This window comes from Microtus oregoni, unplaced genomic scaffold (assembly GCF_018167655.1).
Source record: "Microtus oregoni isolate MIOR12 unplaced genomic scaffold, Mior012 000036F_ref0000092, whole genome shotgun sequence".
NCBI lineage: Eukaryota > Metazoa > Chordata > Mammalia > Rodentia > Cricetidae > Microtus > Microtus oregoni.
Window position 1 is genome coordinate 5,038,647 of NW_024543095.1, and position 72,089 is coordinate 5,110,735.

Consider the following 72,089-nt stretch of genomic DNA (forward strand, 5'->3'; position numbering starts at 1 on the left):
AAAGGCAGAGTTAATAGCCCTTACAAAGGCCTTAAAGATGGGAAAAGGCAAAAGACTAAACATCTACACAGATAGCAGGTATGCCTTTGCCACAGCCTACATCCACGGGTTATCTACCAGGAGAGGGGGTTGCTAATGGCAGAAGGAAAAACTCTTAAAAACAAACAGGAGATTCTGGATCTCCTACAAGTATTGTGGGGGTCCACAAAGTTGGCAATAATACACTGCCCCGACACCAAAATGGCTCTGGAACAATACAACAAGAAGGATTGTGTACAGCCTTGGGAGAATGCTGTTTCTATATAGACCATTCAGGACTTGTAAGAGATACCATGGCCAAGGTGCGGGAGGGACTTACAAAGAGAAAGAGAGAAAGGGGAGCCAACCAAGGATGGTTTGAATCCTGGTTTAATAGTTCCCCCTGGTTGACTACTCTCATCTCCATTCTGATGGGACCCCTGGTGATTTTGATGATACTGTTGGCTTTTGAACTATCTCTACTCAATAGGCTAGTCCAATTTATGAAGGGAAGATTGGGGACCATTCAACTTATGGTGCAGTGCTCTCAGAACTATAGACTCCTCAGGACAGAAGATACCTATGAACTAACTACAAGAACCCATGGTTGGGTCAATCAACAAGAAAAGGGGGGAATGAAGGGACAAAACCAACTCCATTTTATGCTAGGCCTCATGGTGGATAACAGCAAAGTGGGAAGTTCCCTAGACCGGAGCCAATCAAAGAGTCACCTGCACACCTTAGTTCCACAACTATAGATTTGTGGGTTTTTGCCTTTATAAACCCTGCCTAAAAACAGTGGGGCACCTCCTCTGGCCCTCGCTATGTGGGTGTGCGAGACAAGGTCCCTATCACAGTTTGTACTACATGATTAAACCTTGCTTTTACATTTTGGTGAGTCTATGTCTCTGGTGGTCTTCTTGGAGTCTTCACGACCTGGACATAACATGGTTACCATAGAGACAACAGGACTCACCTGTAACGGCGTAAACGAATGCAGACAGATTGTAAATATATAAATATATATATATATATGTATGTATATATATATATATATATATATATATATATATATAGCTTTAATGTAGAAATAGACTTACAGAACCACCGTTCCCGCAGAGACCAGGAAAGCAGAAGAAGAAGGCTGGGAGCACGCTCGCCAAATTTATAGGCAAACATTAGCCCGAGGCGAACACGCCCCCTAAGGGGCGGGACTTATCCCTACATCTCCCCTTTTTGTCTAAATAAGACAGAACTAAACCAAATACAACTATATACAATAACAACAATAATAAATATAACAAACAATATTGAGAACAAAAGTTTTACTAAACATTCTATCTCAAGGAGTCTAAATAATGTAGAGAGTAACTACAATTATATAATCTTCAACTCCGTCAAAGATCTGAGAAGGGAATAAATATTACTTAACAAACGAGATATATCCAAAATGTGCAACAATTGACAGAGACAATTGACTACCTGGGCAATCACCCAAAGTCTCGTTTGCAATGTTGAGTCACCCAACTTTGGCTAAGGCCTAACATAACTGACATACCATTATTAAAGGCAAGGAACTTTTCAAAACTATCTTACCCTGTCTTGGCAGGATATGACAGTCCTATTGTATCCATTGATGCACGCTCTATATCTCTGTCAGTGGTTGAGGTATGGGCATTTCTTTGCCCAAAGGCCAGTTCTGCCAAATAGAAAGGCTCCAGGTGGAGTGTCTTTGGTGCTCAACATTCTCTCAGGAATAGAGCGGTGTTGCCAGGAGCAATTGTGTCTCACTACCACAAAACTCTGAGTTAGATTAAAGGCCATTTTCTACAGCTCTTTGAAGAGGTTGAAGATTATCTATCTATACTGAGTATAATCTCTATATATCTAGAGAACCTGATTAGTCTAATTATAAATGACAAACTTAGATGACTATTTATCTATATAATTCTCAATATCTATCTAACTTAAAGACTAAGACAATAAACAACTGTGTAACAAATGAGAATAATGACCTCCAAATATAAACACTGTACAAATATACATTGCAATATGGTAAATATATATCAATACACAAACATTATATAACTATCTTAATCAGAGGTAGAAATGTACACTGCAATATGGTAAATATATACAATATATATTTATCAATACAATATATGTCAATACATAAAAAATGTTTTAAACAGAGATAGAAACATGCATGCATACAATAGTCAATATAATTTAACTTTGTATCAATATACAAGAATCGATACCAATATATTTGTCGAAAAGCAGTAACTCACAATTATAAATCTATTATCCCATCATTTTCCCTCTTTTTTTTTCAAAATGATCCCTGAGCTTATAAAATTTCTCCCCCAACCTCCCAACCCCTAAATGATGTCCCTAAACCCAGGGGTAAACTTTACTGGGAGAGGGGACGTCGTCCTCTAGAATTACTTCCAGCTGTCATGGGGGCGATGTTCTTTCTGGGGGATCCTGTGAAAGTAAAATGATGGTTAAATTTCAAGATTAATGTCTTATAAAATTCAAATAGTCTCTGAGTATTTTGTGGAGGTCTGGCCAGAATGTTGTACAAGATGTGCACCATTTCAGCTAACCAAGTTGGGATCATCTTGTGCAGCTGGTATCCAAAACAGGTCTTGTAGTAGCACTATCAGTATCAGGACATCATATCAACCAGGTAGAGTTGTTGTTGTGGGGCCCCATCTTCTTCCTGGAAACTTCAAATGTCACTTCAGGAAAAACTCATTGTTCATTGTGAAAAACTTAAACATTAATCATATAGACATACATATATATATTCAATGAAAGGCATGATAGATATATTCAATGAAAAGTATGATAGATATGGAGAAAAGCAAAGATGTTTTCTAAACTCATATTTCTTTCTGTCCCATATCATGGCTCTTGACATGAGACAGAAACTCCAGAAACTCTGGGTTTTTCTCTTATTAACAGGCTTGGAATGGGAGAGGGACTGAGCCAGAGTCCAACTTCAAAACCAGCTCTACGTATTTATAAAGAAATGTTTAATAAGACATATATATATAAAATTAATACTTACAAAAATGTGTCCATCCATCAGTAATTAAATATTCAGGGTCCCTTAATTTCTTTGAAGATGAGTATTTTCCTGTGGAGATAAGAAAAGAACCCTGCCTCCAACCTATCTGTATTTCTTACCATCAGTGTGCTCGCCATCCTTATGAAAGAATTGTTGTTTATCTTTTCCAAGTGGCTTCTCTTCTTCAAACCGAACCTTTATTAATTTTGACGGTATCCACGATTTTTCCTCACCTGTGGAGATAAGAGCAAAACCCCTTCCCCAACGTAGCACATCTCCTGGCTTCCATTGTGAGGTCAGCACATTCTTGAAATAAACTGATTGATTTAGTTTAGTAGACTTTTCCATTATCCAATGTCTTTCTGCAGCCGTTGTTCCCTTCTCATTAGCATTGAGAAAATTCAAGGTTAACAAAGCATTATGTAACCTATTTCTGGGGGTGTTTTCCACCCCTTTCTGTTTGTTCAACATATCCTTTATAGTTCGATTTGATCTTTCTTTGACTGCTTGACCTGTAGGATTGTATGGTATACCTGTAACATGCTTGATATTGTAATAATCAAAAAACCGTTTCATTTTCCTAGAAACATAAGCAGGACCATTATCCATCTTTATTTGTGTAGGTATACCCATGATAGCCATGACTTCTAATAAATGAGTGATTACTGAATCAGCTTTTTCTGAACTTAAAGCAGTTGCCCACTGAAAGCCTGAATAAGTGTCAATGGTATGATGAATATATTTTAATTTGCCAAATTCTGCAAAGTGGAACACATCCATCTGCCAGATTTCATTCCTTTGGGTGCCCTTTGGATTAGCCCCTGCTGGCAGTGGCATTTGGTTATAGAAAGAGCAAGTAGGGCATTTCTTTACAATCTCCTTACCTTGTTGCCATGTAATTGAAAACTCTTTCCTCAAACCTTTGCTATTAACATGATGTTTTTTATGAAATTCAGAGGCTTGTAGCACACTACCAATCAATAATTGATCAATTTCTGCATTGCCTTGTGCTAGTGGACCTGGCAGACCCGTATGGGATCAGATGTGTGTTATGTACATAGGGCAAAGCCTGTTCCTGATCAAATCTTGAACCTGGAGAAACAATGAGGTTAGTTCTGTATCATCAGGTATAAATTCAGCAGTTTCAATATGTAAAATAACTCTTTCTGCGTATTGTGAATCAGTGACTATATTAATAGGTTCTTTAAAATCCCTTAGCACCATAAGAATGGCATATAATACCACCTTCTGGACAGAATTATAAGGACTTTGTTTCACCTTACCCAAGTCTTCCCTGATGTATTGGCATCAGTATAGAATGTACGGGCTCCAGTTATTGGAGCATCACGGACGATTCGAGGAAGAATCCAAGAAGTTCTCTTTATGAAGTTAAGCCTCTTGCTTTTTGGATAGTTGTTATTAATGTCTCCCAAAAAATTAGCACAAGCTCTTTGCCATGGTTCATTATCTTCCCATAATTTCTTTAGTTCATCTGCAGTGAAAGGCACTATAATTTCTGCTGGGTCTATGCCTGCTAGTTCATGAAGTCTCAGCTTGCCTTTTATAATGAACTCAGAGACTTTCTCCACATAAGTTTTCAGTTTCTTACTTGGTTTATGTGGTAAAAAGATCCATTTCAAAATAATATCATCTCTCTGCATTAAAATTCCTGTAGGAGAAATTTTTGATGGTAGGATGACGAGAATACAGTCGAGCACTGGATTCACTCTGTCCACATGTGCCTGTTGTAATTTTTCCTCAATCATTGTCAGTTCCTTTTCTGCTTCAGCTATTAATTCTCTGGGACTGTTTAAATCTTTATCACCATCCAAGGTTTTGTTCAAATGAATTATTAGATCAGGTGTTATTCCAATAGCTGGTCGTAGACTGGAAATGTCTCCTAACAGTCTTTGAAAGTCATTAAGAGTCCGTAGGCGATCTCTCCTAATTTGTGCTTTTTGTGTCTTAATTTTTTGCAAACCTATTTTATAAGCTAAATAATTAACAGAATCTCCCTTCTGAATCTTTTCAGGAGCGATTTGCAATCCCCATTTAGGTAAAAGTATCTTTATTTCTTCAAACATTCTGTTCAAGGTATCCATGTTTGAATCGGATACCAAAAGTCGTCCATGTAATGGTATACTATAGATTTGGGAAATTTCTTGTGTATTATTTGCAATGGTTTGATGGAGGAAGGTAATTGGCTAATAAAGGCACTGCCCTGGCCCATTTTATTGGTTAGAGGATAGGTGGGAGGAGTAAACAGAACAAAATGCTGGGAGGAAGAGGAAGTGAGCTCAGAGACTACACAGCTCTCCTCTCGGAAGCAGACGCCTGAGAGAGACGCCATGCCCCCTCCCAGGATGAAGCTCTGACCCAGTATGGACATAGGCTAGAAGACGCCTGAGAGAGACGCCATGCCCCGCTCCCGGCATGAAGCTCCAACGCAGGATGGACTAGGCTAGAATCTTCCCGGTAAGACCGGTTCTCACAGATTGTTGATGGGTTGATCGGGATGTGAGAATTAGCCTGTAAGTGCTGGAGCTAAAGGGCCAAGCAGTGCTTAAAAGAATACAGTGTCTGTGTAATTATTTCGGGGCATAAGCTAGCCATGTGGGCGGCCGGGTGTGGGGGATGCAGCCCTGCCGCCCCTTATTACTACATTTGGCGCCCAACGTGGACAACTGCTTCCACATAAAGCCTGAGACAGCTTGGGAAGTAATTCTAGAACAAAATGAAAGCATTGTGCCTGGTTTCTTGGTAGCAGCAATTTCTTGGTTCTACTCTGCTTGCTAGAGGCAAGCAAGCACCTCATCTAAGAGAGGCTTCCTGACTCAGCTTTAGCTGCAAAGCCTGCAGCTCATTAAGAGGTCCTGCCACGAAACACTTAAACGGTGTTGACGAAAAGCTGAATGCATGCTTTTCGGTTTTCAGCCATAGCAGGAAAAAAGCTGCGCCGTTTAAAAATGCCGGCTTTCTGGGCCATCCTGCCAGGGCAAACTCTGACTGTTTGAGGCAGGAGGGCCGGCTACCGAGAGAGGACTTGAGTGTTGTCTGTTGTAGCTCACTTGCTGGCAGGGACCTTGAAATGCCATACAGTTGTTGCAGTAAACATAGCTACGGCCTGTATGGCCTGTATATCTGCCATGAGGCTGGAAAGGTAAGAAATGGACTGGATCCAGCTGGCAAAGCCACGCCTTTAATCCTACTGATATTGCTTGGTAAATTAAAGACTCGTGTGGTCAGAAAAAGAGAGATATACAGTAAAGAGAGATTCAAAGACAGAGAAAATTTCTGAATGGTTTGAAGTGTGTTAAAAATATATGCAGACTAAAATTTAAAGTTCTTAAAGTAACAAAAAAAAAGGAAGAGAGTTGTTGTGTGTGGTAGCACACGCCTTTAATCCTAGTGCCTAGAAGGCAGAGACAAACAGATCTCTGTGAGTTCAAGGTGTAGTAGTGTACACCTTTAATCCCGAATGCCTGGGAGGCAGAGACAGGCGGATCTCTGAGAGTTCAAAGACAGCCTGGTCTACAGAGTTACTTCAGGTCAAAGATACAGAGAACCTGTCTCAAAAAGCAAAAAGTTAAAAGTAAAAATAAACAAAATAGAGGTTAAAACAAAGCTGCACAAAGATGGAAAATACACAGAGAATTTTGACACTGTATGCTATTATGCTCTCTTTGAATTATTTGAATGCTGAGGAAGGAGCAACAGCTGCTAAAAGATATTTGTTTATAAATGATGCTGAACTAATCCAACATAGATATTTTGAATTTGTATCTAAGGATATGATACTTTGGAAAAGAGTTTCTTATTTTTTTTTCACAGAGGATGAGACGCTGTTCATTTCTTCTATTCCGATTTGGTATGATAGACCACGTCCTCCTGAATGGTTCCTGTGCACGCCTTCAAAAAATTGCTTCGCTCAACTGCCAACTGAGATGAAACTAGCACACAGGTTATACCATGAAAGACCTAATTAACGACGCCCCCATTCAGCAGGAAGCAGTTTGGAGAGAAATAACTGCGCCCATATTCCCAAATAATGTTTATAAACATTCTTTTACATTTAAAGGGGGAAATGATATAGATATGAATAATTTGCATTAGTATAGATTTTGCTTTATTGATAGAGATTTAAGGTCAATTTTGTTATATGTATAAGTGTTTCTGATTTTGATTAAGGTATTGTGATTGTGTAGTTCATTTAAATATGTACTGTATAATTAAGAAATATAGGTTGTTAATGGATAATCATCGATGATAGTAAAGCTTGTAGTCATGTTAGTTAGATTTTCTAGATATATAGAGATGTATTTCAGTTAGATAGACATTATTCATGTCTTTCAAAGATTACAGAATAGGACATTTAATGTTTTAATAACTGAGGACTTTTCATGACAATGAGACACTCTGCTCCTGGAAGCACCAATCTACTTCAAGAGGAAGATGGGCATCGAAGAGGCTCGTTATAGAGTTTTGATAGCCATTTGGGCAAGAAACTGCTCTTGCCTGGACTATTGCATAAACTGGACACAGAGAACCCGCAGAGAGAGGACTACTGAACTTGCCTAAGGTGAGATGATCTTTCGGGGTTCCTGATTCATTTTGAAAGAGTCTGCGAGACATTCTGCAGGACACAACAGATAGTGACTGAACTGACTTTGAATTTTCCTGCTTTATGGAAATGTCTGCTGGATACCATGGGCCTGAAGGCTGAAAATGGATGCCCCAACGGTACAAAAGAACTTTGGGTGACTGCCCAGGCAGCGAGATGTCTTTGTCATTTCTAGAGTTTGAAGTTTCTTAGTTCTTGTTTACTTAGGTAATATTATATCTTTCTGGAGTCTTTGATGGAGTTAAGAATAGTTAGTTATAGTTATAGTTTTCCTTAGTTATGATAAAGATTATTGTAACTTTTACTTGATAACTGCTTTGTTATATGTAATTTTGCTATGTTAAAGTTAAAGCCTTTTTTTTTTTTGGTTTAAACCGAAAAAGGGGAAATGATGGAGGAAGGTAATTGGCTAATAAAGGCACTGCCCTGGCCCATTTTATTGGTTAGAGGATAGGTGGGAGGAGTAAACAGAACAAAATGCTGGGAGGAAGAGGAAGTGAGCTCAGAGACTACACAGCTCTCCTCTCGGAAGCAGACGCCTGAGAGAGACGCCATGCCCCCTCCCGGGATGAAGCTCTGACCCAGTATGGACATAGGCTAGAAGACGCCTGAGAGAGACGCCATGCCCCGCTCCCGGCATGAAGCTCCAACGCAGGATGGACTAGGCTAGAATCTTCCCGGTAAGACCGGTTCTCACAGATTGTTGATGGGTTGATCGGGATGTGAGAATTAGCCTGTAAGTGCTGGAGCTAAAGGGCCAAGCAGTGCTTAAAAGAATACAGTGTCTGTGTAATTATTTCGGGGCATAAGCTAGCCATGTGGGCGGCCGGGTGTGGGGGATGCAGCCCTGCCGCCCCTTATTACTACAATGGTTGGTTCACAAAATATTGGCACAGGGAGGGGCTATTTAACATACCCTGGGGGAGGACGGTCCAGTGGTACCTCCTTGAAGGTTGAGAATTGTTATAAGTAGGCACTGTGAAGGCAAATTTTTCTCTATCTTCTTTTTGCAAAGGTATAGTGAAAAAACAATCCTTTAAATCAATAACTATGAGAAGCCATCATTTTGGTAATAAAGAGGGCAAAGGAATTCCAGATTGCAGAGGGCCCATAGGTTGAATAACCTTGTTGATGGCCCTGAGATCTGTCACCATTCTCCATTTACCTGATTTTTTCTTAACCACAAATACAGGAGAATTCCAAGGGCTGGTAGATTCTTCTATATGTCCAGCATCTAATTGTTCTTGTACCAGCTGTTCTAAAGCCTGTACCTTTTCCTCAGCTAAAGGCCATTGCTTTGTCCATATTGGTTTCTCAGTCAACCATTTTAGAGGCAAGGCTGTTGGTATTTCTGAAGGGATATCAATTGCTTGTTCTTGTACAGCCCGAATGGCTGGTTTTCTCTGTTTGTAATATCTTTTAATATTATCCTCAGAAATATAGGCTCTAGAAGTAGCAGGAATGTTAATTTCGGTATTCCATTGTTGTAATAGGTCACGACCCCATAAATTCATTGCGATATTGACTACATATGGCCTTAATTTTCCTATTTGTCCCTCTGGCCCTATACATTCAACCCATCTTGTGCTCTGCCTTACTCGAGATAGGGTTCCAATTCCCAGGAGCTGAACATTTACATTCTGAAAAGGCCAATACAGATGCCAAGATTCTGGGGTAATGATACTTACATCAGCACCTGTGTCCAGCAGGCCAGTAATAAAAATGCCATTTACACACACTCTCAGTTTAGGTCTTTGATCATTTATAGAAGTTTACCAAAACACATGTAACTTATCTTTCTGATCATTATTGCTTGTAACAGTAGGCATGGGGCTTCCTAATTGTCCTGACGACGCACGTTCTCTGCAGAAATTGGAAATGACTGAACCATGTTTGCCATGGGGACCTGTGAGGCCCCCCTTCTCACGTTTCCCCATCTGTATCAGGTTGCCTTGTCTATCTCTTGTAGACCTGCATTCATTCGTCCAATGTCTGCCTTTTCCACATCTTCTACATAAACCTGAAGGCTGAGTCCTCCTATTTCTGTTATTTCTAGAAGATGCATTATTATTATTATTTCTGAAAGATGCATTATTATTATTATTATTATTATTATTATTATTATTTCTGAAAATCCGTTGTCTACAATTCCTTTTCATATGACCCATTTTGCCACAATTAAAACATTTGGTATTCTGGTGTCTCCTTTTACCATTGAAAATTGCTGCTTCCTCCCATGCTTCAGTGCCATAGTCAAATGTATCAACATTGAGTGTATGCAAGACCCATTCTTCCAAGGGCACTGATCTGAGCTTTAAAGGGCCCAAAATCCTTTTGCATTCCACATTTGCATTTTCATAAGCCAAAGACTCAATCACTATACGTCTTGCTTCTGGGTCAGATATCCCTATTTGTACAGCCTTAGTTAATCTTTGTAAAAAGTCACTAAAGGGTTCTCTCTGACCCTGTTTAACTCTGACAAATGATTCCATTCTCTGTCCTGGGTCTTGTACCCTGTCCCAAGCCCTTAAGGCTGCTGTAGTACACATGGAGAGTGTGTTTTCATCCAAATTAGCTTGTTCCTGAGGGTCGGAAAAGAGCCCTTCACCTAGAATTTTATCTAGGGAAATGTCAATTCCCTTCGCTTTTTCCTGTTGTTCTAAGAGTCTATCCTCTTGCCTGAATAAGCATTTCCATTTCAATTGCGGTCCACTCTCAAGTACCACAGAGCTCAGCTGGAGCCAGTCCAAGGGGGTTGCTCTGCTTGTCGTGGCCCAAGATCTTAGCATCTCTTTAACAAAAGAGGCTTGCATCCCAAAAGTCATGACAGCCTGTTTTATTTCCTTGAGATCATTCATACGGACAGGCTCCCATGTATCCTCCTTGATGACCCTAGGGTTTTTGGAACCAATCACCTTCTCTGTTGTTATTACTGGAAAGGCAGGTAGAGCTGTAGGTAGAGCTTTGTGGAAATTGTCCCGGAGAGATTTACCCACAGATGTAGTTAAAATTTGCCTTTATACCCTTTGCTCTTTTTCCTCAGAATTTAGAAATTCCTCAATCTTTTCAATTCTATTCACCATTGCCTTCTGCAATGTCTGAATCTCCTGTCCAGAATTATGTTCCAAAGCCTTCATTGAGGATTCTAAAGTATGAAGTTTGTCCGTTAGAGATAACATCTCATCTTTGGACATAATTTTTATGGCATAAACCATGCCTTCTTGTATTGACAATCTTTCCATCAATCTGTCATAAGCTTTAGACAAAATCCGATTGTCACATTCAGCAGTTTTGATTCTCTCAGTTAATGTTTCATTTCCTACAGAAAGGGACTGAAGCTTATGATCCAAATCAGCTGTTCCTTCTTCCATAGTAATGAATTTCTCCTTAATATCAGCCACTAATGTTTCAGTTCCTACTGAAAGGGACTGAAGCTTATGATCCAAATCAGCTGTTCCCTCTTCCATAGTAATAAATTTCTCCTTAACATCAGCCTGGAGAACTTCAAACTGATTCTTGAGAAGATTGTTGTCATTCTCAATTGTTTTTAAGCGTTCAATCTCTGCCTTAAGAATCCTGGATTCGTCTCGTAAAGACTTTATCATATTTCTATTATCAAACCATTTAGTGCCAATGAAAACTACGAATCCCAGAAGGATCCATAGATGTGGGGTGATAGACACCTCTTGTAAAATCTCCCACATGGTACAATTAAAAAAACTGTCGAATTCTTGGATACTAATGTGTTCAGATATTTTATTTATAAAAGAAAAATTTTTTACCTGCCAGTGGTGGTCTCTGTGTTTTTGGAGCCTGTCCTGGAACTAGCTCTTGTAGACCAGGCTGGTCTCGAACTCACAGAGATCTGTCTGCTTCTGCCTCCCAAGTGCTGGGATTAAAGGCGTGCCCACCACTGCCTGGCCGGCCTCGAACTCACAGAGATCCGCCTGCCTCTGCCTCCCAAGTAAGTGCTGGGATTGAAGGTGTGCGCCACCACCGCCCCGCCAAGTCACTTTGTATCAGACCAAATCTGCCGCTGTGGCGGCTTTTGTTGCAAAACCGCAGGTACTTGAGTTTCTGCTAATTCAGGCAGTGGGGTTCCACTCCAAACTTAGCCAAGGCAGGCAGGGAGGGGTTAATTGCTCTGGCGAGCAGGCAGGGCAGAATGGGCCTGTGTGGCCGAGTGGCACTGGGGCCCGAGTCACAAACTAAAAAAGAGCACCCAGGAGGGTGCTGTGTTAGCTAGCAGGCTACCCACTTGAGTCGGGGGCAAAATGGCCCAACGTTGGACGCCAAAATGTAACGGGGTAAACAAATGCAGACAGATTGTAATATATATATATATATATATATATATATATATATATATATACATATATATATATATTTAATGTAGAAATAGACTTACAGAACCACCGTTCCTGCGGAGACCAGAAAAGCAGAAGCAGCAGCTGGGAGCACGCTCGCCAAATTTATAGGCAAACGTTAGCCCGAGGCGAACACGCCCCCTAAGGGACGGGACTTATCCCTACACTCACCCAAGGCAACACATAGTCCTCCTTGTTTTAGGAGTAGTAAGTCCAGTCCCTTCTATTTTGTAGAACCATTTCTGCCAAAGAGTCTGCCTGTTGTTCAAGATTTGAGGTTTTTACCTGGAGGTGGAATAGGTCTTCCTCCACAGCCTCAGAGAGACTCTTGTAGCTGGCTTGGCTAGTGATCAGTGTTGCTGCACCCAGGGCAACAGAACCTACAATGCCTATTTATTCCTACCATTATGAGAATGAGGATTGGGGTCCCTTTCTTATGTCATATCCCCCAGAGAGGAGTCCAAATGTCCCCGGTCAGCCAGGACGTCATAATCATATATTTGAGGGACAATTTGTACTAAGACATAGAGTTCAGGTAGGTTTCCCATGGCTGGTTGATATACAGGGGTACAAGTCATACCAAGACCTCTGGGGGAACAGACCAATAAATAAATGGAGGTTGATTAAGTTTAGAGTATCAGGAGATCCTGTGAAAGTACATATATTTTTGTATGTTGATGAATAGACAGTTTTGTGTAAGGGAGAATTGTATGAGCAGAAGCAAGTCACATCCCCTCAGATATCACCTCAGGTAAAAGGGTCTTCCAGGGATAAGCTGTGCTGTTGGTTAGGGACACAGTGCTGAGTGTTATAGATGGGTATGTAATTAGAAGACCTAATCCTATATGAAAAGGTGGTCTAGGGTATAGACATAACCAACAGTTATCAGTGAGATTGGTATTGGTAGAATTAAGGAGGGGTTGCATGGCTAGGACCATTTCAAAGAAGGGGTCCATAGGTGCTGGTGGTTCAATAAGGCTTGTTCTTATTTCCTTGGTTATTATCAACACATTGGTTCCTGGTGAGGTGACATTTTGGACTATCTGGGTATCTCAGGGCTGAGTTGTGATAACCTAAGCGGGGACTGGGAGCAGCCAAGGGAGGTCATGTAAAGGTCCTATGGGAAGAACAGGAGTCCTAACCTGTGATTGCTGTATGGTAAATGCCATTCCATGGTCATTACTGGACTCCCATAAGATAAATCCCCAAGATCTTCCCAAGAACCAAGAGCTATAAGCTTGTGTATGCACAGCATCCCATCTCTTAACTTGGATTATAATAGGGTTACAGAATATGAGTTTTGTGCAGGAAGTATTAACAGAATCTGATATTGTTATAAATGAGTCCTTGTCAACATTCCAAGAAGGGGCCCAATTTCACATCCACAGGATAGACACCAGAATTCATTTTGACCAGAGCAGGCTGGGGTTAAGAGACAGCTGGGCAAACATGGTAATGTTTCCCTTGAAATTCTCCTGCAAGACTTTAGTGAGGGCTAGGGATTCACATGCTTTCCCAGGCTGAGAACCGAGTTGGAAGGTTCCCCTGTAAATGGGTCTCCTGGGTAGCTGATTGAATATTCAGTCTGGCATTAGATGACACAAGTCAGTCTTGTGTCAAGGCTGGGGCTTCCTTGAAATACATTTGGAATGCTTCAAATATTAGCCACCCTGACCAGAAGTCTGTGAGTCTTCAAATAAAAGTAGCAAGAGAGGGGACTAGGAGGTTCCCAGAGATTTGAGGAACTAGGCATAAGTAAAACAGAAAAGTCATGATGGCTTGAGAGCTTCAGTCTTATCTTAGCAAGTCCTTGGGGTATGAGAAGGCCTTCTATCTGATGTTTGAGTCATCCAATCTTCTGTAAGGGCAGATTTGAGATGTAAGTGGTGAACCCATGTCTTAATTCCATCAATCTTAACAACAGGATAGTTAGGGTCACCATGAGTAGCCCCTTCCAGGATGGTCCAAGGGCCTCTTTATGATGACTCCAGACCCAAATGAGGTCACCTGATTTGTGGCTGTGTGGCTTGCCAAGTGGTAACTCATAAATGTGTCTCAGGTGTGGAAAATATTGTCCTGAACTTTCTGGAGAGCCTGAATGAACTTAAGAAACTTATATTCAGACATATTAGTCATGACTTCTGAAGAAAGCCTGTGAAGCAATAGAGGGGTCTACCAAACATGATTTCATAGGGCATTAACCCACAGTAGTAGGGAGTGTTCCTTACCTGGAACTGGACACAGGGTAGGAGGGATGTCCATTCATCACCAGTTTCTAGGGTTGAGTTAGTCAAGAATATCATTAGGGTCCAATTTATCCTTCTATCTTTCCTAAACTCTGGGGTGCTATACACAATGTAATTTTCAGTTAGTCCCCAATATTTTAACTAAGTCTTGTGTTACCTTAGAGATGAAATCTGAGCCATTGTCTGACCCTATTACAAAAAGAAGTCTATACCTCAGGACGAGTTCATCAATGGTAATCTTGAGTACTGTGGATGCCATCTCTTTTAGTGAAGAAGGCTGCTACCCAACCTGGAAAAGGGTCTACAAAGACTAGGAGCTATTTATACCCATACTTGCCAGGTCTTACCTCAGTAAAGTCCACCTCCCAGTGGACTCCAGGGGAAAATCCTTTTTCCCTCTTGATTTGAATGGACTCTTTCTTTCATGGGTTAGCAGTCCGGAAAGCAAGACACTGAATTACACAGTCCTTCATCAACTGATTTATGTTGAAAATTTTGAATTTTGAATGTCCCAGGCATTCTTTTAATTTTCTTTGGCCCAAATACATTACCCTGTGGATTTTGTAGATTAAGGACCTGATCAGTTAAGTTGGTAGGATAAAGTTCTTCATCCAGAGTGTACCTCCATCCATTTTTAACCTTGGTGTTTGATAAAGAGGCAAAATCTTTATCATCTGGGGCAGAGTGATCTGGTATCTTGGGCAACACATTTATCAGTAAATTGGTGGCAGCCAAGGTAGCCTCTTTGGCTATGTGATCTACTCTTCTTGTTCCCTGGGATTCATAAGAGTTCCCTTTCTGATGTCCTGGACAATGGATGATGGCCAGTCTTTGATGGAGGAAGGTCATTGGCTAATAAAGGAACTGCCTTGGCCCATTTTATTGGTTAGAAGATAGGTGGGAGGAGTAAACAGAACAGAACGCTGGGAGGAAGAGGAAGTGAGCTCAGACTCTGTAGCTCTTCTCTCAGGAGCAGACGCCTCAGAGAGACACCATGCCCCGCTCCCGGGCAGACACACGCCATGAAGCTCCGACCCAGGATGGACTAGGCTAGAATCTTCCCGGTAAGACCAGTTCTCACAGATTATTAGAGATGGGTTGATCGGGATCTCAGAATTAGCCAATAAGGGCTAGAGCTAAAGGGCCAAGCAGTGTTTAAATGAATACAGTTTGTGTGCTGTTATTTCGGGGCATAAGCTAGCCAGGCGGCTGGGGTGCCAGGGACGCAGCCCCGCCGCCTCCAATTACTACAAGTCTTTTGGGGAGCCAGAGGGAAGACAACAAGTCTAGAAAGTTTCATTTGCTTTTAAAAGTCTTTCCTTCAGTAGTTAGCAAGCCTCTTTCCCTTTGGTTGGCCCCATGAGCATATGCCATTGCAAAAGCATAACAGCTATCCATATAAATATTGATAATTCTGGCCTTTCCTAATTGTAGGACCTTAGTTAGGGCAATCAGTTCAGAATTTTGTGCTGAGGTACCAGAGGGCAAGGCTGTGACCCAGACAGTCTCTGAGACTGTTTCTATTGACAGCCCTTCATACCTGGTTTCTTCCCGAATGAAGCTGCTGCCATCCATAAAGTATGTGAGATCTGGGTCTGTCCAGGAGATGTCAGTCATGTCCGGTCAGAGTCCTTGTATTTGCTGCAGTATCTCTGTGCAGTCATGGATGATGTCTGAATCTGGGTTAAGCAGCAAAGTCTCTGGGTTGAGAGAAGTGATTGGGAGGAACCTAACATGAGGGGGGTTAAGGAATAAGACCTGGTAGTATGTCAACTGGGCATTAGTCACCCACCAATCAGGATGATTTTTGAGATGCCTCTATTGAGTGGGGGGGTAGTTATGGTTAGAGGTTGTCCCAGAGTCAATTTGTCAGTATTCTTGACCAAGAGGTCTGTAACTGCAATGGTAAGGAGGCAACTGGGCCATCCAGAAGCCACAGGATCCATCAGTAGACCAAGATCAATATCAATGTATTCATTTCTATTTCAGATTTCCCCTTTTTTAAACAAAAGAGATTTAATTAATGATTTATAGCCAACCCCTTTTAAATAAAAACAAACATTCATAAACAATCATTTTGGGAATTTAGGTATAGTTTTCTCCAAACTGCTTCTGATATTTGTAGGGCAAAGTATTTTTAGAGTTCATGGAAATCTTTCAGGGGGTTTTGTTCCATCAAACCACATTAGCCTGGAAAAAAATCCACATGCTCCCATCTTCTGTGGAAACAAAAACAGAACCTCTTTTCTAAAGTAACATATCCTTAGACTCAAATTTTGAAGTCAAGATAACTTTAAAATATATATGTTGGTTTAGCATAGCAATCCCCAGAATGAAATGTCTCTCTACAGTCAAAAAAATTCAAAGAAAACACAATAATATGTATAATCCAGACTCTCTGTGTATATTTCATCTTTATGTGCCTAACTTTTTTACTCTATTACTTTTTCTTTAACCTATGAATTTCTGTACTCTTTATATCGCATTTACTGTCTCTTTAAAGACTTTGTTTTATTTTTAAAAGCCATTTCTTTCTATAACTGCCTGTACTCATTTTCTTTTTTCATAAGATTGTGTATATTTTTTCAACACACTGTGTCTTGTTTAGAGGTATGTTATGTTGGATTCTGTCCTATTGTGTATCTGACATCCTTTTCTGACCAGTAACACGTTTTAAAATGGTAAGCAGTATGGTAGCAGAAGTCCCCATCTCTCTTGGGCTTTTGATATGGCAGGAATATGTTTACCACCAGTTCTGCAAGCCATGCTCTCTGTCCCAGCTCCAGGAACACGGTGGGTCTATGTCACCATTAAGCAACTTGTAGCACTCTGCTCACAAGCCCCTTGTAAGTGCTCTATAACAGGACCTCCTAAAAGAAGCAGAGCCATTCATGCTGCCAGCACAAACTAGGAAACTGTCTTATAAAGAAGCTGCAGCAAACAGAGCCTCTCTGAAAAAAAATGAGGCTACCAAGAAGCTCTAATTTACTCCCATGTTTGTGGGTCTATGAGCCTTTTTTTTTTTTTGCTTTCTAAGGCTTTATGTGGATGTACGTTGACCCCATATTGGGTGCCATTTATAAGTGGAGACTGATCTTTTGTTTTCTGGCCATCCAGACCTGAATGATCATACAGAAACTATGTTAATTACAACACTGTTTGGCCTATTAGCTCAGGATTCTTATTAACTAACTCTTACATCTTAAATTAACCCATTCCTATCAATCTGTGTATGCCATGAGGTTGTGGCTTACCAGTAAGGTTCTGGCATCTTTCTCCTTCAGCAGCTATGTGGCATCTCCCTGACTCTGGCTTCTTTCCTCTTCTATCTCTGCTTGGATTTTTATATCTTGCTATACTCTGTCATATGCCAAAGTAGCTTCTTTATTAATCAATGGCAATAAAACATTCACAGCCTACAGAGGGGACTCCAATACACATACATCTCTTCCCAAGAAAGGGCAGGGACATCCAGGAATGACCATGAAAAAATGTGTAAATTCTTTCCTTCCTTCTCAAGTCCACAGTTTGTTTTGTGATCCACTGATGTACGATGTCCCTGTAGTCCATTGAACCCATGTTTTCTAGTCTGATAGAGCCCTAATAATGTTTATAACATGAAATGGTGAGCTCTGGTGTCCACTAGGAAGTCAGTAGGTTGCCCCTTCACTTGTAGGGTTACCCAAGGCTTGAGGAAGAACTTCAAGTGCCATAGGCCTGCCAGTTCAAGGATGTTTTGGTCATCTTTAGGTCCTTTTTGTCCCTTCTTTCTCTGGGACATTCCCTCTTCCAATGGCTCATTTCCTTGCAGTATGTACATTGATATTTTTTAGATGGGGTGCCCGGGGCTCTCATTATTTCCCTGCCTGTTGATTATTTGGGACAGTTGGCAGTCCCTAAGGTCAATAGACCACCCAGTTCCTGTCTGCTGCCAATAAGACCTTCCCCAACCCTTAAGTTTGCCTATCCTTGGTTTTAAATCTTGGTGGCTATAGCTACTAATTCATACAAATTTTTACCTTTGAATCCATCAAGCAGCTGGTTTCTTTTTCTTACTTTCTTTCTTTTTTGTCTCTCAAGACAGGGTTTCTCTATGTATCCTTGACTGTACTGGAACTTCTTCTGTAGACCAGGCTGACCAAAAACTCATAGAGATCTGCCTACCTCTGTCTCCCAAGTGCTGGGATTAAAGACATGTGCCACCATTGCCTGACCACCATCTGATTTTCTGGTACCTCAGAATCCAATGGAGTGTAGGTATGATAGTCATTCACCAAGTATTCAAGAAATGTACCCATTGGTTCATTCTTTTCATATACTACCTGATTCATTTTAGACAAATTTATGGACTCTCTAATAGCTGCTTGAAGAGGTCCCATAAGAATCTGGTGATAGACCTATAGCCACACCCTATCTTTAGTTCTACTGTAGTTCCATATCTTGTCAGGCCAGGAGATGGGAAAGGCAGCATTAACAATTGTCTCATCATCTGTGGAGTGACCACCTTGTCCTAGGTCTAGCTTCTAGCACTCTCTCCAAATTCCATCCCTCTCCTTAGTAGGGAAAGAACCTGGAAGAACTGTTGGTCACCGGTGGCAAAGGAAAAATAGGCTAGGCAAGAGTTGCCATCTGCATTGGATGGTCTCATGGTGCAGAGGGGGAGAGAAATAGGGGCCACAATTCCCAATTTTCCATATCGAATGTGGAGCAGGCTTGGCCTGGGGGAAGGCTGTGGGAGGAAGAAGGGTTTAGGGGAAGGTAAGGCAGTAGAGGAGTTAGAAACTGTACTATGCCCCATCAGAGAAGAGGTTCCCACTTGTCTATGGGGTTGGAAGTTATAAGGAAGAGGAGAAGAGTCATCCAGCTTAGGACCAGGAGGAAAAGGCAAGACTACAGTAGCAATCAAACCAACTAGGCTTTTCTTTTAATTTGTTCAGGTGAACAGGAAGAATGGCAGTCTCATTCTTTGAGGAAAGAATAAGGGGTTTTAACCAGGATTTGGGGGGGGGTTAATTAGGATAGTGCCAGGACACAATGTAGGGGAGTTAGTCTGGATGAACTAGATGACTAAAAGAAATGTCCTGAACCCTAAGAATAATCTTAAGATCAAAGGAACCTTCAGGAGGCCATTCAACTCAGAAAGCTGACCATTCTAAAGAATAAAGGATCCTAAGTTATCCTGATATCACACAGGCAGTAGAGACCATTGTTGCATCCCTAACGTCCTAAAAGTGAGAAAGGATAAGGTCCAAGGGGGTCTTAGGTTTAGAGGAAGTTTGATTCATAGGAATTAATTCACAAGCAAGTAAAAGGTGACTAACAATAAACAGGATAATGAGTAAAAGAAAATGAGGAGACAGAAATTCAGCAGACACAGGCTGAAGAATTCTTCATGATGGGTCGTAGTTCTGAACAAATGCCAAAGGGCCATAAATGAACAACTCAACAGCCAGAGGAGGGGTCAAGGTGCCCCTCATAACTCTCATTCTCAGAGGTCAAGAGTGCACCTGCCTGTTCTCTATTGAGCCCCAGCTTGTCCAGACACCAGATTAAAAAAAAACTGAGAAAAATTTACCCCAATTGACCAGAACCAGTAGAATATGGTTGCCAGAGACTGGAGTATCCTCCCAGAATTACACAACCCCAGATGAGCCCCCAAAATGTTGGATTCTTGGATTGCACAAATAATGGGGACCACATCACCAAAGCCTATTAACCAGAAGCAAACTTTATTCTAAAAACCACAGGGTAACAAATTTCTAGCTAGCTAGGGCCACAGACAGAATTCAGGCCTTTGACACTATGATACCTAAAGGAGGTTCCAAGCCTCTTTTTATAGTAAAAACTATACACCAGGTGGTGGGTCAAAATCTTGAGGTTAGGTCTTGGGGAGATTTAGAGGAATTGTTAAAATCTTGAGTTTAGGCCTTGAGTCACACTACACTTCAAGATGTACAAATTTTAATTACAGGGTGTTAGTTAGTTCAAGACATTTGCGAAAGCCTGTGGCTATCTTGGCACATCTGCCTTCCCCCATAGCTGAAAGGAATGTAGTGGGAAAAGTCACAGAGAGGCAGCTGTTAGAGGTTAACCTTTGTCCATGTCAACTGTCAGCTTCAACTTTCCTAGAATGTATGTATCGGCTATGGGCATAAGGCTCTTCAATGAGCATTGATCTGAAAAAGATATGGATTTGTAAGGCATAAGGGGTAAAAGGTCCAAAGCAGTGACAAGACTTGCCTCTGAGCCATGGTCTTTAGCTATTACATACCCAGCATGCTTCTGTCCACATCTACCTCACTTGATTGAATTATTCTGCCGTTTTGTGGGTTCAACCCTCCCTGCATCTCTTGTACCTCATTCTTTGAGAAATTCACACTTATTCATATTTGGTACATAGAAATCCATGACTGGAATATCTTTGCATGAGGCAGACTCACAGGCAGTGCAAGGGTCTTACTCACAGAAGCCTTTTAACCAGAATGCTTTAGGTAGAAATAGACAGAGACTAGCTTACTAACATTGCCAACTTATTTACTAAATTTTAGACTTGCTGAGTCTTAAAATGCAGAGTGAAATAAGGCACAAAACAACAGGACACATGCGAGAAGTGGTAAGGAGAATTCAGAATTCCAGCCTTCTCGCTTGACCAAGGGAGCAGCAAGAGTAACCATTTACAGGTCAAGGTTTCATTCTCAAATGGCTAATTTTATGTGCCAACCTGGCTGGTCCACAGTGCCCAGATCAAACATTAATCTGGATGCTTCTGTCTAGGTGTATGGGTAAGTAATTGGTGAACTTGGATAAAACAAATTATGTGAGCTTCATCCAATCAGTCGAATGTTTTCACAGAACAAAGACAAACCTCCCCCGGGGAAGAAGGAACTCTGCCAGACTGACTTTAGATTGGAGTTTGTTTTCTAGCATGCCAGAACAGCCTACAGCTCTTAGTGTTCACCTCTATAATCGCAGAGACTTCTTAAAATACTCACCTCTCTAGACCCGTTCTTCCTCTTCCTATCCTCCTTTTCCTCCTACCCCTCTTCTTCTCTCCTCTTCTCTTTGGAGAACCCTAATATATATGCATAAACTCTATAGTAACTTCAATATACCGATATCTCACATTCCCCTTCATGGGTACATAGTTGGAAAAGATTGTGATGCACTCAGTAACTTCACTTTAATCTATCATCTACAGAAACTATTGTCACAGTAACAGAGGTTACAGATTAGGATTTAAACTTGAAGATGGGGGGGCTTATACTAAAAATTAAAAAGTAGGTTTGTGCAGGCTAAGCAATTGTGCCACCACCAGACTCCACCCATAGCCTGACTTCAGCAATGTTTGAAGGCTAAGTTCAAGCCTCAACAGTCAGGATCAACAAATTTAAAATGAAAATACACTCCACACACTAATGTTGTGAAATTAAACTAGAAATCAAGACTGACTAGAGTAATAACTAGAAAAATCTCCAAATTCTGAAAAACTAAGCAATAATACTTCCAAATAACCCTTGGGTCAGAACAGAGATCAACAAAGAAATGAGGAGGTAGTTTGAATTCCATGGTAATGGAGGAATGTCAACAAAACTTGCTAACATTGACTTAAAGGACACTCTGCAAGATTCAATGAGTATTTTTGTTAGGAAGGAAAAGTAGAAACCATTTATTAAACTATCATACTCACAGGATAATAAAAGAGAGCAAATTAAATGCAAAGCAATAAGAATTTTTTAAAGATAAAAAGATATTAATAAAAGGGAATATAATCCTTCAGAAAAAAAAAAACAGCAAAATTTAAGCATTTTTTTAAATTAGTGATTAAGCTAAAGGGGTTGGAGAGATGGCTCAGTAGGTAAAGTGCTTGCTGTGCTAGAACAAAGACCCGAGTTAGAAACTCACATAGAAAACCTGGCATGATAGCACATGTCTGACTGGAGGTAATGAAGCAAATGGACCTAACAGACATCTATAGAACACTCCACCCAAATAGGAAAGAATATACCTTCTTCTCTGCAGCTCATGGAACCTTCTCGAAAATTGACCACATACTCAGAAACAAAAGAAACTCCACAGATACAAAAAAAATATCAGTGTCCACCTGTGTCTTATCAGATCATCACGGATTAAAGTTAGAAGGGAACAACAATGCTACCCCCAGAAAGCCAACAAACTCATGGAAACTGAACAGTCAACTACTGAACCACACCTGGGTCAAGGAAGAAATTAAGAAAGAAATTAAAGTCTTCCTTGAATTTAATGAAAATAAAGAGACAACATACTCAAACCTATGGGACACGATGAAAGCAGTGCTAAGAGGAAAGTTCATAGCACTAAGTGCCCACTTAAAGAAAACGGAGAAAGCATACATCGGGGACTTAACAGCACACTTGAAAGCTTTAGAAAAAAAGAAGCAGACGCGCCCAGGAGGAGTAGAAGACTGGAAATAACCAAACTGAGGGCGGAAATCAACAAAATAGAAACACAGAAAACAGTCCAAAGAATCAATGAAACAAAAAGTTGGTTCTTGGAGAAAATCAACAAGATCGACAAACCCCTATCCAAACTAAACAACAGAGAGAGAACACGCAAATAAATAAGATCAGAAATGAAAAGGGGGACAAAATCACAGACACAGAGGAAATTCAGAGAATCATTAGATCTTACTACAAAAGCCTGTATGCCACAAAACTGGAAAATGCAAAAGAAATGGACATTTTTTTAGATAAGTACCATATACCAAAGCTAAACCAAGACCAGGTGAATGATCTAAATAGACCTGTTAGTCGCGAAGAACTAGAAACTGTTATCAAAAATCTCCCTTCCAAAAAAAAGCCCAGGACCAGATGGTTTCAATGCAGAATTCTACCAGAACTTCCAAGAAGAGCTAATACCTATACTCCTTAATGTATTTCACAATATAAAAACAGAAGAGTCATTGCCAAATTCCTTTCATGAAGCTACAGTTACCCTGATATCAAAACCACACAAAGACCCAACCAAGAAAGAGAATTACAGGCCTATCTCACTCATGAATATCGACGCAAAAATTCTCAATAGAATACTGGCAAACCGAATCCAAGAACACATTAGAAAAATTATCCATTATGATCAAGTAGGCTTCATCCCAGAGATGCAGGGCTGGTTCAACATACGAAAATCTATCAATGTAATCCACCATATAAATAAACTGAAAGAAAAAAACCATATGATCATTTCATTAGATGCTGAAAAAGCATTCGACAAAATTCAACACCCCTTTATGATAAAGGTCTTGGAGAGATTAGGAATACAAGGGTCATACCTAAATATAATAAAAGCTATTTACAGCAAGCCAACAGCTTACATTAAATTAAACGGAGAAAAACTCAAAGCCATCCCACTAAAATCAGGAATACGACAAGGATGTCCACTCTCTCCATACCTCTTCAATATAGTGCTTGAAGTTCTAGCAATAGCAAAAAGACAACATAAGGGGATCAAGGGGATTCAAATTGGAAAGGAAGAAGTTAAGCTTTTGTTATTTGCAGATGATATGATAGTATACATAAGCGACCCCAAAAACTCTACCAAAGAACCCCTACAGCTGATAAACACCTTTAGTAATGTGGCAGGACACAAGATCAACTCCAAAAAATCAATGGCCTTCCTATACACTAAGGATAAGGAAACAGAGAGGGAAATCAGAGAAGCATCACCTTTCACGATAGCCACAAATAGCATAAAATATCTTGGGGGTAACTCTGACCAAGGAAGTGAAAGATCTATATGACAAGAACTTTAAGTCTTTGAAGAAAGAAATTGACGAGGACACCAGAAAATGGAAGGATCTCCCCTGCTCTTGGATTGGGAGGATCAACATAGTAAAAATGGCAATTCTACCAAAAGCAATCTATAGATTTAATGCAATCCCATCAAAATCCCATCAAAATTCTTCACAGATCTGGAGAAGACAATAATCAACTTTATATGCAAAAATAAAAAACCCAGGATAGCCAAAACAATCTTATACAATAAAGGATTGTCTGGAGGCATTACCATCCCTGACTTCAAACTCTATTACAGAGCTACAGTATTGAAAACAGCTTGGTATTGGCATAAAAACAGAGAAGTCGACCAATGGAATCGAATAGAAGACCCTGACATTAACCCACAAACCTATGAACACCTGATTTTCGATAAAGGAGCTAAAAGTATACAATGGAAAAAAGAGAGCGTCTTCAACAAATTGTGCTGGCAAAGCTGGAAGTCAACCTGTAGAAGAATGAAAATAGATCCATATCTATCACCATGCACAAAACTCAAGTCCAAATGGATTAAAGACCTCAATATCAGTCCGAACACACTGAACCTGATAGAAGAGAAAGTGGGAAGTACTCTACAACACATGGGCACAGGAGACCACTTCCTACGTATAACCCCAACAGCACAGACATTAAGGGCCTCATTGAATAAATGGGACCTCCTGAGGCCGAGAAGCTTCTGTAAAGTAAAGGACACTGTCACTAAGACAGAAAGGCAACCCACTGACTGGGAGAACATCTTCACCAACCCCGCAACTGACAAAGATCTGATCTCCAAAATATATAAAGAACTCAAGAAACTAGACCGCAAAAGGCTAATCAACCCAACTATAAAATGGGGCACTGAGCTGAACAGAGAATTCTCAACAGAAGAAGTTCAAATGGCCAAAAGACACTTAAGGTCATGCTCAACTTCCTTAGCGATCAGGGAAATGCAAATCAAGACAACTTTAAGATACCATCTTACACCTGTCAGAATGGCTAAAATAAAAAACACCAATGTAACAGTTTAGGCTGAATGCATATTTGAAAAGAGCAGAATTAAAGTCTAAAGAGAGATATGAAATCTCAGATGACCATATTTTCCTGTAGTGTCGTTCTCAAAGAATCCCAACATATGTCAGTCAGGGCCTTTCTGCTCCTGTGGTCCACAGAGCTGCTGGAGAGTTGACAAGTCAGTCCTGCATGCCTTCCATGCCCCACAAAATACAGACTTCAGGCTGGTAATTGTCATGAAGTACACATGGAGCCAAATGGAGTGTTCCTAGTGTCCTTCCCATATGACCTTCTTGCAAATTACACTTGTTCCCACCAGAGACTCCTGGACAACTCATGACTATAGAACCATCCCCCCAACTTCTGTAGTAACCCCCACTGCTCCCAGTCTTTTGCTGTCTCCACCTAAACAGTGTTCCTTTCATTCAGAGCTCTGATTCTAAGCCCTTCCTCATCAGGACTGCAAAGATCCCAGTCAACAGGAGCATAATGCAGCATGCTTGCCAGTCTCTGCCCTGTTTTCCCAGGCAAGGTCCAGTTCCTTGGGAAGCAATAATTAATCCTGTTTCTAGAAGTCTTTTGGGATTAAAGTATTGGGTCTTACCTCCTCTCCAGGAGCTCCCCACACACACTTGGGGTTTTCACAATATTAATACTGCCAATCCATGAATGTGGGAGGTCCATAGGCAACGGGAAGCCATAAGGACCAGTTTATATGTAGACAACATAATACTGATACGGATATCTGGCATGGGCCAAGATGGCTAACACTAGAAGACCATGAGTTAGTACTAATTGGTTGGAAGCAGATGTCCAGGGAACCCCAAAGGTGAACAGTGTCATTATATAACTATTGTATTGTATAAGTGGTGTGTTATATAACTACTTCTGGCAGAATGCCACTTTTACTTGACTATGTAAATACAGCCTTGAGGTCAGCGCCCTCGGCCTGCACCTTTGTCTGCTTGTTGCTTATTTTTCTCTTTTGTTCTTTGTCTCTTTTGGGGGGGGCCTGCCACCCAGCTCCCAAACACACATGGAGACTTATTACCTACAAATGCCCAGTCTTAATTTAGCTTATTTCTAGCCAGCTTTCCTTAACCTTAAGTTATCCCATCTATCTTTTGCCTCTGGGCTTTTCTATTTCTCCATTCTATATACCTTTCTTTTCTTCTCACTCCATGTCTGACTGTGTAGCTGGGTGGCTGACCCCTGGAGTCCTCCTTCTCACACTCCTAGCTCTCTTCCTCCCAGATTTCTCCTCCTATTTATTCTCTCTGCCTGCCAGCCCTGCCGATCCTTTCTCCTGCTTTGCTATTGGCTGTCCAGCTCTTTATTAGACCAATCAGGTGTTTTAGACAGGCAAAATGACACAGCGTCACAGAGCTAAACAAATGCAGCATAAAGAACGCAGCACCCCTTTGCATCCTTAAAACAAATGACCCACAGCATAAACAAATGTAACATCTTAAAATAATATTCCACAACATCAGCCTCCTGTGTACTCCATATGCCTGGGAAGCCTGTGTGCTCATCTGCAAGTGAGTCTACACCTGCCTATATGCAGCCTGTGTGTATCAGTATGTGATAGCATGCACCAACATGTACCTGGGTACTTGCTGGTCATGGCCTCCCTGGCAGCTTCTGCCCAGAGGGAATAAAGTATGCCTTATTTCCCATAATTCCTCCCAATCTCTTAAGTCTCTGAGTGTCCCATGACCCTTTTCCTTTCCTGGCATTAGAACTTGGACCTCCCTAGGGTTTTTCCATCTTTAGCATCCTCTATAGTTTTTTTTTTTTTGTCTGTGTTTTGAAGTTTTATTGTAGTGTTCTTTCACATCCTTGGTTTATTCCCAGTTATGTTTTTTTAACTTTCCAAGTTTGTTATTGCCATATAGAAAAGTTACTGGGTAGTTTTTTCAAGTGTGTTTATTAGGAAAATCACTCTAAAAGCTCACAAGTTGTTCTCTTGCACACTTAGCCTTAGGCCAGAGATGCTTGGCATCTTCACAAGAAGAGCAGACCATAGCAGTTTCCTTGTTTATACCACAGAAGGAGTTTTAGGGCAGTTCAGTATGAGGACACACAAAAAAAATATACCCATGAAATTTAAAAAAGAAAATAAATTGGCCATCAAAATGCCCTAATATGCCAATAAATCTCTTATCAGGGAAGTGGCCGAAAGCAATTGACAGGACCTGGTATAGTCGTCAGCCTACTCAGAGGCCTCTGTTTAGCCAGCGCTGAGTGAAAATTGCCTCCTTCAGGCCACCCCCACCCCCACCCCCGTCTCATATAAACACATCCGTTTTCCCGGGACAGCAAATTCATACTGTGATTTGCTGTCTCATATCAGCAATAGGAACGCAGAAAACTAGGGGTCAGATATAGCCAATGAGACAGGTTAGTCCAGTGTCTGGCAGGCCCCTCCCAGACACCAGAGGGTGTGGTAGTTAAGAAGGTGACTCAGTAGATAAAACAGTTGCCCCACAAGCATGGGAATCTGAGTTTAGCAAACGTAAAACCCAGGCAGGCACAGTGGCTGCCCGTAATCGGCATTTGGGAAGCAGAGACAGGGGGTCCCAGTAGCAAGCTGGCTCACTAGACTTGGGGAATTCAATGAGTTCCAGGTGCAGGGAGAGACCCTGACTCAAACAGAAATGGAGCACAATTGAAGAAGACACCTGACATCAACTTTGGGTCTCCATACATGAACCTAGCTGTACGTAGGTTTGTGCTCCCGCACCTGCAGACATGCACAGCATGCACACATGCACACAGCATGCACACATGCACAGAAAGGAAAGGAAGGGAAGGGGAGGGGAGGGGAGGGGAGGGGAGGGTAGGAATGGCGGGGCAGGGGAGGACATGGCAGGGCAGGCAGGCCAGAGTAAGTTCCAGCTTTCTTTCTGTTGTTACCACCAGGATAAGTCTTTCTGAGCCCAGCTAATGTTTCCCTCTTACCCAGTCATGGATGGTTTCATTTAGGAATTCTAAGGGTGTCTGGAAGCTAGTTGGCCTCAGGTATTGACTTCATATTCTTCAGGGTATTGGGGTAACCTGGAACAGTGAAGTGTGAGCAGCTCCAAGAGGCATGCATGGGGTTCTCTTCTCTATAAGGTTGTGGTAAAGGCGATAGGAGGCAGAGGTGATGGGTGGCGTCCTTGGCCATGCCATTCTGATCATCCCAGAAGACCTGTCTAAGACAGCTGGACCATATCACCATCCCACCATTAGTTTTTTTTAAGTATAGAATCTTGTTACCTGGAAATAGGAGTAATTTAACTTCTTCCTATCCTATCTGTGTTCTGTTTGTTTCTTTGGCTTTCTTGTTAATCTACTTATGACTTGGAGCACTATACTGAATGAGAATAGAGAGAATGAATACCCTAATCTCTGTGTTGAAATGTTTCAACTTTTCCCCAGTTAATATAATTACTGTCTATAGGTTTGTTGGATGTGGCCATTATTATGTTGTGATATGTTCCCTCTATGTCTGGTCTGGAACCATAAGCTAAATTAAACACTTTCTTTTACAGGTTCCTTTGGTCATGCCGTTTTATCACAGCAATATGAAAATAACTAATAAGTAACTCATTATTATAAAGTTTCTTCTTGGAACTGCCTTAACTGTATTCCAAAGCTTCTGGTTAGTTTTTCTTTCGTTTTCATTTGATTCTATCTAAGAATGTTAGAAAAAGTAATTTATAGATGATCAATCTAAAGATGAAGGTTGAATATTAAATATGATTTTATCCAGGCCTATGTGACATTTTGTGCTGGTTAATTTTCTGTCAGCTTGACACAAGCCAGGATCATCCAGAGAGAGAATTTCAGTTGAAAAAAAAATGCCTCCATTTGATTAGCCCATCAGCGGGTCTGAGAGGTATTTTCTTGACTAGTTATTGATGTAGAAGGGTTCAGGTCCATATATTTGTTCAGTGAGCACCTTACCACTGAACCACCTGATCCTAAAGCTTTTCAACTATGTTTAATATCAATACATTTAAATGTGAAAATGAAAAATAGAAAAAAATGACATGCATTCAAAAGTTAGGAGTGGTTCTCTCTGATCATTTTTACCACTTTACCTGATTTTTCTTCTTTTTGTTTTTTACTTATGTTTGTAAGTGATTATCACTAAATGAAAAACACTTTCCCATTCATTACATTTTTTCATTTATTTCACATCCTGACTGCAGCTTCTCTTCTCCTCCTCCTCCCATTCCCTTCCCCCAGCCACCTCTCCCCAATCTACCCCTCCTCCACCTCTGATGAAAAATACTTTGATTAAAATAAATGTCTAAAAAATAGATAGGTAGATGATACATAGATAGATAGATAGATAGATAGATAGATAGATAGATAGATAGATAGATGATAGATAGATGATAGATAGATAGATAGATAGATAATAGATAGATTAATAGATAGATAGATAGATAGATAGATAGATAGATAGATAGATAGATAGATAGATAATAGATAGATAGATATGATAGATAGATAGATAGATAGATAGATAGATAGATAGATAGGATAGATAGATAATAGATAGATAGATAGATAGATAGATAGATAGATAGATAATTGATAGATAGATAGATAGATAGATAATAGATAGATAGATAGATAGATAGATAATTGATAGATAGATAATAGATAGATAGATAGATAGATAGATAATAGATAGATAGATAGATAGATAGATAGATAGATAGATAGATATGATAGATAGATAGATAGATAGATAGATAGATAGATAGATAGATAGATATGATAGATAGGTAGATAGAGATGATAGATAGATAGATAGATAGATAGATAGATAGATAGATAGGATAGATAGATAGAGATGATAGATAGATAGATAGATAGATAGATAGATAGATAGATAGATGATAGATAGATAGATAGATAGATAGATAGATAGATAGATAGATAGATGATAGATAGATGCATGCCAAGGCTCGTGGTAATGGTATACGTGCATGCAAATGAACAGTGGAAGTTATTGCTTTCTACAATGAACATATGCTAATAAAACTAAAGGAGAAAAAGGTTTCACCTTCTCTGAAAACTCAAGGAAGACCGAAAGGAAATCAAACTGGAACAAACTTGGAGTATAACAAGAAGAAAAAGGGGAAGGAGGAGGAAGGAGAGGAGAGAATTTTTTAAGTGAGAATAATAAACTTGCCCAAAGATTCTCTTCTCAGTGACAACTCTAGCTGAGAACAGGATACACCGTCTAGCCAATAAGGAAAAGAAGGGATCTTAAATATGCCTTGAACTCTAAGAAAATAACCAGGCAGGACTTCATCTCAAAGTCATAGAAATCTGGCTCAAGCCTGGCTTGGCTGGCATAAAGCCTTGGGAGTCAAAGGAGCTGTCACACATCAGTGACCCCTTCGCTAAAGTTTAGGATACAGCCAGAAGGGCCTCTACTAGTCACCGCTGCCAGAGCTGCTCAGAGCCTCAGCACTTCCTCCCTTCTGTGGGACTCCTGAGAGGTCTCCCAGTCAATGAGGTGCCCCACCTACGTTCCTTGTCCAATCATTCTTTTTACAAGAGCTCCTGGTCCCTGTTTTGTCAATGTGGGCATTTCTCTCTCTGACCAAGCTCCTTTTCTAGATGTCCGCCCTCTGCTGAGTCAAAACTTCCTTTGTTCTTCTGAAAAGCCCCTTCTGTTAAAGTCTTGTCTTCTTCCTCAGATGCTTCTCTCCTTCTTTCCTTAGTCACATGACATGGCAACAGAATTCACCGGTACGACCTCATTGAGTTTCCACTGTTGCTGAGCAGGACAGCAGAAGTGAGCCCTGCAGATTGGACTGCCACTCCACTCTTCATGGTCTACACCAATGCCTACTCAATTTCCTCCACACAAGATAGCAGCAGTTCCTTCATTTCTGCCTTAAGAATATCCACCCCATTTCCCTTTTTGTAAATGGAGTTTCTGTCCTGCCAGGTCCCACAGCCATTCAGTCCCAAAGAAATACACAGAGGATTATATTAACTATAAACTCTTTGGCCTATAGCTCAGGCTTATTATTAAATAGCTCTTACAACTTAAATTAGCCCATACTTCTTGTCTATATTCAGCCACATGGCTTGGTACCTTTTATCAGTGAGGCATTCTTGTCTTGCTCCCTCTGCATCTAGGTGATGACCAAACACTTAAATGGTGTTTATGAGCAGTTGGCCACATGATTCTTGGTATTATACATAAGAATTATGGGTTAATTTAAGTTGTAAGGGACAGTTAATAAAAAGCCTGAGCTATTGGCCAGTTTATAATTAATATAAGCCTCTGTGTGCTTCTTTGGGACTGTATGGCTTTGGAACCAGGTGGGACAGAAACTTCCTGCTACATCTTTTGGTCAGGACAATAGATGGACCATGATTCTGGATATAGCCTTCCCTTTCTCCCTCTCCTTCTCCTCGTTCTACTTTTTTCTCATCCTTTCCTGCTATCTTACTTCTTCTGCTCTCAGCTTCCTTTCAAATGGAATAGTCCTATCAAAGTTTAATTATTATGACATCACAAAATTAAAGCATTGCAATTAGAGTGACAGAGATTGTAAAGAATGATGGAGTGTTCTCTCAATTTGTGATCTAAGAGGTGAAGGACTCACCTCAGAAAGAAATGAGTGAGACAGACTTGAGAGGAACTGTTCCTGAAGCACCTCTTTTTGGAAAAATGAAGATACAATGAGATGGGTTGAGGAACTTGGAATGCAAAGCACCCCATTTGATCACAGAGCTTAGCACTGGCAGAGAACTGTCTGCCCTGTATTCACTGGGTGTTGACAGAAGGAATTGGGTTGATGACGCTTTATCTTCAAGGGAAAGATGAAGAGCAGAAGGTCCATACCAGGAACCATTACGGGAAGAAAATTAAGGACTGATCACCAACAGTAACTCCAAAAGCTGCCCAACCATCAGGTTCAAAAAGTAAAAAGAAGGGGGCTGAAGAGATGGCTCAGCAGTTAAGAGCACTGCCTGCTCTTCCAAAGGTCCTGAGTTCAATTCCCAGCAACCACATGGCGGCTCACAACCATCTGTAATGAGGTCTGGTGCCCTCTTCTGGCCTGCAGGCATACATGCAGACAGAATACTGAGAATACTGTACACATAATGAATAAAAAAAAATTCTTTAAAAAAAAAGTAAAAAGAATTCTCTGTCTGCCTTCGTGACAATGAGAAACTACATCCCAGCATCCACTAATCATTAGAACACAGCCTTTCAGATCAGGGAAGCCCTAAGAGAAGAGGTGACCTAGTATTCCCATCAGTCAGTAGAAAAAGTGGAAAATAAAAAAATAAGATATAAAAATAAAATAATAATAAATAAATAAGAACCTGGAAATCCAGCAAGGGCTCCTATGTGACTATGTGACTATGTGAGTGAGAGGTTTTTTACATTTTCTCTGGGAAAGGAGGATTTGAGCTGGTGGGTCTACAAGGTTGCGTAAGGATGTGTCCATCCTTTGACAGACTGGGAAAGCTAAAGCAGCACACAGGCCAAGGCAAGCTATGAGGAAGTGCCTGAAGCCAGTGTTCCTGTGGAACAGAAACAGAAAAGAAGCAGGGTTGGAAGGCAGGGGGGACAGAGTAGAACACAGTGTTTCCTTACAATCTAAGGACAGTAAGTCTTTGGAGATTTTATGCCAGAGAAGCCATATCACCCAAACCAGACATACACTGGCAGATTTGCCTTGAAGGGATAAAGGAATCCTCCTCTAAAAACATATTCCCATCTTCTCAGAGAAAAACATATTTGTAAAAAACTGGATTTTCTTCCCTGGGGAAGAACACCCCAATTTGTTATTCAGTACCAAGTGGTCAGCTCAAAAATTATAAACACAAGGCAACATTAAACAGAATAAGCAGGTTGTATTTGTATATTTAGGATACATTACACCTCTACATGAACATGCACACACATAAGTTTACACATACACACTATATATATATATATATATATATATATATACATTTATGTATGTAATTATATATAATTAAATATGTAATTTAAAAAGGAGGCTGTGGTTTTGAGAAAGTATAGAGGGGTACACGGGTAAGATTAGAAAAAGGACAGGAAAGGGGGAAATGATACTTTAATATCAAAGAATAAAAAAAGATCTTTAAAAATAAATGTAAAAAAGAAATCAGGTTTGGTCTTGACTGTAGGATTGGGGGTGGTAAATTCATAAAGCAGAGAATAATGAGAAAGAACATGATTTCTGTTGTTGAATTTTCTGAGTTCAAATCTTGAATCTACTAATTACCACGTGACTTGGAACAAGTTATTTATTTTCCTTGTACTTCAGCTGTGACTTCTTCAAAAATTCTGGAGGCAGCAATAGTAAGCAGGTAAGAAGATAGATGGATAGGTGGATAGATGATGGATGGATAGATAGATAGATAGATAGATAGATAGATAGATAGATAGATAAGAATATATTATTTTACATAAGTTAACAGGAATGGCATTATAAGCAACTTCCAAAATTCTACAAATTACAGAGAAATCTGGCTGCCTGGATAGTTACCCAAAGTTCTTCTGTAATGTTGGGGCATTCATCTTCAGCCTACATACCTGGAGTATCTGGCAGATTTTTTTCTATGAAGCAGAAAATTTGAAGGACTGGTCCATGTATTTTTAAAAACTTCATCAGTCACTTTCTTTTGTATCCTGCAGAATGTCTGAAAGACTCTTTCATAAACAGGAGCCCTAAAGGACTGTCCCACCTTGTTTTGGCAAGTTCAGCAGTAATTTTCTTGTGGGTCCTACGTGTCCAGTTTATACAGCATATTGTCAAGCAGTCCAGGCAAGAGGAATTTCTTGCCCAAATGGCTAGTCTCACCACATTGAAAACAAATTCCATAAGGAGTTTCTTCAATACCTATAATCCTCTTTGAAGTAATTGGTATAGCCAGAAATAGACTCTCTGTTTTCTCACACTGTCAAGAAAAGTCTAAGTTTTTAAAACATGTTAATTTATTCTGTATGTCTTTGAAGTGTTTAAATATTACTTATCTATTTGTAATTTATCTCTGCATATCTAGAAAACCTGACTGACATGACTATAGGTTTGACTATTATGGATTACTATTAATTTTTATTTTTAACTATACATTATATTTTGAATGAGCTGCATGAACATAATACCTTAAACAAGAGTAGAAATATACATATAATATAAGAAAATTAACCTCAAACTTGTATCAGTAAACTAAAATTCATACCAATATATTTTGAGATTAACAACTGTTTTTGTGGATTGAAGATTTAATAATCTACCTTTTATCATTTTAATATTATATCCCCCTTTTCTTTTTAGAAAGAGATTGACTATGACTATTAACCATTTATAACCAACCCCCTTTAAATGAAAACAAAAAATTATAAACAATATTTTGGAAATTTGGGCATAGTTTTTCTATACTTCCTCCTGATTAGGGGCTCTGGTAATCTTATGGGGATCCTGAGAAAATTTAGACTTATGGTTACATCTTGACTGTAGTAGTCTGTGAGGCTGCATAGTCTCAACCAGTCACCTTGAAGCTGTTCTGAATATTAGATCACCTGGGCCATCACTCCCATCAAAGACCTCTCAGGGGACTTACTTTCAAACAATATTATCCTGAAAAGAATCCATAGCTTTTCATGTTCTATGGAAACAAAAGCAGAACCTCCTTTCTAAAGCAACATAACTTTAGACCCAAATTTTGAAGTCAAGATACCTTTATGTTGGTTTAGCTTAGCAGCCTCTACAATCAAATGTCTCTCTGCAGTTAGCTCATAAACAGTCAAAAATTCAAAGAAAACATAATAGTATATATAATCCAGACTCTGTGTATTTTCCATCTTTACATAGCTTATTATAATTTTATTGCTCTATTTCCTTTTTAAGAACCTCAGTTTATTATTCTTAAATTATTCTTTTAACCTATGACTCTATCTTTTATCCTCTCTCTCCCAAATCTATGCATATTTATCAAACACACTGTGACATGTTTAGTGACCTTTTTGTCTGAGTATGACATTACTGTGTATCTGTAATCATTTTTTGACTAGGAAAGTTTTAAAATTCTAAGCAAGTGTGGCTAGGACCAACATGGTGACTTTGGTTGTTGGCTCCACCCCATTCACTTTTGAGTTAAATCTGCCTGTGTATTTCAAAGATGTATTGACCTCAGAATGGAAATTAATTAAGATTCAATTCAAACAGGAGAAAACTCTTGATATGGAGACATGACAGCTCATCCACCAATATGATAATCCTACAAATTTTAAGAAAAACTCACAAGGGTCAGGTCAAGGTTTTGTTTTTATCTTCATGGGAAAATGAAAATACCCATCTTAAAGAAACTAAAAGGTGTTGAACATCTAGATGTTTAAAAAAGATAGAAAGCTATCCAGAAAAAAATACCAAGCAAAGAGAAATCTGACATATGCTATCAATTTTTCTGCAGGGTAAAATCTCACTACCTAAACATCTATATCTTTTACTTCTCAGAATAGTTGTAGCCCTGACTCAATTAAAAGTCAAAGTTGGCTTTGGAACTGGAGCATGACTCTCTCCTTCTCTAAATCCAATCATGGTGTTAAAAGAAAAACTCAGAGTTTCTGTTTCCTATCAGAAGAGCCTCCTGTTATGGGACAGAATAAAACCATAAATCTAGGGACTATTGTTATCAAAACTCTGTTATCACCCCAAAATTCTATTCCTCCCTATACTTAATTTCATCTCTTTGGCACCTTTCTTCGGATATATATCTAATAAAAATTTAAACTTTCCATTTTGATATTAATAATATTTAAGCCTTCCACAGTAAATAATAAATTTCCTGCTGCTCAGAGACTGGCTACAAATGTTACAGCTAGTCCTCATGAGACTTAACCATTGTTTTAGTTTTTTACAGAATTTCATAGAGATATCATCACCCCCAAGACAGCTGAAAGTAATTCTAAGAAAATGATGCCCCTCCTCCCAACAGTTGGAATATATTGTTTATGGCTTTTCACAGGGTTGGTTATAAGTTATTATAGGGTTGGGGAAATAATAATAATAGTTAGACTCAGGAATCTCATTTGGCATAGAAAAAAGGGAAATAGCTAGGATAGAATAATAAGGTATTTGTAAACTATTTTAGCAACAATTATTTACAGACAATTTACATTAGTATAGATTCTTATTTGATACATATATAAAATTATTTTGTATTTCTGTCTAAGATAATTTGCATACTTATACAAATTCAAAATTATATTGGACAAGCAGGATACAAGGAAAAGTGACTGCTGAGCCTTGCAAAGACAGAGTGGGACAGTCCTTCAAATTTTCCTGCTTCTGAAAATGATCTGTCAGCTATTCTAGGCCTATAGCCAAAGTTGGTTGTCCCAACATTGCAGAGAGTTTGGGTGACTGTACAGGTAGTCAACTGTTTCTGTCATTTCTTGCACTATTCAGAAGTTGCTTGCTTGCACTTCCTGATTTCTCGGGTAACATTATTTTCCTTCTCAGGTCTTTGATGGGGTCAAAGGTTAGATAGTCACAGTTATGATCCTCTCATATCTTAGTTAAGACATTTTAGGTACAAGACTTAGACTCCTAAGGACAGGGCATCTATTGGAATAATCTCTGTTATTTGCCAATTACCTATAACTGGGACATTTAATATGTGTTTCTTGCGTGATGTTCTTGTTGGTTGTAGTTCTATTTTTGTGTATGTTATTACACCTTCTTTCTCCTGGACAATACTTGATAATTGTTCTTATTACATATAGTTTTGTATTAAGTTTAGAACCTTCTTATTTAGACAAAAAGGGGAAGAGTTGTGGGAATTCATTCATAGCTTTGGGGTACTGGACTGAGGGTGTCGTCTTGTGTGCTACATGAGGACTGATAAGCTGGAGAGAGCATGTGCACAAGCTTACTCTCTTGCTCTGGCTTGGCATGGTCAGAGACCAAGTGGCAGAGAGGCAGTGCAGGATCAGCAGAGTCATCAGCCTCACTTTGGATTATGATATTTTCTTTTCATTGCATCACTTAATAAACTGATTTTATACCTTTGTAAGTTCATACTTCAGAGGTATATTAGCCACCAGCTCTGGGAGCCATGCTCACCACCCCAACTCTAGGGACTCAGTGGGTTCATGCTGTCATCAAGTTGCTTGTAACATACTGCCTACAAACCCCATTCAAGTGTTCCATAGCTGTACCTCTCAAAAAAGTCATTCCTTATCACTAGCACAAGCCAGGAAGTAATCTCTTAAAGGAGCTGTGCATTTGCTTGCCACCAGCAAACAGAGTCTACCAGGAAAAAAAAATGCAGCTACCAAGAAGCTGTGCTTGACTCTCATCTTTGTGGGTCAAGCAGCCCTCTTTGATGTTTAAGCTTTTTTAGGTCTTATGTGGATCCAAGCCAGACAGTGGACGTCTTTTGTAACTGCAGGTTTCTCTTCCACCCACCAGCTCCCGAATAACCACTCTGAGATTTAATATTAATTACAAATTGTTTGGCCTACTAGCTCAAGCTTATTATTAGCTGGCTCTTCTAACTTAAATTAACCCATTCTATTATTCTATATTTTATCATAAGGCTCATGGTTTATTAGTTCACATCTTGCTTTGCCAGTGGCTGATGGTAGCTCTTTGATTCTGCCTTCTTTTTGCCTTTATCTCTATTCTGCCTGGCTACTGGCCAAATCAACTTCTTTATTAACCACCGGTAGTAAAACATATTCACAACATACAGGATGGCATCCTACATCAAAGAAGAAAAAAATGCAGAGACCTCCATATCATGTTTAAGAATCACCAAGAAGGGCTTAGAATCAGGGTCTAGTGAAGGGTCTGTAGGTGCCATACTGGGCCATGATGGTGGCAAAAAGAAGCCCCTGAAACAGCCCAGGAAGCAGGAGAAAGAGATGAGTGAGGAAAACAAGGCCTTCAAGCAGAAACACAAAGAGGAGCAAAATAAACTTGAGGAGCTAAAAGCCAAGACTGCAGGAAAGGGGCCCTTGATCATGGGTGTAATTAAGAAATCTGGCAAAAAAAAGTAAGTTGTTCCTCACATCTTAGATGATGGTGATCCTCTGCCATTCCAAATTATTTTTTTAATTTAATTTAATTTATTAAAGATTTCTGCCTCCTCCCCACCACAGCTTCCCATTTCCCTCCCCCCTCCCCCAATCAAGTCCCCCTCCATCATCAGCTCGAAGAGCAATCAGGGTTCCCTGCCCTGTGGGAAGTCCAAGGACCACCCACTTCCATCCAGGTCTAGTAAGTTGAGCATCCAAACTGCCTAGGCTCTCCCAAAGCCAGTACGTGCAGTAGGATCAAAAACCCATTGCCATTGTTCTTGAATTCTCAGTAGTCCTCATTGTCCGCTATGTTCAGCAAGTCCGGTTTTATCCCCTGCCATTCCAATTTAAACATCTGGATTCATTACCATAACATCTTTGCTACCTATCATTAGAATGAAGTGTGATCCTGGGGCTGTTGTACATTGTAATAAACAGGCAAACAAACAAACAAATAAATAAATAAATAAATAGACAAGCAAATAAATAAATAATAGGATCATCAAGGAAAATTCCCTAAAGCACAGATATTGGAGAAACCTAAATATCTGCATCTCAAACCTAAACCTTTCCAGGTGACCCTGAGGAAAGTATTCCCAAGGGTGTTCTGGAAGGCACTTTGCCCTGAGGGTGTCACATAATGCTGGCAACCCCCTACAGTCAAACCTGCATGAGCAATCTGTGAAGGCGAAGCTTGGACAGGGATCAGCTATACAGAGAGGTAGGGGCTGCCTTCTGTCCTCCACCTAGAGCCTTTACTTCATGCGGATCTTACCTCTATCCTTTCCTCTTAGAGATGAACCAATGCGCGGTTTTGTAGAGAACAAGGACAAGTTTCCCAAGGGTCCTTCAGTTCTAGTAACGCAGCTGTCAGTCTAAAGGAGGCTGTTGTACGGACATGCCCCAGTCCTCACGTTCAGTCCAGTTGTGCTCCACGCTGGTTTTCTTCTGTTTATCTAAGACAGTGGTCCTCAACCTGTAGATTTCGACCCCTTTGGGGGCCAAATGACCCTTTCACAAGGGTTACATATCAGACATCCTGCATATCAGACTTTTCATTAAAGGATTAGGAAGGTTGAGAACCACTGATCTAAGTCATCTTAAGGTTTTCGACTGACCCAAAGTCAAAGTTTAAAACTGACATTTGTGTACAAGCTTGGGAAATTATTCTGCAGTGCATTGGGAAGATGAGATGGCATCATTCCTGGGTGCTTTGAGGAAGCAGAAAACCTCCAGATGTGCCCTCCAGCTCTTCTGGCACACCAGGAGCAGCCCCATATTCCAGACGACAGCAGGCTGAGAGCCAATAATGCTCTTTGTGGTCTTGGATCCATTTAAGTATCATACCAGAATGAAGAACATTCAAACTCGTACCTAGAAGACTTCCTTGAAGTCTTGCCTTGCAAAATCCTAAGCCCTTCACCTCCCTCCCACTTCATGGGGGCCTGGGACATGAGAACTGCCATGTGCAGCAAGGACACATTGCTCTGTGCTCTTGGGAGATAGTTCTATACTCCGCACTGATTGTACTCCCAGTCAAACACATGCACATGGATGGTAGGCTGGGTGTGAAGAGGCAGGATATACTTGGCTTTTACATTAGAAGGCTTTTCAGTGCTCCCTACCATAGGGTTTGAAATTGGGATAAAGATCTCCTACTGTGTTTGTCTTTATCAAGTTATTAAGAACATCTTTAGCCCTTTTACCAATGTTCCTGTTTTGTCTCCTCTGGAGTTTAATGGAAGAAACAGGACTTTGGTGTAGGAGGAGGCCACTTGGCAACTTGTTCGTTTCCCAGCCACCCAGATCCCCAAAATAATCACCCAGAAACTGTATTAATTAAATCACTGGTTGGCTCATTAGTTCTAGCTTCTTATTGGCTAACTCTGCCCTTCTTTTTCCCAGCATTCAGTTTAGTTTTCCTTGCCTATGGAACTCAACATAATGGTTTGAACTTTGGCCTTCCCGGTGTCAACTCTTTAAACATAAGCAAGTTACTTGACTTCTGTTTACTTCTGCCTCCATGTCTCACAAGTCTTTGGTCAATCTTCAATAATGAGCCCAGAGTTCCATAAATGGAGAATCAAATTCATGTGAGAGAGGTTTGAGGTGCAAGGGAGAGGCGAGCCAGCCAATTTCTCCCTGACTGAAGCAGACTGTAGACAGCAGGAGAAAGTTAAGGAGCAGTACTTCCCATGGCTTGCTGGCTCTAGTGTGCACTGTATTTTGTGGGAAAGCACCCTGAACTGTGATGTCTCACTTTCCAAATGGCACACAACTGAGTCAACCGTAGATTGTTATTTCCTGACTGTTGAGGGCATCCGTGAGTGTGCTCCAATGCTGCAACTGGTGTTGCATCACATGGAATATACTCCGAGAAAATATTTTCTCCCTCACTAGTTAATCAAAACCAATTGCCCATGACATCAGGCTACCTGCTCACACAGCTTATTTGTGCCCTTAAACTTAATGTGCTGAAACTCTTCTCATCTGGACATTATCTCACACTACAGCCAGCAATAACCTGAGTGTCTATGATGCCAACATGTACCTTCAATTGCTCATATCCAATATTCTCCTGCTTAGGCATTTATCTCAGTGGTCCTTGAATGAATGAATAATCCAAGCTAGAATCATGTTGAGTCTTTCTAATAGCATGTAATAATTACACATACCTGGGCCTCACTGTGACATTTTTACACATGTATACAATGCATTTTGATCATATTCACCCATCTCCCTCTCTTGTCTTCTCCATTCCTACTCTTCCCCAACCTTTTCTCAACTAGCCCTCCTTTTGTCTTCATGACTTGTTGAAAATATGACTCAATGGGTTTCGTTAAGGTTGTTTAGAGTTTCATGAGTGGGAGATTATTTACAAGAGCATGGGCACCTTACTACTGGCTACAACACTGAGAAAAATGTTAGTCCATCCCCCATCAACCAGTATTTGCCTGCAAATCCTCAGAGAAGGGTTGGAACTCATGAATCTCCCCTCCATCCATGATGGGATTGAGCATCTTGCATAGATCCTGTACAGGTGATCATAGCTACTGTGAGCTCAAGAGTGCAACAACCATGTCATGCCTGGAAAACAACACTCCATAATATCTCATCCTTCAAGTACTACCCTCTTTCCATCCCTTCTTCCACGAGGTTTCCTGAGCCTTAGAGGTGGGAAATGAAATCAGTGTCTCCTTTATGACTGAGTATCCAGTAGTTACTTATTCTCATCACTTTGGCCAATTATGGTGACTCGGTTTTGACAGTTTACATTGCACTTTGGTTAAAACAATGGGTATATGTTGGCATAAAGGTGTACATTGGGCTACTCAAGCCAGATCTAAAACTTTTAAACTATACATTTTAAGTAAAATTTTGGTAAGTCACACTGTATTATGTTTCTATTAATGCTATTACACATTACCACAAATTCAGTGCTTAAAACAACATAAATTTATTGTATCACACATTTCTGGAAGTCAGATCTCTAAAAATAGGCATCATGGGGCTGAACTCAAGATTTTGACAAGGTTGCACTCCTTCCATTAGCTAATATAAACTAGCCAAACTTGATAAGATATCTCAATCTTAATACCCTACTCAATATCCTATTCCAAGTATTCCATCAAGGAATTTCTTTCAATTAGATAAACTATCAGCAACTAGGTGTAGAGTATCACACCTGTAAGGCCAGCATTTGGGAGGCGGAAGCAGGAGAGTAGTTGCAGACCCCAGACAAATGTGATCTACAGAGCAAATTATAAGCCATTCCAGACTTAAAACAAATAACAAACAATTTTTTAAAAAGATAAACTAACTCAGAGAGCAATATACTTAAAACATAGTTCTCCTAACTCTAACCAATAAGCCCCAGCCACAAGCAACTGCAGTTGCACCAGTGGGGACACTGGGATAAGAAACAATACAGAAAACTTGATCACTAGTCCTAGGGTTTAACTCGGTGATGATGCAGCACTTGCCTCGCACAAAGCCCTGGGTTCAATACTCAGAACAGAGAAAGAACATATGAGTTTACAACAAAAGAGAAGATTGTGTGACAGTTTCGCAGAGCTAGAGAGAACTTTGAAGATGTTACCTGAGGGCTCTGAAAATGGAGGAAGAAGCCATTAGCCGAGAAAGCCAAACAGCGCCATTCGGAGGTGGGAGAGGCAAGGGCGTGGATTCCAGGAGCCTACAAAGAGCAAAGCCTTGCCAACAATTTGATTCACACAAATGAAGGTGACTTCAGAGTTCTGGTATTCGTAAACGTCGCGGGGGGATGGGGGGGAGCATGGGTTCCCTCCCTTGATACGAAGGCAATTGAGAAACAGTGACAAGAAGAATTCCACGTGTCTGACATAATGTCACACTCTGAGAGACCACACTCGAAACCTCTGGAATGGTAGGGACAGCTTGAGACCAGTGGAAGCTGCCACAGTTTTGTTTGTTTGTTTGTTTGTTTGTTTTTTGTCTTTGTTCCAGAGCTATCAGGTGATTTGGTGGTTGTTGTTTCTCTTTGTTTACATCTAGTTTTGGTATTTTTTTTTCATTTTTACAGGAATAGACCATAAATTAAAATTAGGCCATCCTAAATTCTTACCATTTTTCTGGCTTTCTCAGAGTCCTGGCAGGCTCTACAAGTAAGAGCCAGCTGTTAAAGAATTTTTTTTTTATTCAAACAACATACAATTTCTTAAGTCAAAAAATTATCACACTCTCATTTCAGAAAAAAAAAAATACATTTGAACTAGAAATTTGAATGCATACACCTCCTGATCTTCCCATGAAGGGAACAATATCTGGTTTCTCAATGACAAAATGAGATCTAGCACATATGTGTACCCAATAGCATTTCCTTAGTTTTCCTTTTTGGTTTTCTGGTTGGTTGCTTTGTTGCTGTTGCTGTTCTTTGACACCTATTTACTGTGTGTTTTGAGGCACACAAGTGGTCGGAGGACAACTCGCAGAAGTCAGTTCTCTTGACTATGTCACTGCCAGGGATCAAACTCAGATTGTCAAGCTTGGTGGCAATTTATCTACTGAGCCATCTTACCAGCTACAGTTTCTTTAGTTGGCTTTCTTTCCCTGTTTTTGTTTGTGTGTTTGGTTGGTTGATTGACTTTTCTCATTGATCTTAGAATGTTAGCATAGAGAAGAGCAACAACAGGAGATTGTGATGGGGACACTGGATAGCATGCACCTAGTGTGGTTAGATGAGAGAATATTAGTAAGCACAGTGGAGTGACCACAGATTACAATGTTATGGGGAGGAGGGTTCTTCAAAGCTTACAGTACGTGACCATTATATATTTTATAAAGAGCTAGGATGAAAGAAAGTGAGGCTGCCCAAAAGAGGGAAATAATACATGTTTAAGGGGTGTTAAATGCCAGGGGCTAGATATGATCCTTGAACTAGATGATGTCTATGCAGACTCATCATACTGTGCCCCATAAATATGTCCAGTCATCCTACGTCAGCGAAAAACACAGCTGGGGACTGCATCACTGACTAATAAATTGAGAGTTAGAGCAAAATAAATGCATAAGAAGCAATTACAATGTCACCAAGAGACATCATTGAAACTACTCAGAAACAGAACATAGAGACTAAGGAGAGGACACATTGGCAAGCCACCTTTCCGAATCAGATGGAAGTCATTGATTTTTAACTAAATTTCAGATATAGAATTATTGCAATTTAGATCCTTGCCATTCTTCACGATGATGTATTTGGGACAATTCGTCCACACTTGTAGCATTAATACTGTAAAGTGAATCTTCACTTAAAGGTGTAGATCATTATATATCTTACTGAGATGTCAAGGTAGCATTTTCCATGATATTCTATCTTTCCTTGACACGCTGTTATAGCCACAATCATGAGCCTCTTACAAAATCTGTATTCTTTTAAACCACAGAGCATCTGGCAATGATTGTGGGAGACTTTTGTGTGCATGCTTCAATGTGTTTGTGGAGGGTACTTGGATAAAGAGCAAGTCAGTTGCTTAACAAGAAGACTGATTCTCAGTCACAACATCACGTACACAAAGTGAACTCCCTAGCTTTAGCCATGTCTGTGTGCTGGGCTTAGGCAGCAGGTTTCCAGATGCAGAAAGTGACTTAACCAATACGTGGGAGGCACTGTTGGTGTTGTACCAGCCAAACAGACGGGTAAGTAAAGAGTCAGGGTCTGGGTGAGTCTCCAAGGTCAGTTCACAAAACTATGCAAATATCTGGTGTTTAACAACAAGGATCTATGTGATTTTGAATATTTAGAAGTTCATTTTCATTATATTATTTTCCAGGATTTGGGGGGTGCAGAGGTGCTCGTGGTTATATGAGCACAGAAATCAGAAGGTATCAGATCCCTTGGAGCTAGATATCCTGGTATTTCTAAAATGTCTGGCTTGTTTTGTGGGTGCTGAGATCTGAACTCCAGGACTCATGACTGCACAAGTGCTGTTGACTGCTTAGCCATCCCTCTATCCTCCTTTTTTTCTTTTTTTAAACAGGATTTCTCTGTGTAACCCTGGCCATCCTGGAACTCACTCTGTATAAGTAGGGTGGTCTCAAACTCGGAGATCTGCCTGCCTCTGCTCCCTGGGAGCTGGAATTAAAGGTGTGTGCCTCCATCACCTGGCCCCAGTCTGTTACTAAACTCTCATTAATGAGGCAGAACATTGCTAAACCTCTAATCCACACCATCCTTTACAATGGCTTTTTAATGGAAGGACTTGTTATCATGGGAAATTTTCCACTGTACCGTCAGGGTGGGAGAACGGTTTCTCCAAGCCTTCCCCCCTACTCCACCCCTAGCCTAAACTCACTGAATGGGAATATTTTCTCAGACATAAGAGTTGAGTGGAAATGGACCTGTAACTTCACGGCCGTTCTTCTTATGGGTCCCAAGATCACCTTTGAACAGAAATGGACTTTTCTTCATTCTTTCTTTCTGGTTATTTCTAACGAAAACTGTCCATGTTGCCTGGTGGGTCTAATCCCAAGTCTCCTAGCAAAACCGGGCTGAGAGAATGCCTCTGTCCTGACTTTTCACGTTCTCCTTCCTTGTTCATAAGCAGGACATTGTGAGCAGAGAAGCATTGTCTCTTTGGAAGAATCCCATCTCTTTGTGGAGTGAGCCATGCTTTACAAACTACTGTTTTCCTGATTCCCTGAGAAGCACTCATAAGCATAACGGGGTCCTGAACTGACACACCGAAACCGAAATGGATCCATGTGCTCCGGGGAGATATTAAAGTCTTGTAATCAGCAACTATTTCTAAGGAAATAAGCCTCTCTTGTCTTCCGGTTCCTAGGTTCATCCCCTGCAGTTGATACTAAATCATCCCCATGCAGATTCTCCTTTGTCTCACCGTCACAGCAAGCAAAGTCAGCTGCAGCCATGACAAGGGGAGGGGGTCAGGAAGCCAGACTGCATTCACTTCCTGGGGGTGAATTCCGGTGATCTCAAACTCCCAGAGCCTCTTTTTTTTTTTTTTTTTTTTTTTTTTTTTGATCCCCTTCAGTGACTCCCTTCTGAGAATGGAGTAGCCATCTTCCAAGCATTATTCCCCGCCCCGGAGTTCCGCACGGTCTTGCCCCCACACCCTGCCTGTGTTTTCAGTCATCTCCTGAGCCATCCCATCACCCCAGGATCTGCATCCAGAGCCCAGCTCTAACCTGAATTTTCGCTCTTCTGATGCATTCTGTACACTACAGTGAGATAAAGATTTCCAAAGCCGGAATCTCATCAAGCACCCTTCTCCTCAAAGCTCTCCACCAGACTACGTTGGATTGCTTTATGGTCAACCTAAGGCAGGTTGTCCAGCATGACTTTGCATGGTCCTCTGACCCCAGTTCAGTCCACCCCCTCTCTGTACTCAGGACTTCCCTGCTTCCCCTGTACACTGTCTCACGGAAGGATTTGCCTCCCATCTCTCCACTGTTTCTCCAGCTCCTCGCTGCCACTGCGTTAAGGAAGACAAGGAGCTAATAATAATACGTCTAAAGTTGAGCGCAAACAGTGTCATTCATGGGCACATAGAGGAGAAGATTCAGCCTGAGATGGAGAGATGAATGACTTCAGAGACCTGTTAGTGTCAGCGTGGCTATGGTGCAAGTCAGAGGTGAAAAACATGGCACATGAAGCTGGAGAAGATGCAAAGCTTAGGAGAGAGGGTAGGGCTGAAGCAGACAAAGATGGAGAATAAATCCATCAGCCTATGATGACAGCAATCATGTGACCGCCAAATGGAGAACGGCACTGTACCAGTTTCAAGACCAATGCCCCCATCATCTGGCATTGGTGGAACTGTCAGGATAGATTTAGGAAGTCGAGCCTTGCTGGAGGAAATAAGTCACAGGGAAAAGTGTTTGAGAGTTTAAATACTCAAGCCATTTCTAGTTATCTCTTTCTGCTTTGCATCTGTGGTTCAAGATGTGCGCCCACGGCTTCCTGCTCCTGCCTGCTGCCTCTGATGTCATGGACTCTCACCCTCTGAAACTGTCAGCCCAAGCAAACTTTTTCTTCCATAAGTTGCCTTGGTCATGGCAGTTTATGACAGGGATAGAAAAGTAACTAATAGAAGTTTGATGAGAACCAAGAGGCTATTACATGTAAGACAGAGCGAGTGACCTGTGGCTTTTTATTGTTCCGTTCACTTCATGTTCATGTTCAGTTCATGTTCAATACTTTACATGTATTGTGTCAGGACTGTCACGGCTCTGGAAGCTTCCTAGAACACTACCTGAAGGAGTCCAAACATCCGATCTCTAGACTGGATTCTTTCCACTAACATCACACAAGCTGTACCACGTGACATGCCAACGCATGCGATCATATCAAACCATGAGAAGCCGTCATAAGCTGCTGGAGAAAGAAAGCTTAAAGCCAGCATTTAAAAGCGGTAGATGCTATAAGTCAGAATGCTCAAGAAGGTGCCAAGCTTAGCCCGGACTCCCGGAAGAGCTGAAGATGGGACTGAGCTGGAAATGATGCAATAAAGTCATGGCAGGGGAAAAAGAGTTGGCAAACTGGAAGGGTTCGAACAAAGTTAATGGAGCAAAGGACTCCACAAATAGGAACACAGACAGCGAGTGCTGAGAGCCGCAAGAGATGTGAAGTCAAGGAGAGGATGGGGTGAGCGGCGGTGGGGGTGAGCGGCAGGAACAAGCCAGACCTTGGAGGGCTCTCTAGCCTGATAACTTTATGATGTCTTGAAATTTCCTTCTTTTTTGACTTTTTGTGACAGGGTTTCTCTGTGTAACAGCCCTGGCTGTCCTGGAACTCACTCAGTAAACCAGGTTGGCTTTGAACTCACAAAGAGATCCACCAGTCTCTGGCTCCAAGTACTGGGATTAAAGGTGTGCACCGCCACCACCCAGCTTGAACTTTCTTTCAAGGATGATGGGAAATTGCTGAGGGACTTTAGGCATGAGCATGCGTTAGACCAGTTCACACCATAGACACATCACTCAGCAATGAGGCTGCAAACAGAGAACTGTCTCATTAACTAAGGTAAGAAATGATGAGGACCCAAAACAGGACCACACAGACCAGAACACAAATGAAGTCAGTTTCAGGGGGGTACCTTGAAATATAGTGAGGGGCTCTAGCAAAGCACCTAAGAGACACTTGCAGAGCACAGCATATTCTACACAAGAGGCTAAAGGGGCACTGCTTGCCACAGTCACTAACCACTTTTTCACGTGAAAACAAGGTTTAAAAAACCAGGGCTCACCAATTTTAGAGGCATTCTCATTGACTTGGTCAAGTTGCAATTAATATAGAAAAAGATGTACTTACTTAATTAAGGAATAAAACTTGATGAATTCAGAGATAAGTATAGACTCACATCATGAGCTAAGTCACAAACATATCTCCGCATCCCAAGGAGTCTTTTGTCATATTTATTTATTTTCTTTTTGCAATATAAACAAGAATTATTCTCTTAGAAATCTTAATACATGCAATGCAATATTGTTTATTACTGCAGGTCCTATGCTATATACTTGATCTCTATTTTAACTTTCATTCATTCAAACTTAGAAGTCTTTGATTAAACTGCCCCTCCCACCAGCCCATAACAACCACCAATCCACTCTCTCACACAAGTGCACATGTCCGTACCCACACACATGCACACAACACACACAAAAAACTAAGACAGCAAAATACATGTTTGACCCTGTCTTCTTTCCAAACTTCTTTTAAATCTCTCTTTTTTTTTTTTTTGGTTTTTCGAGACAGGGTTTCTCTGTAGCTTTGGTGCCTGTCCCGGAACTAGATCTTGTAGACCAGGCTGGCCTCGAACTCCCAGAGATCTGCCTGCCTCTGCCTCCCGAGTGCTGGGATTAAAGGCATGTGCCACCACTGCCTGGCTTTAAATCTTTTTTCTAATTTAGAAACAGCAAAATTCACATCATCACGCTGTTTAATAAATCTTCTACAGGGCAGGAGAGGTGGCTCAGTGGTTAAGAGTGCTTACTGCTCTTTCATAGGGTCTGGGCACTGTTCCCAGTAATCACAGATTGACTCACCACTGCCTATTTCAGAACACCTGATAACCCCCCTCAAATTGTTGGTCAGAGGTGTCCTAGAGACCCTCAAGACATTACAGGCTATTACCACTACTCACTGCTGGCTTAGCTGCATGGTACCAAAAAGCATTGTATAGGCTTCTAGGGAAGAAAAGTTCTCAACAGTCTTACCCAGCTGTGAACCCTGGGAGATGCAGTAATGACCAGCTTGACAAGATAAGCCTAGGGGAGCAATAGTGGCACCAACATTAGGGAGATGGAAACACATACCTGGTGCTGTAAATCTAGCTAAAAATCCATGGCCCTAGGATTGGACTTGCTTCTATTTTTCTGCTAATGGACATGTTATCAAATTCTCTCTAAATCTGTATTATTCTACCAATGATTATGCAGCTCTCAAACCTCATCACAGAAGTTCCTCTGTGCGGAGACTACTTCCTAAAGACAACCCCAGTAGCACAGACACTGAGAGCAACCATTAACAAATGGGACCTTGTGAAACTGAGCGGCTTCTGTAAAGCAAAGGACATGGTCAACAAGACAATACAGCAGCCTACAGAATGGGAAAAGATCTTCACCAACTCCATAATGGACAGAGGACTGATATCCAAAATATACAAAGAACTTGGGAAACTTAACATCAAAAGAACAAATAATCCAATAAAAAATGGGGTACAGACCTAAACAGAGAACTCTCAACAGATGAATCTCAAATGACTGAAAGACACCTAAGGAAATTATATAACATCCTTAGCCATCAGAGAAATGCAAATCAAAACAACTCTGAGATTCTATCTTATACCTGTCAGAATGACCAAGATCAAAAATAGTGGTGACAGCTTATGCTGAAGAGGATGTGGGGTAAGGGGAACACTCCTCCATTGCTGGTGGGAATGCAAACTTGTACAGCCACTTTGGAAATTTGTGTGACAATTTCTCAGAAAATTAGGAAACAATCTACTTCAAGACTCAGCAATATCACTTTTGGGTATATGCCCAAAGGATGCTCAATCATACCACAAGGACATTTGCTTAACTATGCTCACAGCAACATTGTAATGTTCTGTCTCTTTAAGAGACAAGCCACACCCACTCCCTTCTTGCTTGCAGGCTTAGCCTCTTTCTTCTCTTCCCATCTCCCTCTCAGAGAGGCAACTCTCCTCACTCTTTCTCTCACTCTCTCACTCCCCTCCCCCTTTTCCCTTTATGCCCTTCTCCCTTCCCTTCCATAACCACTAAATAAATATCTAACCTCACTCTGCATGGTGTGCCTATCTGTTTGTCTTCACCAAGGACCAGCCACCTTCGGAGATCTGCTGTGTGGTCTTGTGCGCAGTCCCTGTCTAGGACTGGCTGCTCCCAGGACCCACTGTCTGCTGCCTTCTGGATCCCGCAATCAGCTGCTGGGGACTTGCAGCATGTGTTGCCCACCACTGCATGTCTCCCTGCCTGGGACCAAACATAGCTCAGGGACCTGCAGCCGCCCCTGCCTGGGGCTGGCTGCTCTCAGGGCTTACTGCCTGCTGCCACATGGCCTGCTCCCACCACTTGGGGACCTGCAGCAATTTTTAATATTATGAATAATAGCCAGAACCTGGAAAGAACCTAGATGCCCCTCAACCAAAGAATGGATAAAGAAAATGTGGTACATTTACACAATGGAGTATTACACAGCAGTTAAAAAAAATAATAATGACATCTTGAAATTTGCAGGCAGATGGGTGGATCTAGAAAGAAACATATTGAGTGAGGTAACCCAGACTCAGAGAGACAAATATAATATGTACTCACTCATAAGTGGCTTTTAGACATAAAGCAAAGAAAAGCCAGCCTACACTTCACAATCCCAGAGAACCTAGACAACAAAGAGAGCCCTAAGAAAGACGTACATGGATCAACATAGGAAGAAGAAAAGGACAAAATCTCCTGAGTAAATTGGGAGTGTGAGGGTCACGGGAGAGGTAGAAGGGGAGGAGGAAGAAGGGAGGGGAGCAGAGAAAAATAAACAGCTCAGTAAAAACAATAAAAAGAAAGAAGTTCCTCTGTGCAGCAGACAGTGGTTAACACAGAAACTCAACTGCTCAGAGCAATGGCTAAGTACCACCATGTGCACACGTGTGTATATGTACCTATACATCATACAATTACCTAGTATGTAATATTGCACTCTAGCCCCACACATAGTACTGTTGTAGATAGAGAGGTTTAGTTTCTAGGGTTTGCTTAAAACCCACAGAGGAAGGAGGAGGTGGCTGAGAATGTGGACTCAGGAAACAGATACTACTAAGTGTAGAACAAGAGCTTGGATCTATGAAGATCAATGATTTAGAGAGAGAGAGAGATCCGCGCACAGGAGGTGACAGACGGTAATGGCCCCACGAAGGTGATGGAGCAGCACAGAAGAATCTGAAGCATGTTTCGAACATGGGTTTCGTGCTGAATTGAATGTTGGAGAGAGGGGACAATAAAAGGAGACTCTCTAGGTTTCCCGCTGTGATAACTGAGCAGACAGGATGCCACTAGAGAAGATGGCTGAGGAGGTGCCAGGCTGGTTGGTCATGAACAGATTTCCACTGGCATTTTTTGGCATTTGACTTTGGGATTTTGAAAAGAAATTTCTGACTATATCAAGCAAAGATCACACAATTTGAGGTGCCATTACATCAGTGAAAGAACGATTTTAAACCCAGGGGAACTGATGAGCCTAGTCAGGCCTAGTACATAAAGGTAAGCATTGACTGAAGCACAGTATATCAGGCACTGGCTAAACCGATGGTCCAGTCTAGACGGTAAGGACAAGTCTGAGGCAAACAGTGGTGATATATGCACTGTTGGGGTAAGTAGATAGAGGATGTCTCTCTGCCCCAGTTCTCTGCTCAGTCACAGGAGAGGGACCGTTTGCAGGAGCCAGGGACCTTAAATGCCATCTGAAATGTTTCCACAAATGTTGTCAGCCTTCAAGTGAGTTTATCATTTTTATTAATAACGCCATTCTCCCTTCTTTCTTCCTCTTCTCAATGACTGTATTTCAAGGACTCTGGATGAAATGTGATTCCTCGGCCTTTTGAATGCCCTCAGTATCGTGCTACAGACAGATTGAGGAACTATGAGTAAACACAAGAAGACTAGAATTCCTCTGGGTAGGAAGCTCGGATGCAGTCACACAGCCTAAGGGAGGGCCTGGGGCCTGAGACCGTACTCACCAGTTCCCTAGGTCTGTTCTTCAACTCCTCGATGCTCCTCAAGCCTTCCCTGATGACAGGAGGCTGAGAGGGAGTGCAAGTTTATAGGCACAGCTGATTCCAATCTCTTACTTGTCATGTCCTGATGCTTTATGATGTGTCGGGGAGCCTCCTGGCGAAAAGACTCTGTATAAATGCTTTTTATGATTTTTCTTGTTTGTGATGTATCAGGCCAGAGGATGTGTGTAACCTGATCAACCTAGTAAAAATTGTAATCTCTTCTGTTTTTATGGCCTTCCAGGAAAAACTCCATTTAGGGGAAAAGTAATGGCTTTCAGAACCGATTCTCAAATATCCTACCAACATCTTACCAAAAATGGGACTTGGCCTGCCAGGGCTCTCAACTGCTGTGACCGTGTCTCTGGTGGACTTTGGCTGAAGAGTGGCGTGTGTGAGCCATGGGCAAACAGAGGCCGAGTGGAGTGGGTGGGAGGGTGCCTGGGTAATTTGTGTCTGCCTGCTGAAGAGATGGAGGAAGTTCAGGAGATGACATGTAATGCACTGTTAGGATGCTGTCTTCTAAGACCTCTAAATCACACAGGTGCCAAGGAGGTGGCTCACCATAGGAAAACACTAGCTCTGCAAGCCTGAGGATCTGAGTTCGAATCCTCAGCACATAAAAAGCCAGATATGGCTGTGCGTGGCTGTAACCCCGGCACTAGGGGGTGGAGACGACGAGTCCCCAGAGCTCCCTTGCCAGCCAACTTAGCCAAATGATGAGCCTGGGTTGAGTGAGAGATTCTGTCTCTAGTAGAAAAGATGGAGAGTGATGGAGAGGGACCCCTGACCAGCCCACAACATCGGTATCTCCAGCTTCAAGAGATCTGACACCCTCTTCTGGCCCCCACAGGCATTCCATGGAATTAGTACACAAGCATGCATGTAAGCAAAACACTCAAACACATAAAATAAAATAAGGGAAAGCTATTTTTAAATAATTAAAAAAAACAACTAGAAATTAATCTTAGAATCTCCAATATTATATGGTCTCTGACTTCACGAAAAGAACTGAAGGAGACATTTACAGGGACTGCCACTCTTGCTTCATCTGGAATAACTAATCCAGACAGATTGAGTGAGCGAGGCTTAACTTGTCACCGAGATTTGCCTGCAGCCTTCGCCGTCAGTCCCCATCTTGAGTGTTATGATCACCACCTGGCAGGTGGAGGGGAGAAACCACGAGAAAAATCAGGAAAGTTTAGCAGTAGAGAAAGAAAGTGGTTTTGTTGTAGGAAATATGCACCTCGTCCAACAGGTTTTTTTTCAACATTCCCATGTCCTTAAGCCATGTCATTCTAAACTACAGTAAATAAGGAGGAAAAAAAAGCAACAATATTTATGGTCATACAACTACCTGGTGGAGGAGGTGCGGACTCCCAGGGTGGCCCTCACCCCTCTCAGAGAAAAAGGCACTTTTCAAAGTTCAGAATTGTCTGACTGTTCTTCCATGTCTCCTTCCCCATCTAAACACTGGAATGAGCTTGTCTGGTTTTAAAAAGCCCTTTTGGCATTTCCATCAAAGTTACATTAAATTTATAGATTAATTTACAAAATTTATATCTCTGTGAAATGGAGTCTTTATGTCCTAGAACAGAATATGCCTTTCCATTTCTGCAAGCCTTCCTTGGTGCCCCTCACTTACATTTAAAACTTTTCCTTTTATGAGGCTTCTACATGTCTTGCTAAGTTTATTTCTGAGTATTTATTGTATTTTCTGCTTCAGGGAAACTGTATTTTTCTTCCAGGTCCAGAGGTATAGCCTATAATTGACTTAAGCCAAGCAGAATGGTCACATTACTCTTTGGGGTCTACACCCTCCTAGCCAACGGAGACATTCATGGTCAATATGAGGCAAGTTCTCTCCATTGATCTAAAGCAAAGTATATGGTGAGGATATTTAGATCTGGTTTTTTTTTTTTTTAGTAGTGTAGCCCCATAGCCTTTAGCTGAAAAATATCTGATAAACTAGCACTGACTATTGTGCTCTACCTCGCCTTTAACCACGCTACTTATTTCTTGATAGGACCTACAAACTGACACGGAGGATTGGTGACGCTAGGGTCATTCCCAGTCGGGAGCGGATTCAGACATACACATTGCTATGGGAGTGAATGAAGAGCAAAGAGACTGAACAAGTGGGAGTCTGTCGCCAGCATGTGCCTTATTGCAGACTCAAAAGCTCTGTGCTTAGCAGCTGTCCAGGATGGGAAGCAGCAGGCAGGCTCAGCAGCACTGGGACATCTGTGTGTCTGGTTAGGAAGGTGTGTTTAACTTGCTCTAGTTAGTCCTAAATTACAAGTTGGGACAGAAATTTAGGATGCTATGAAGGTCACTTGAGTCCTGGTTGTTGCAGGTTATTGTCTGACTTCCCATGTTGGCTCTAATGGATAATGGACTGGTGTCCTAGGTAGATGCTGAAGATCAAGGGTCCCAGTTCTATGTTTGATATGTTCTGGCCGTTGGCTATTTGTATATTAAGTCTCTCTTTCTGCAACAGCCGTAACGGTGAACCAAATACTCATATAGTCTCCTTAGAGCAGTATGACCCTTTCACAGGGATCGCCTGAGACCATTGGGAAAGACAGATATTTTCCATTCATAGCAGTAGCAAGATTACAGTTATGAAGTAGCAACGAAAATAATTTTATGGCTGGGGTCACCTTAACATGAGGAACTGTATTAAAGGATCACAGCATTGGGAAGATTGAGAACCACTGCCTTAGAGGCTCCAGACGGCCTTTCCTACCACTCAGATTACCCAGTCTCTTCCAGGACCCCCAAACCTCCTCAACGAAAAGATCAATATCTACACTAGCAGATGACCCAAATATCCTATGCCAACATCTGACTTTTTGGATGCCCATGTGAACCTAGTGTGCCTGTGCATGTGTGTGGTGTACATGCATATGCAGGTATAGGTACATATGTGTGAGGTCAGAGAACAACGTGCTTAGACACCAACTACCTTTTTGTTGGCAGGGCTTAGGGGTTCAGGGTCTCTCACTGGCTGGCAGAACATTGAACCCAGGAATTGACCTTTCCAGATGTAAGATTATAAGTACATATCACAACACCTAACTTCTTTTTATTACTACATTTGTGTGTTGGGAAGATTGAGAACCACTGCCTTAGAGGCTCCAGACGGCCTTTCCTACCACTCAGATTACCCAGTCTCTTCCAGGACCCCCAAACCTCCTCAACGAAAAGATCAATATCTACACTAGCAGATGACCCAAATATCCTATGCCAACATCTGACTTTTTGGATGCCCATGTGAACCTAGTGTGCCTGTGCATGTGTGTGGTGTACATGCGTATGCAGGTATAGGTACATATGTGTGAGGTCAGAGAACAACGTGCTTAGACACCAACTACCTTTTTGTTGGCAGGGCTTAGGGGTTCAGGGTCTCTCACTGGCTGGCAGAACATTGAACCCAGGAATTGACCTTTCCAGATGTAAGATTATAAGTACATATCACAACACCTAACTTCTTTTTATTACTACATTTGTGTGTGTGTGCGTGCGCGCGTGCGCACGCGCGCGCATGTATGCATGTGTGCATGTATGCATGTGTGCATTCCATGCTGTGCCGGAAGAAGGCTTGAATCATCTGCAAATGGAGAAGTTGTGCTGGGAACTGAGCTCAGGACCTTTGCAGGAGCAGGAAGTGCTCTTAGCCTTCTCTCCAGCCCAGGACTGAATTATCTCTGGCTCTGGGTTCGCACACTGAGAAACAGTTCTCTCCTGATGGGCCAGCAGGTTTACTTGTAAGATAGCAACAGAGTGGATAGATGCTCAGGTGGCCTTTTGGATGCCTCTTTATTTCTTTGCTCACGATAAGTAGGTAAGGGCTTTGTTTGGATATTTTCTTTATCTGGTTAAGTTTAGAGAGATTGGTTTGCTCGCTACTTTCTAGAAAAAATGAGCCTCGTTTGTCCCTGCCTAGGGACTAAATCACATTTTTAATCTCTCTCCTAATTCTATTTCCTCTTACTTTCCTTCCTTTCATTTTTTTCCCACCACCAAATTTCAGTAGATCATATCATTTTCACTATAGTTGTCTTGGTGGAATTTATGACACCAAGTCTCTCCCTTTCTCTGCAGTCCCAACCCTGTACCTGGAATTGTCAAATTCCTTTCACATAACAAGGGACACCGCATACCCATACAGCACAGACATACATGTAGCCATAGCACCCATATATGCAAAATAATGAAATAATTTTAATTAAAAATAAATACTTAATGAAATCTTAGCAGTATTGGATTGCTTCTCGACTCTCTCAATTGCTTCATTTGCTTCTGTAGTGCCCGAGTTGCAGGGAACCCAAGAAGACCACTAACGACACAGACTCATCAAAAGGCAAAAACAAGGTTTAATTATGCAAATCGCAATAGAAACCTCGTCTTGCACACTAATGCAGCAATGCAGGGGGCAGAGGAGGTGTCCCACTATTCTTAGGCAAAAAACCACAAATCCATTGCTATGGGCATAAAAGGTAAGGGTGACTCTTTGATTAGCTCCAGTCTAGGGGATTTTCCTCTCCGCTGATAATCCACCTTCAGCAGCTGGGCTGCAGTCTAGGGAACTTGCCCTCTGCTGACAGCCACCTTAATATAAAAATAGAGTTGGCTTTGTTCCTTCACTTCAAGGGGCTGGAGAGATTGCTCAGCAGTTAAAAGCACTGGCTGCTCTTCCAGAGGACATGGGTTTGAATCCCAGAATCCACATGGCAGCCACAACTGCCCATAACTCCAATCAACACCCTCTTCTAGTGTCCCCTTACACCAGGCTTACACATGGAGCACAGACATACACACAGGCAAGTTATCCATTCACATAAAAAATAAAATAAATAATAAAAATTATTTTTAAAGAAGAAAAAGAGGGCACGTGTGGTGGCATAGGCCTTAAATCCACCACTAGGGAGGGAGAAGCAGGAGGATCTCTGCGAGTTCAAAGCCGGTCTGGTATGCACAGCAAGTTCCAGGACAACCTAGAAAGATCCTGTTTCAAAACAAATAAAACAAAAAACAGACAAACAATAAAAACATGCCAGGTTCTATCCCTGTGATGAAACACCATGACCAAAAGCAACTTGGGGAGGAACAGGTTTATTTCACTCATTGTTCATCCACAAAGGAAGGCAGGACAGGAACTCCCGCAGGGCAGGAACCTGGATGCAGGAGCTGATGCAGAGGCTATGGAGGAGTGCTGCTTGCTGCCTTGCTCCTCATGACTTGCTCAGCCTGCTTTCTTACAGCACCCAGGACCACCAGTCCAGAGGTGGCAGTATGCACAGTGGGTTGGACCCTCCCCATCCATCACTGATTAAGAAAATGCCCTACAGGCTTGCATGCAGGCCAATCTTATGGAACCATTTCCTTAACTGAGGTTTTCTCCTGTCAGATGACTCTAGCTTGTGTCAAATTGACATAAAATTAGCCTGCTAGAGAAACGAGACAGGCTTAAGTGAGCTACCCCAGCCAAGAGCATCCTTGATAATCTGTCCTACAACCATCTATCCAGCTGCCTACAGGAATATGAGAAAGTTCACCAGGACTACACCATGGCCCTATCAATCCATTCATTCAAGATGAACAATAAATGACTGTTTACATTTCTAAATTATATAGTGACATATTACAAAGAAGTAACACCTGATATATATGCCTTCACATAGACGGCTTTGTCTGGATTCAAATATATCTTTTTCTTTTTAATAATATGGGAGATAGAACCATGGGCCTTACACATGCAAGGCAGATGCTTTACCAACTGAGCCAAATCTCCTGCCCCATAAAAAAAATCTCCCAATACCTAGATTATAAAAGATTAGGGAATCAAGTCCCTGGTAATAGGCAGAGACAGCTTGCTAGTGGCAGTGTTCTTTTTTTGTTTTTGTTTATTTATTTATTTTATTTTTGAGACAGGGTTTCTCTGTAGCTTTGGAACCTGTCCTGGAACTAGCTCTTGTAGATTAGGCTGGCCTCGAACTCACAAAGATCCACCTACCTCTGCCTCCCAAGCCATGACTACATGTATGTCTGTGCCCTATGGGGATTAAAGGCATGCGCCACCACCGCCTGGCTAGCAGTGTTCCTGTATCTGTTTGGAGCAGCAGATTGTAGTCCTTTGCTCATCCTTGCTTGGTGCTGGCCTTGGTGGCCAAAGCTGTTTCATGCCTGGGGCACATAAAGCAATATTAACAACAGAAATAATAACAATAACAAATTATATATATATTATATATATAAATTAGGAAACCATTATATTTACAGTATCAGTTACTTCTCTCCTTTCTGCTATACCAATTCTGTCATCTCATAATTCCATATAACCTTCCTTATATGCTTGTATTTTCTCTCAGTATTGTGAGTAGATTTTTTTTGGAAGTCTTGGTGCTAAGTTCAGTCACTATTTTTTATCTGGTTAACATTTAAATGGTAACATTTTTCTTGGATAAGACTCATCTGCTTCTCTTTTTTAATTTGTTTTTCCTGTGTAGCACATGTTGTATGCTTGTTCCTTTTTTATGATTCCTCATTTTGAAAAATGTGAATTATTGAACCAGCATCTTTCAATCTTTCAGGACATCACAGATGGGGAAGTTCTAAGACAAATATGAGCTAGGTGTTTACTTCAAATCTTAGCATAGCATCACACGGGGGGGGGGGGGGACACAAAGAGCCCTGCCTTCACTCTTCTAGTAGATCTAAGCACTTACAAGGCTATTCACATAGCAGCATCTCTCTTCTCTACTTGGCCATAAGTGTGTGCTGTATGTTTCTTGGTCATTCTCTCATTCCCTTGCTCCTGAATTCCCACATTCAGACTATGGCAGGCAGCAAGATCCTGGGAAGTTAGTTCCTTTTCCAACTAAGAATCCCCTTTTCCGTGTTCCAGTTAGGTATGATTGGTTTTGTCTTTCCTGTAGCCTGACTACTTCGGAGAGCAGTCACTGGCAGACCTGCAGCAAGACACATTTTTTGTTTCTGAACTGTACCCCAAGATGTCAGCTCAGCCACCATACTCAAGAATCCAGTTAGAACATCCAGATCAGGCTGGGTGGTGGTGGCACATGCCTTTAATCACAGCACTCGAAAAGCAGAGACAGTCATAGCTATAGTTTAGAGGCCAGCCTGGTCTACAGAGCAAGTTCCAGGACAGCCAGAGCTACACAGAGAAACCATCTCAAAAATAGAGAAAGAGCCGGGCGGTGGTGGCGCACGCCTTTAATCCCAGCACTCGGGAGGCAGAGGCAGGTGGATTTCTGTGAGTTCAAGGCCAGCCTGGTCTACAAGAGCTAGTTCCAGGACAGGAACCAAAAGCTACGGAGACATCTGTCTCGAAAAATCAAAAAAAAAATAGAAAGAAAGAAAGAGAGAGAGAAGGAGGGAGGGAGGGAAGGAGAGAAAGAGAGAAAGAGGGAGAGAGGGAGGGAGGGAGAGAGAGAGAGAGAGAGAGAGAGAGAGAAAGAAAGAAAGAAAAGAAAACCTAAACAAACAAAAATTTCTGGAAGCTGACAAATATGTTAAATACCATACTCCAAAATAACTATCGAAAACAAACACAAGAAAATTAGAAAATGTCTTCAAGTGCGTGAAAATTATTGCTTTGATAAAGTACTCTAACAAAAACATCTTAAGGGAGAAAAGGATTTATTCTGCAGAAGTCAAGGCAGTAGGAGCTTAGCGCAGCTTGTCCATCAATCATACCCATTACCAGGAAGTAGGACATGATGAAGGCATGATGAAGTGTTCCACTTCCTCTTTTTTATACAGTTCAGCATCCCAGCTCAGGGAAGAGCTCCAGCGACAGTGGGAGGGATTTCCCACCTCACCTAACCTCATCAAAGTAATCTCCCACAGGCATGGGATGCTAACCTGAATCTAATGCCCAGGGGCCCATGCCCCCAGGGACTCTAGATCTTGTCAAGTTCGTAGTTAACTCTGCCCATCACATTATGGGCTATGGCTATGTCAGTGCATTGTGGGAAATTTATCACTGAAAATACCGATATGTAACGAGAAAAAATAACCGCAATCCAACTTCTCGGCCTATGTTACACCCTCTGGGCCCCTGTTCCAGTCATACCAACTTTTGTGCAGCCCTCCATGGCCCCACGAGCTTAGGGTCATCCTTTTTTTTCTCTCTCTTCTTTCTTCCTCCCTTCCTTCTTGTGTTGTTACTGTTCTTTGTTTTCTGAGATACTGGGCTGGCTTTGAACTTGTTGTGTAGCTAAGGCTGACCTTGGACTTCTGATCCTCTTTCCTCCATTTCCCAAGAGCTGGGATTATGGCTGTGTGCTACCATGCCTGGCCATTCTTTTTTTTTTTTTTTTTTGGTGGGTATTCTATTGTCTGTTACCATATTTTTATTGGTCTATTTCCTGCTTATAGGAATTTAGAAGTGATATCTTCTCTGATTCTCCTCTCTCTCCCCCAAGTGCAAGATGAAAGAATTTCTGCTGGGACAGAATTCTCAAGGGTGGATGGGCATCCTTTGTATGTCATGGGAATCCGCTTCTTCAGACAGGAGAGTCCACAGATCCCACCTCAACAATCGTGTCTCTATTCTTGGCTTCTCCATGAGCTTCTAAGCCATGAAAAGATGTAGAGGAACCTTTAAAACACATTGCTTAGTGAAAGAAGCCAGTCTGGAAAAGCTATTAAAGTAGAGTTCCAAGTAAATGACAAGTAAAAGGCAAAACTATAGAGAACAGAAGGAGGGAGGCAGGATGAATAGACAGAACACAGAGGGTTAGCGCAGTGAAACTCTACTGTATGATGCTCAATGTGATAGTTTGAATAGGTATCTCCCCTCCACACATAGACTCTTATGTTCGAATGCTTGGCACATAGGAGGTGGCACTATTAGGAGGTGTGGCCTTGGTAGAGTGGGTGTGGTCATGTTGGAGGAGGAGTGTCACTGTGGGGATGGACTTTGAGATCTCCTATGCTCAAGCTATACCCAGTGTAACACACAGTCTCTCTGCTGCCTGTGGACCAACATGTAAAACGCCCAGCTTCTTCTCCAGCACCAGCCATGTCTGCCTGCATGCTGCCATGCTTCCCTCCATGACAATAATGAACTAAACCTCTGAACTGTAAGCCAGCCCCAATTAGATGGTTTCCTTCATAAGAGTTGCTGTTGTCATGGCATCATCACAGCAATAGAAACCCTAATTAAGACACTTGGCGATGTATTCTGCCAGTGCACATTTGTCAAAATCCATTCAACACAAAGAGTGAAGCCTATTGTAAATGAGTAATTGGGGCAACAGTGATGTGTCAGGGTAGCTTCATCAACTGTATCTACTGTATCAGTAACAGACGTTGTGTGTGTGGAAAGGTATATGGTGGTAGGTCTCAACCTCTCTAATGCTTCAACCCTTTAATACAGTCTCTCGTGTTGTGGTGACCCTCCTCCAACAATTTTTAAATTGATATATGGGATTCCTATATTCTGCTTTTCTGTCAACCCAAAACTATTCAAAAAATGAAACCTACATATATAAATATAAAATACATATTTACATATATTTAGACCACCATCATCAAGCTAGCTCAGTGTTGAGGTTATAAAACTACCATTTACTTCCTCTGATATGATAGGGAGAACGTGAGGAAAGAGGAAGAAAGAAGCCTCTCCTCTTCAGAGCCCTCTCCCTTTGACCTTGCCAGCTTCACCTCCTGCTGGCATCTTCCTCTCAGTGGAAATGGTTCCACCCTACATGGATCTCTGGAAAACATCTGATTTCTTATGATTGTCTTAAACTTATCTAATACCATAGCAGGGGAAGACAGATGAGAAAGTGAGAACAGGGATTGAAAAGGGGGAGAAACCTTGTGAGTACATTTAAGTTCATATTCATATGTCACCTAGAGGTGCACACTGCAGAAGTGAGTGGTTATCTTTTGTTAGTCAGGGTTGGCTGAGTACTGCTATAAGACAAAATCTCTACATCTCAGAGCCTTGATGATAATAAGGGCTTACTTCTATCTTCAGTTTTCACCATTCTCTAAATTGTCCTAAAGGCCAAGGCCACCTTCTAAGATCCATTCCATCCCTCTCAACTCATAGTTCCAGTTAGCCTGCTGTGTATACATGACAGAGAAAGCACTCATTCTAGCTTCCTGGGATCAAAACAAAGTACTCTTCGCACTTATCCTATTGAAAAGTGAAGCTTATTTCCTGGCAACACCTTGATACAAGGAAGCTGTAGTGTGACCCTGTGACTAGGACTAGTGTTGTAGGAGCCGCTCGTTCATTTCCTGGCCATCCAGACTCCCAAAATAATCACACAGAAACTATATTATTTAAATTACTGCTTGGTTCATTAGCTCTAGCTTCTTATTGGCTAATTCTTACATCTTAACTTAACCCATCTCCATCAATTTGAGCATCACCATGAGGTTATAGCCTACCATCAAAGTTTCAGTGTATCAGCGGCTCCATGGCTTCTCTCCAATTCGCCTTCTTCCTCCCAGCATTCAGTTTAGTTTTCCCCACCTATCTCTGTTCTGTCCTATCAGGCCAAGCCAGTTTTTAAAAAAAAAATTAATTAATGGTAATCCCAGCATACAGAGAGGAATCCCACATCGGACTAGGGAGCACATTTGGGAAGAACTTCATTTATTTCTGGTCATCAGAAATGTTCTCACTTGTTATTACTCGTAGAACACACTCCCACATCAAGGAAACATTCTAAAGTGACAGCCATCATATCCAGCTTGAAAGCCCGAGTTTTTGGGTGATTTGCAGTCTTCTCCACCAATTCTGGAGGAAGCTCCAGTAGCCTGGAAAAACTAAAATTCCAAAAAGACAAACTGTTGTCCCCTCATCCTATTCCATTAATTATGGTGGCTCTAGGGTGTTGTTGGTTGTTGGTTTTTTCTTTTCTTTCTCTCTTTTGGGGAACCTGCCACTCAGCTCCCAAATAAATCATGCACACAGAGGCTCATTCTTACTTGTAAATGCCCAGCCTTCACTTGTTTCTTGCCCACTTTTCTAACTTAAACTATCCCATCTACCTTTTGCCCCTGGACTTTTTTGTTTTCTTCCTTCTGTTTATCTTACTTTCACTCTTATTCTGTGACTGCCTAGGTGGCTGAACCCTTCTTTTCTCACTCCTTGATTTCTCTTTCCAGATTTATTCTTCTATTTATTCTGTCTGCCTGCCAGCCCCTCCTATTCTTTCTCCTGCCTTGCTATTGGCCGTTCAGCTCTTTATTAGACCATCAGGTGTTTTAGACAGGCAAAGTAACCCAGCTTCACAGAGTTAAACAAATGCAACATAAAAGAATGCAACACATCTTTGTATCACTAAAACAAATGTTCCACAGCATAAACAAATGTAACACATATGAAAATAATATTCCACAACACTAGGGCAGCATAATAAATATAAATGTAACAAATCCACCTGTCTATGCACCTTTCTGATATCATCTAATGAAGATGCTTTGCCTCTCTGTTATACTTTCCCTAAATCCACAATTCCAAGATAATCAGAAAACATACAGCAAATCCAAATCAAGAAAAATCCTGTGAACTTCTGGTCACTAATCTTCAGGAACTGAGTTCACGACAAACAAGGAGACCATGAAACGGGCACCGCATGAAAAGAACTAAAGGGATAAGGTGGTTAAAGTGCAGAGGTTGCCCTACCTTGAATCCTGAAAGAGAAAAGGGGCATCGGTGAAAAACTAGGGAGGTCTGAGTAAAGCCAATAATGAAACTGATGGTGTATACTAAAGTAAATTCTTTAATCTCAATAAGTTTTACACCTTGTTATGATGTTAGTAAGGAGAAGTGCTGTGACAATTGCTTGTGCTGCCTTAGAATTCTTTTGTAAATAAAAGGTATTTCCAAAGAAAAGTTTTCGGGTTTTTTGAGAGAATCTTTCTATACAAGTCTAGCTGGCCTAGAGCTCACTATATAGCCTAGACTAGCCTTAGATTCATGGCAATCCTCCTGCCTTGGCCTCATGAGTGCTGAGGTTACAAGTGTAAACTACCTGCCTGCCAGGTGGTGATGGCACTCACCTTTAATCCCAGAGGCAGGAGGATCTCTCTGAGTTTGAGACCAGTTTGATCTACAGAGTGAGTTCCAGGACTACACAGTGAGACCCTGTCTTGAACACTACCACAGAAAGAAAGAAAGAAAGAAAGAAAGAAAGAAAGAAAGAAAGAAAGAGAGAGAAAGAGGAGAGAGAGAGACGGAGAGAGGAGAGAGAGAGAAAGGGGGGAGGGAGGAAGGAAGGAAGGAAGGGAGGGGGTTTCAATATGCTTGTGCACATACACCAGTTACTTTATGTCCAATAAAGGAATAGGAAAGAGGAAATGATAGAAAAGAAAAAACTGCACTATATAAGCTGAAACCAAATTTCAGCTTTCTAGCGTAGAATGCATTCTTGGTTTGTAACAAAACTCTGGAGTAAAATATCAGGTTCCCTTTGTAGCAGATACATCCTGTCTGCTGCCGGAACACATCACATCGACGTTTCATCCTCCAACTTAGCGCAGTGTGTGCTCCATTGATGGGTTGTGCATCAAACCAGAATCTGATCTGCTCATTGACAAACCCTGTCCTTCACAATAGGCTCTCATTAGTGCACTGAGTGGGGTCTGCCTCTTAATCTTAAACTGCACCACAGAGCCATCCTTCCAGCCACCTTCAAGTTAATATGATCATCGTTCTCAGTCTTGACTCCTTCCTTGGGTTTCTCATCAGCCGGTGAATATTCAAGACTACTCAGCTGCCTTGTCCCGAAGGAGGCACCAGGTCTCCACTGACAGCTCACAGGCAGCACCTGGAGCGGCAGAACATTTATCCAGTCTCTACTACACATAAACCCCAGTGTGGTATACTATGCTAGGTACAAATTGTTCGATAACATAATTTAGGAAAGCCTTGTTCCCAGGTTATCATATGAATAAAGGAAGCCTGTCCAGCAAGTCAGGGAGAATTCTAGGACTTTGGGACCCGGGAGATGGAGTAAGCAAGTAAGAACACACAAGCATGAGGCCTGAGGTTTGAGTCTCCTGCATCCATGTAAAAAAGACAAGCGGGCATAGGAGCCTACCTGGAATTCCAGGGTGCAAAAGACAGAGACAAAGATTCCCGGTAGCAATCTAGACTAGCCATATCAGTGAGCTCTGGGTTCAACTGGGAGACCCTGTCCCAGTGAACAAAGCGGAGAAGTGACTAATTGCCAAGAGAGATGATGGCTCCGCAGTTAAGAGTTCTTGCTGGTCAAACACAGGACCCGAGTTTTGTTCCCAACACCCGTGTCAGTTGGTTCGCAGTCTTTCTGTACTTAAAGTAGGTTTTGGTCTGAAGAGTTGTTTATGATTTGGGGTGAGGGGCTGTTGCTTTTAAAGGCTGTCAGTATTCCTGTCACACAGTCATGGATGTAAGTCACACACACTTACCTTGTATCTATCATGGAGATCACTGAGCTCCAGAACATTGTGAGATGCTCTGGAAATCAGTGCTGATGAGGCATTGCCTTCCCGGCTTTCAGATTTATAGCATCCAGAGGAACCAACTTTTGGCTCCACCAGCACCAGTACATGTACACACACACACACACACACACACACACACACACACACACACTAAAGCTTTAAAAAGAAGCGAAATAAGACATCTGAGTTAGGGTCGCACATTGCTTTTCACTGTCCCACGAGGACCTAGCCTGGATCCCCAATGCCCCCCATTAAAAAAAGACAAGTGCAGCTGAAGGCCACACAATAGTTGAGTGAGTTCATAAAATGGTCTGTTGCCTCATTGGTTCCAGAGTTAATTACCTTCACAAAAAACTGATTCTGTATCTCAGAATAAAAACGATGAACACTGAAAACACCAAATGAATCAGAAGGCAGTAAAAGTCTTTCATGTTGAAAACTGTTCGAAATTCAAAAGCCACCTTAGGTTCAACATCGTTTGGGATACAGGGTTTACAGTTGGTTCAGTGAGATCAAAGCTTACTTCTGACTGGCACGAGGAAGTCTGTACACACTGTGTGTCCATCCACACTTCCTCTTCCATCCAGATCGGAAAGGGAAGCATCCTGCTCCAACAGTGAGGATTATGAAGGAAAATCTTCCATACACTCTAAGACCTGGCCTGAGGAATTTAAACATCAGTCAGTGCTCATAGCGTCTTGCTCATCCTGAATTCCAATTCTGGATTGTCCTTCCCTTTACCCTGTATTTGAGACTCCTCCTTCATTGGCTTGTAGTTTCCAGTTTTAGAGGAAACGTTGCTTGTTTGTTTTTGTTTTGCTTAAAACAATTTTTTTTTAAAGGTGATGCGCTTTTGATCTAAGCCAGGGTGCTCTCAGACAGGCCAACTTGTTCTGCTCTGTGAGCTTAAAAGAGCTTTTTAAAGAGCAAAATCATAAAATAGCTCAGTCTGTCTCATAAGCGCTCCCAGTGAGACTTCTAACTGGAGAAGGCAGACCTCGTCCGCCTGCCTCGGAGAACATTGCATACTGTGCTCTTGCCGCGTCCTTTGGAGTTTCAAAGCTGAGGACCACTTCAAAATACGGTTCATAGATAATTAATGTTAGCTCCATTAGTTTAATTGCAAGAATTAGCCTCAATTTTTGGTTATTTAATCCCCTCAGTAAACGTAGCTGTTTTTAAAGCATCCGTTTTTTACGAGCACTCGTTGTACTTGCCGATGCTATTGGGGTCTTCTACAGCCGTTCCCAGCTGGCAGCACCCGGGTAATGACATCCTAGGGATGAAACAACTCGAGAGATCAGGTCCCAGAATGTACATGGAAAACAAAACCTTGTAGTATTTTTCTTGGACTAGAATGCCTGTGGGGGTAGGCAGACGGGAAGGGGAAAAGCAGGTAAATTCAATCGAGAACCCGTGTTCATCAGCCCTCGAGTAAAACCCAGCTGGACTGTAACCTGATCTATTGTCACGAAGTGCTGTAGCTTTGCCTATGTCCCAATGCCGAATACGTCCGTCCGTTCTTTCATCTGTAAAGAAGGGTCTTGCGGGGCCACCGTAAGAACTGCGTGAGTTAGTGGATATAAAGCGTATGGCATATAGCAAGCTTGGAACATGCTATAAGCCGTAGTTATTTGTGCTGTGAACCTATTTAAATCCCTCTGGAAAAGGAAGGCAGAAGTTTAATGTTAAATTGAAAACTGAAAGCTAGGGGATGGGGGGGGGGGGTGCACAGGCGCCTTTAATCCCAGCAGGAGGTGGAGGAAGGTGGATTTCTGAGTTCAAGATCAGCCTGGTCTATACTGCAAGTTCCAGAACAGCCAGAACTACATAAAGAAACCCTCTCTCGGGGGGATAAAAGCCCCCCAAATTAATTTAATTAAAAAATAAAAACTGAAAGCTAAATCAGAAGCAACTCCTCTTGGCTTTTGTTCATCTTCCTTTTCAAACACACCTATTTTCATTTTTAATAATTTTTGGTTAGCTCACAAAGGAGTGGGCTGCATTATGACAATTACTACATATATCATTATGCTTTGTCCTGATTTACACTCCCCGTACTGTACAGCGCTCTCCCCTCCTCCCCTCCCCTCTCCCAGACCCCCTTCAGAATCGGACTTCTGTCTATAAGTATGGAAGCCACAGCCCACTCCTCCGTCAGAGAGTGTATAGAATTTCAGGTAGTCGCTGGAGCCCTCTCTAGAAAACTTCAGAAAATACTGGAAACACCACTTTGAGCTCCACCACTTTCTCAGCCATGGTGACTCCATGTTGAGTTTGGTTTGGCCACAGCACTGAGGCTGCAGCCTTGGACAAACATGGTCAAGGGTATAGGGCATCAGGAAAGAAACCAGACAGTTCCCTGTCCTGACTGCCCATATCCAACACACATCAAAAGGAGAGCCTCTCTCATGCCCCAGAAAAGGGTACACAGCACACCACCCTACTGAGGCTTTTTCACAAGAGCTTAGTGTTTCTCTGAAATGACTGATTTCTCCTTCGAAAGCACCTATGTACTATGAATCCAACAGCCAGTAACTGTCACTAGGTCACTAGTCCTTCTCAAGCAGGACACAAGGAAAAGGCCACAGGGCTCCAAAGGACCAGTAACTGTCACTAGGTCACTAGTCCTTCTCAAGCAGGACACAAGGAAAAGGCCACAGGGCTCCAAAGGACCTGCAGTGGGAACACCCACTTGAATGTGCGTGCTTTTCACTCACTTGACACCAAGTAGCAGGGGATGGACCGCCACATCTCTTTCAAGGCTTTCAGGATTTCACGTGACCTAAATTACGAAAACAAAAATGCAGATTCAAAGGAAAGGTAACAGTTTGAACCTTAGAGCTGTACTCCTTTTTCTTTCTTTCTTTCTTTCTTTCTTTCTATTTTTTTATTTTTTATTTTTATTTATTTATTTTTGTTGTTGTTCCTTGAGACAGGGTTCATCTGTAGCTTTAGAGCCTGTCCTAGAACTCACTCTATAGAACAGACTGGCCTCAAACTCACAGAGATCCGCTTGCCTCTGCCTCCTGAGTGCTAGCATGAGGTAATGGCATGAGCTACCACTGCCTGGGTCTGTACCCTTTATTTTTAAATACATTGAATTGCTAGGAACAACACGGCATTGGCATAGTCCCTTTGGCAATCTTGTCCGACGTGGATGTTCTTGAATCCTGGAAAGATAGGCGGGTGCTATGATGGCTGGATAGGCAAGGGTAAGGGTGCTTGCCGTCAAGGCTTATAACCTGAATTAAATCCCTGAAACCAACATTCAGGGAGAGAACTGACTCCCCAAGTTATCCTCTGACTCCACAACACACACACACACAAACAAACAAACAAATATTAAAAATACATTCATAGGAACAGATGCTTCTACCAAGTTTGTGATTCTCCGACTAGACCGCTGGTTCTCAACTTGTGGATCTCAACCCCTATGGAGGATCAAATGACCCTTTCACAGAGGTCGCATATCAGATAGCCTGCATATCAGACACTGACATTGCAATTCACAACAGTAGCAAAACTGCAGTTATGACGTAGCAACAAAAATAATGGTATTGTTGGGGTTCCCCACAACATGAGGACCTGTATTAAAGGGTTGCAGCGTTAGGAAGTCTGAGAACCATTAGACATTTTCCCTGCTGCTAATTGTACTACTCCCGGAGCTAAAACAAACATTCTCTTAATTGGTAGCCAACTGCTTCCTAAAGACCAGCTTGAGAACTTTGTCAAAGTAAGTTGTCCAGCATTTCCACACACACCCAGACAGGTCTGCATGTCTGTCTGTAGCTGAAAGGGAGAGCAGGCAGTTTTCATACAACATAAAACTCATAAACAACCCTAAACTCAAAGCTCAGCGACTCTCTGGGACTGTGGCTACGGCACGACACTGACGCTCCCTCTGGAACACAAGCCAGACCCAGGCAATCAAGGACCCTGTAGAAGTTTGCCCAGGAGGAAAGCCGATAATCTAGGCATGATGGCCGGAATCATAGGCTTCTGCTAATGACTTCTAGAAGTATTTAGACGTTTACTCTTTGTCTACGAAAACAGGTAATACTGTAGATACCTGCTCTTTAAAGCAGTCAAGGTTCGTTTTAAAGCATAAATTCCGTGTGTGTGTGTGTGTGTGTGTGTGTGTGTGTGTGTGTGTGTCCGTGCACACTTTGATAGCTCTGCAAATAAATAAGCCACTTACAGAGAAAATTACTTTCTTGGATAGGCTTAAATGAACACAATTTAGTTCTTTAGTTAATTAGAATGGCGGGCGGAAATGAAGTGCCCTTAATTGGATTGCATAGTTGGCTATACTAAGGATGTCTGATGAAACGCTGTAACATTTCTAACAGCTACCTATTCTTTTTTAAACTCTCTTCTTCCCTTCATGCCATTCCTTTCCCTTGTGTAGATCATTCTCTGGCCGTTACCCGTTTCTTACTCTTCACCGATCTTTAAGTATTTACCATAGTTCGTTTCTCAGAAACTTTTCTCTGTATTCAAGTGATCGATCTTTTGCCTTCAGCAATTGACCCAATAGGAATAGCACTGTCTCTGCAGAGTAGCCATCACCGTGGCTATACAGAAGAAGGAAATGAGAGAAGAGAAGAACAGTGGAGGTAGAGAGACAATTTACTTTTTCCCAGCTTTGCATCCCAGTTCCAGAACCCCCTTTTCCAGCCCCAAGCTGAATATGCCCCCCTGAAAAACCCACCCACACCTAAAATACTCACACACATATTGCAACTATATCTTTTTTCCCACAGTTTTCTTGAATTATTGATTTATTTATTTTTTTGTTTTATGTGCATAGGTGTTTTTGGAACTCCTGGAGCAGGAGTTACAGATAGCTGTGAGCTACCATGTGCGGGGAATTGCACCCGGGGCCCCTGGAGGAGCAGCCCATGCTTTTAACTACTGAGCCATCTCTCCAGCCCCTTACCGTTTTCTTGAATTGCAACGATAAACTGTACTAGATTTTTTGTCTGTGATTTTCCTTTATTTTTTTTTTTTGCAGTGAACATTTGTCTGATGTCCTTGAGATGGATGTCTTGCTTCTTTCTTATCTGCGGCAAATTGTTTTTGGTTTTCTTTAATTAAAAATTTTTTTCATTTTACATCTCAACCCCAGTTTGCCCTCCCTCCCCTTCTCCTGCCCTCCATCTCCCCCCATCCCATAAACTGTACTGTTTTAAAAGTGCTCTTTGCTGCTTTGATGTATCTATAAACTCATGACGTCATCATCACAGACTAGCAAGCCGGTAGCGTAAGGGTCCGAGAAAATGCTGAAGGAAGACCCCAGACTCAAATAGCATGTCAGAGCAAAGAGTGTTTCTTTGCCAGCCTCTGTGGGGTCATTCGCCTGTACAAAATGGCAACAGTCCCGAGAGGAATGTGCAGGCTCTTTTGAAGCGTGGCTAGGGGAATTTTAGAAATGATCAGGTCATCTCAATATGATTGGCTACACAAGCAGCAGTTACATTAGTATACTTTTAATTGACTGAGGTTTTATCTATGGACAAACTTACATAAGTACCAAGGGGGTTGCAAAAACTGTCCTTGAGACATCGCAGGGCTGACTCAGGCCTTGTTCCTGCTCTTTCCCTGGTCCCTGAATGTAATTTGTTGATAAATGGTACTTCGTTGGCAGAGGCACCTGTTTGCCCCTCCCTCTCAGAGAACCGAAACCTAAATTTAGTTGGAAAAGTGGGAGAGTTTAAACCCTTCAGTAGGTCGCTGCCAAGTTTCTGGCGGCCCTTTGTGGTACCCTCTTCCCATGTTTCATTCTGTACTTTAGGGTTTCTATTTAGTGGAGGTTTTGTTTGTTTGTTTCTTTGTTGAGATTTGGGTTTCGCTATATATCCAAGGCTGGCTTGGAACTCTGAGGTTTTACTTCAGCCTCCTGAGTACTGGGATTTCAGATGTGACCCGCCATGCCTAACCTCTCTCACCCTGCCCTGTCCCCACCCCTGTCCTCCAACACCCTTCCTAGACAAATTTATCTGCTTTTTGTCAGTATAGATATAATTGCCTTGTCTAGAGTTTCGTGTGAATTGAATCATACATTATATGCTCTTTTTAGTTGGCTTTTTTTCCTCAGCATTTTAGAGTCTTTATTGATCATATATATGCATTAAATATAGCGGTATGTCATAGTAGACTTTAATCTGCATCTCCCTGATCTTTTAATGTGTTTGTCACTTCTTTAATGAAATGATACAGGTACTGATACAAGCTTTCCATTGTTTTTTTTTTTAACCTATTTTGCGCATGTGCCACCTGAATGTATGCATGTGCACAACAACCATGCAGGAGGCAGAGGGCGTTAGATTCCCTGGAACTGGAGTTACAGATGCTCCGATCCAACTGAACATGGCTTCTCTAGAAGAGCAAGCAGTTTGTGCTCTTAAACTGTTGTCTTACTATTGCTGAGCTTCAAGGGTCCTGTCCATATTATGTACCCAAGCCCTTTACAGTTGCTGAAGATTGATCTGTCCATCTTATTTTCTCACCCCAACTTGCTCAGTTGTTTGTTTTGTGAGATAACTCCTCATGTACTCCAGAATACCCTGGAACTCATTATGTAGTCAGAGGGGACCTTGAACTCCT